This window comes from Pteropus medius, unplaced genomic scaffold (genome assembly GCF_902729225.1).
Source record: "Pteropus medius unplaced genomic scaffold, Ma_sr-lr_union100, whole genome shotgun sequence".
Classification (NCBI taxonomy): Eukaryota; Metazoa; Chordata; class Mammalia; order Chiroptera; family Pteropodidae; genus Pteropus; species Pteropus medius.
The window spans coordinates 142,152-214,240 of NW_024354569.1; the positions used below are offsets into that span (position 1 = coordinate 142,152).

The following is a 72,089-nucleotide window of genomic DNA, read 5'->3' on the forward strand; positions in this document are numbered from 1 at the left end:
TCTATCTTCTTAGTATTTTCCCAAACATAACAGTATTCACCAAATAATATCAAACATTAGATTTTATCAAAATTTACGTAATGAAATTCTCCACATTTGCACATCGCTATACACGGAATGTTTGTGTCCCCCGATTCATAAATTAAATCCTTTCTAATGTGATGATGTTTGAAGGTGGGATCTTTGGCATGTGATTAGTTCATGAAGGTGAAGCCCTAATGAATGAGATTAGTGTCCTCATAAAAAAAAGCCCTGGGTGCTCCCTTGCTCCTTCTGCCATGTTAGCACACAGCGAAATTGGGTGTCTATGAAGTTGGAAGCAGGCCCTCGTGAGACGCTGAATCTGCCAGCACCAGATCTTGGTCGTACCAGCTTGTAGAAATTTTAGAAATTAATGTTTGTTGGCTACCACCTAGTCTATGAATTGTGTTATCGTAGCCCAAATGGACAAAGACAGACATTTAGTTAATGTTCAACTTTGTATAGTTATTTCAAGAGATAAAATAAAATTCTTGTTTATATGTTTATGTTGAATAGTTTATAAGTTCCCTGAAGTCAGAGAAAGTTAATTAATTGTCTTTGTTCTCTCTGTCCCTTGACAATGTCTTGGAAATAGAATTCACTCCTTAAACTTTGACAATTACCTATATTATTGAATTCTTGATTGCAAATTTTTACTGATAAATTTTGATGACCCCTTTCATTATTAAGTATATATATATATGCTAGAAATATTTATCTTGTATATTTGCTCAAATATTTACCTTATATTATTTATGCTATAATTATGAGTGTTTTATATAAATATGTTATATCTTAATATTCCTTTACATTTGGTTCTTCTTTCTATTTTATCACTCTTGTAAACTGGCATTTCCTTCTTTCAATATTTTACATAATAAACTTTAATATCTTGGTTTTTAGAAATTATATTCAAGTAACTTTTTTGACCCATCTAGAATTTATTTTGTTGATGATGAAAAAATATCTAGGCTTATTTCTCCCTGACAGGTAAAATAATCTGATAACCTTATTATTAATTTCAGTAATAATTTGAAAAATTGCTATTTGATACATCTGTTGAGTTTTATACTTCTAGAAGGCTCAATTTTGGGGCTGTTTCTTCTCCTCCTCCTGCTTTTTTTTCAGACAAAAGTTGATTGAACAGTTCTTCTGGCATGGACTGAGGTCATTCTTGAGTATTTAGCTAGTTGCTGGGATTTTAAGGAGGGTCCAAGATGACTTTGCTCATTTGAATGTTGCGTTGGCAGGGATGAGTAGAAGACCCAGCTCTTCTCGCTCCTTCTTCTTCTACATGTATATATGGGGCTATATAGACAAGTCTCTCCAGTGAGGTCATCAGACTTGTAAAATGAAAGCTTGGGCTCCCAGTGGAAGAAACAGAAGCCATCGGGACAGTTAAGATCTCATCCAGTCACGATAACAGCTTAAAGTCCAGAGTCCCAATCTGTAAAACCAGATTGCTTCTCTACATCAAGGAAAACAAGTAAGAAAATTAAAATGCACCCCACAACATGAAAGAAAATATTTGCCAATCATATATGTCATAAGGTGTTAATATCCAAAATATATGAAGAACTTCAATAACTCAATAGAAAAAAAATCTCTAAAATAACTCAATGAAAAAATAGGCAAAGGGCACAAATAGACATTTTTTCCAAAGAAGAAATGCAAATAGGCAAGAGGAACACAAGAAGGTGCTCAACATTGTTAATCATCAGAGAAATGCGAATCAAAACCATAGTGAGATATCACCTCACAGCTGTTAGGATGGCTGCTATCAAAAAGGGAAGAGATAACAAATGCTGGCGAAGATGTCCTGAAAAGGGGACGCTAGTAAGCTGTTGGTGGGAATATAAATTTGTTTATCCACTATGGAAGACAGTATGCAGGTCCTTCAGAAAATTACAAATAGAACTACCATGTGATCCAGCTATCCCACTTCTTTGTGTAGATCGAAGAATACGAAATCAGAAGACATATCTGCACTTTCATGTTCATTGCAGAAATTTTCACAATAGCCAAAACATGGAAACTGCATAAGTGTTCATTGACAGATGAATGCATAAGAGGTTAGGCTGTGGTTTATGTATGAACCATGGAATATTATTTAGCCATAAAATAATATTCAGCCATAAAATAATATTCAGCCAAAACAATAGGGGTAGGACTTGAGGGCATTATACTAAATGAAATGCAAGACAGAGAAAGATGAATATTGTATAATGTCACTTATGTGAGGAAGTAAAAACAAACAGACAAACTCATAGAAGCAGAGTGTAGAATGCTGGTTGCCAGAGACTAGAAGATATGGGAAATGGAGCGATGTTGGTTTAAGGGTACAAACTTCCAGTTATAAGATGAATAAATTCTGTAGAGTCTAATGTACAGTACAGTGAAAATAGTTAACTATATTGTATTATATACTTGAAAGTTGCTAAGATAATGGATCTTAAATGTTCTTACCACACACAAAATTGTAATTATGTCATTGATGGATGTGTTAATGAACTTCATTGTAATCGTTTTTGCAATATATATATGTATACATACATATATATGTATGTATATACATATCAAATCATCATATTGTATACATAACATTGTAAACCTCCACATTGTTAAATGTGTATTGTATCTCAATAAAACAGGTAAAAACATAAATAATTTGATTTTATGAAGTATAAAAAAGGTCTATGAATTAGAAACATTGTTTCTTCTAAATACTTTACATATAATTTTTTTTGGGAGGAGAGTCAAGATAACCAAATAATACTTTTATTCAAAAGGAAAGGGTATGGTGCTTCCTGTAGTATAATTCTCAACAACTTTGTAGGCTTTCTTGTCTTTTGAAAAATTTTTGTTATTTTGTAGCTTACTCCATTATACAAAGGCCACATCCACGAATATCGTTGAGACTAGCCCTTCTCAGATTCTGGCTGAAAGTCTGTGTGCAGTGGGATAATACCCTTAAGCTTCTTAGAAAGGTTTCTCTGTCTATTTAAGAGTTTAGGAAACAGACATTATCTTACTGAAGTCTCAACAAGGTTCTTAAGTCTACAACTTTGAGATGGTATTTATTTCTATGACATTTCTTTGGCAGTCTTTTGTTCTTTGGAGAGACTCAGTTAAAATATTCACTTTTGTAGAGGATATGATTCTTTATATAGAAACTCCTCAGAGTCCACCAAAAGAGTCCACTATTAGAAACAATAATACATCCAGTCAAATTGCAGGACTCAAAATTAAGGTATTAAACTCCATTGTATGACTACATACTAATGATGAAATTTCAAGAAATGAAAACAACAACAAAAAATAATATCTTTTGAATTTTGACCAAAAGAATAAAATACCTAGGCATGAACTTCACAAAGCATGTGAAGGACCTATACACTGAAAACTATAAGACATTATTTTAAAAGAAATTATAGATGGTGCAAAGAAATGGACAGATATTCAGTGTTTATGGATTGGAAGAATCTGCATAGTTAAAATGGACAGATTACCCAAAGCAATATACAGATTTAATCAATCCTTGGCAAAATCTCAATGACATTTTTTAAAATAAAAGAGCAATAAATCGTCAGATTTCTGTTACATCACAAAAGACTCTGAATAGACACAGAACTCTGAAAAAGAAAAGAGCAAGGCTGGAGGTCTCACTCTGCATGACTTCAAATTACACTACAAAGTGACAGTTATCAAATCAGTGTAGTATTGCAGGAAGAACAGAGAAACAGGCAAATGGGACAGAATTCAGAGCCCAGGAATTAACCCATACATATGTACAGCCAAATAATTTTCGACCTAGGAGCCAAAAACATAAAATGGAGGAAAAAAAGCTTCTTCAATAAATGCTGTTGGGTGAAAAGGAAAGCCATATGCAGGAGAACAAAACTAGACTGCTATCAGTCACCATACATCAAAATTAATGCACAATGAATCAAAGATCTAAATACAAGAGTGAAACAATAAATTGCATAGAAGGAAACATAGGTGTTAAACTCATGGACATTGGATTTAGAGAGTATTTTATGAATTTGACCTCAAATGCAAGGGAAGTAAAAGCAAAAAAAAAAAAAAAAAAAAAAAAAAAAAGAATGGGACTACATCAAACCAAAAACGTTCTGCACAGCCAAAGAAAACATCAACAAAACAAAGAGTCAAACAATTGTACAGAAGATCTTTGCAAACAACACCTCCAAAAGGGTTAATTTCCAGAATATATAAAGAACTCATACAACTCAACAACAAAAAACAAACAATCCAATTAAAACATGGGAAGAGGACCTGAACAGACTCTTCTCTCAAAAAGGCATACAAACAGCCAACAGACATATGAAAAGATGCTCAACATCACTAGCTATTAGGGAAATGCAAACTAATCCACAATGAGATACCACCTCACATCTGTTAGAATGGCTATCATCAACAGGACATGTAATAACAAATGTTGGAGAGTTTGTAGGGACAGAGGAAACCTCATACACTGCTAGTGAAAATGGAATGTGGTACAATCACTATGGAAAACAGTATGGAGGTTCCTCAAAAAATTAAATGTAGTAGTACCATATGGCCCAGCTATCTCTCTTTTGGATATCTATACCCCAAATTTGAAAACACTTATCTGAAGAGATATATGCACCCCTGTGTTTATTGCAGCATTATTTAAGGTGGCCAAGATATGAAAACAACCGGTTTCTTTTGGTACATGTTGGATAAAAAGATGAGGTCCATATATACAGTGGATATTACTGAGCCAGAAGAGATGAAATACTGCCATTTGCAACAACATGAATGGATCTTGAGATTATCATTGTATGTGAAGTAAGTCAGACAGAAAAAGTTGAGAGCCATATGGTTCACTCATATATGGTGAAGAAAACTGAAAGCAACAAACAGGACAAACAAAAACTCATAGACACAGACAATCATTTAGTGGTTACCAGAGGGAAAGGGGTAGGTGGAAGGTAGATAAAGGTAAAGGGAGTCACATATAAGGTGACAGAATACAATTTGGGTGGTGAACAAACAATGCAATAGACACATGATGTATTGTTGAGTTGTGAGCTTGAAAGCTGTATAGTTTTATTAATCAATGTCAGTCCAATAAATTTAATTAAAATAATTTAAAAAGATATATTTAAACTATATAATTTAAATAAGTGCTGTGAATAACATCTCAACTATTTGAATTTTCTAGTTTCTGAACATGATATATCCATTTATGTAGGTGTTTAAAAATTTTTAATTCTGAAAAGATTTGTAGATTATAGTGTAGGGATCTTGCCCATCTTCTCCTAAGTATTTATGTTTTCAGATGCCATTGTAGAAGATGTTTAAATTGTTTTTATTTTCCAATGGTTATTGATGCTAATATATAGAATAGCAATTGAATATTTTTTAAACCAAGTTCCTACGAATTTGCTATATTCAATTAGTATTTCTGTTGGTATTCAAGACACAATCCTGTCTGCTAAAAAGAGTTGTTCTTTTTTGGGAGACATAAGAGTATTTAGTTTTTCAATTTCTTTGAGTCATTTCAGAAGGTTGTGGTTTTCCTATATTTCACCCATTTTATCTAAGTTATTCAATTCACTGGCATGTTTTTTCATATCAATCATTTATAACTTTTTATAGTATAAGGGAAATGTATGATATTTATCTGCTTTGATTTCCAAGTGGTAATTTGGATTTTCTCTCTTTTCTCTGTATCACTCTTGAGAGAGGTTCACCAGTTTTATTGAAAAAGTACCAACTCTGAACCACAGGATAGGGGCAGGGGGAGAGAGGAGGTAGAAGGGGTAAATGGGTCAAATATGTGGTGACAGAAAGAATTCTAACTATGGGAGGTGAACACACAATGTAAATATTATTTGCTTAACTGTTAAAATTTATAGCTGAACCATCAGATTTCATTAACCAATAACACCATAAAAATATAAATAAATACATTAAAACAGAGAAAATTAAAAAGTACCAACTCTGAGCTGTTTTGATTTTCTCTATTTGATGTCTTTACTTTAATGATTTAAAAATCTTTATTATGTCCTCCCATAAAAAATTTCTATACAAACTATTTCTGTTTCATTAGGGAGCTTCATTATGCTACTCCATCGTTTTGGGAGTGACCCTCTGATATCACTATGATGCAAAGTGCACTTGTGCTGCCATTAAATTGTGTCTCTATGAACATCCAATTGCTTCCGGTAATTGTTTTTCAACTGAGCTGCATCAGGCCACTGTATCAGGGAATTATTGAATCAAAATGGGATTAGGTGGGATTAGGGTTCTGCCAAAGTCTCCAGGCTGCAAGCGTTCATGTAGTAGATACTTCCAAGAACATCTGAGCACCAGGCTTATGGGGTTCCAATAGCATCACATGAGTAACTTTGCGTTATAAATCCCCTAGAGTCAGTGTCATTTCTTTCTTGTTACTGGGATGTGAAAGGGATAGTAATGAATTTGGTAGGACTTGTGGCATGTCTCTAATGGTCATGGACCATTTTATTCCCACAACTTTTTCTAATTGGTCTAGGCTTTGTATTTTGGCTGGATGGATCCATCATACTGGACTGAGATTTATGAGAGGTCCCATATCGTCCCAAGCTCATTCTTCTAAGGTAGAAACGAGTATGATTTTATCAATGTAATAAATTATTTTGAGTGTGTTCACATCTAAACTCCATTTCAAGAAATTATGGCAGTAGATGTTACTGTGCATTTCTGTATATCTGAGGCAACATCTATATTAGTTAATATTTTCAGTGTATCATTCTTATGGAACATGTAAATTCAGCTTGTTGTAAACATCTACTGATCTAGCAAATTCTTTTACTTTATTTAGATAAGCAGAAAGTATTAGTAGGTCTTTGAATTCATCTGGAAAGGACAGAGAGGATTAAACCTATGCATATATTAGTTTTCCAGTTCTGAGTTATAATTGATTCCGTAGTAACCTTGATGAGATCACATTGTTCTTCTAAATGAAGTATAACCTCTCTTTTGCTGCTTACCATTAAAAGAAGCAAATGCTTAGATGTGCTCTTGAAATCTTAAAAGTAATTCATGAATATTTGGTGTTGCTGCATTTCACCCATTTCTGAGGTAAGCTGAAATTCGCCAACATTTGGTGGGGCTCAGCACATAATTAAAATTTTCAGCTCATGCAGACACATATTTAATGCCTTCTTAGTCCCTTATGTTTCAGAAAATGCAATATTAAATTAAATATATATGGAGGTAAATGTGCTCAATGGAGCCCGTAATAAGGTATATTAAAGAAATAACAGTGGAAGCCGTCAGAGAGACTTGACTTAGGGACAGGCTCTAGGAAAACAATTCTTTACCTTCAGAAGTGGTTACTCACATGATACTGGACTGAAAAGAAGGAACTGCATTGTTTAATTGAAAATCATTATGGTTTCAATTGACTTAGATTCAGGCCTTCAAACTCTACAACTGTGATTACTGATCTTTTCAGACATTGAATCATGAACCTCAGTAATGTCCTCAGGCCCATGTCTCTGCCTCTGTCTCGGGGCCTCTAGAGCAGAGAGTAGCAGCTGGAGAAGGACCTCTTTTTGTAGGAATATGGTTGACTCAGGATCCTGAGACTAGGTCTGCCTTCATTTGGCTTAAATATTATTTGCCTTACCTAAAGATTTCTTAATTTGAAGCTCATAATTAGTATTCACTTTATTATTTATTTATTTATTTATTTTCAAATTTGAGGCTTTTCATACATTTGGATGTCTGCTACACTTTCTTGGCCAGACCCAAATCTTTTTTCCCTAGGGATTGTTCCAGAGGAAAAAACTGTCCAGAAGACGTTAATTCATTTGAAATTGTTCCAAATATTCAAATGAACTAATCTATAATGACTCTTCCATCTCTTTTATTTAAACAGTAATGATGTTAAGAGCAGGGGCTGTGTCTGTACATATAAATGAAACAATGATTTTTCTGATAGAAATATCTGAGAAATTTCTAATACTCAAATTTCTTTCTAGGCTGGAGTATATCTATCTGATTTCTGGTCCTCTATATGTTTTCTTGTTATAGTTTCTTTGCATAGATATCTCTCATTGCTTGTAAAAACTTGTGGAAGGTCCCAGTTTTCTAGACTGAAGACAGAAAGAGGTAGAGTCATATTTTTCGTTAGAAAACACTGTTCTTAGGGACAACCTGTTTGAATGACTGAAACGCTAATGAGTTCTACTATTACCTGTGAGAAAGCCTGAGTCATTGCTATTTCAGGAAGATAAATCCCAGCATTTGTCTAGTTAGGTACAGAGAGAAGTTACTGGCCAGAGACATGAATGCTATCCTAAATCCTCAAAGTAAAGTACTTTTTGGTTGCTTCACCATAATAGACTGGGAAGAGGCACATTCAAATAACTAATTTCACTGTTTAAATGTTTGGGGGGTTTTGTGTTTGCAAAAATGGGTTTAGCCAAAGTAATTCCAAGAATTAGTCCAGTTTTGACGTAGCCATGTGAACATAGCAGCTTTGTTTTCCTCTGAAAAATTTTCCCAGCAGGTAAGAATGCTCTACTATTTTTGTTCAGTACATATTTGTATTATTTAAGTGTTTTTATTTTGAAGACATCCTCATTGGGTACTGCTACACTTATCTGAAAGACTGAGATGATAGGGTGTCAGCATGGAAATATGGATAGTGTGGCACATGAATTATTTGCAGATCTACTGATCAGCTATTCATTATTGTGTGTTCTGTGGTCACACACAGATACGTGATGTATCTACAGTTACTTTTAGTGAAAGGAGCACTGATTTTAAAGATTAAGGCATAGAGCTGAGGTGAGTTCTTATACAACCAAAAAGAGATGCTAAGTGAAAATTCATACAATATATTTAAGTATAGCTTATGTCTTAAATATATATTTTCATTGGAGGAAGTCTGAATTGAGAAAATTAAGCTGGCAAAACAGAGAAGTTAACCAGAATATACAAATGTATTTGGTTTTAGTATTTCAGCCTGACAGGTGTTTATATCCATTTTGCCAAATAACGGAGACACATGTACTGTGTTACAAGGAAAGTAATGGATTTATAATTGTGGTTCAAGGTCTACTATATTCTACATGATATATTAATATTTATATACCTACTTTAAAATTTTAAATTAGAGAACTTAAAATTGTGTACATAGCAAGTGTTAGAGCATCTAGTAATAAATGCACATTCTATTCTGGAAGCTTGATATGGGATTTTGAATTCTGATATGGAAGACCAGTATGTGTGAACCTTTCGAAAATGATTACAGAAACTCATATTTGTACATATTCCTAAAGAAGCTTGTGCTCGGGGAAGTACCTTGCTGACTCTCATTTAGAGGTCATATAACAGTAATTTTACGTTATCATAGAGGGTATTTTTGCTTTGTTACTATGGAATTTTAAATTGTCTTTTCAAAAATCATACTTTAAGAGAGTATGTTAAATGATGTTTTTTAATAGAGAAGTGTTCACTTAGTGGTTTATGTTGAAAGCCCAATAACACCATCTTTCAGTTTTTATCTAAGAATCATTGATGACTCCAGTGACTGACAATACTTTATTTACCCAATTTTTACATCTGAATAATTTAACTGGCTAATAGAAGATTTCTCCTGGTGAAAGCCAACACCGATGACTAGTAAGAGTAAGGGCACTGACAGATCCTGCAGAAAGTAGAAAGAAGAAAAGACAAAATTGGATAGAGACTACTTTATACCTTTACATGGTTCAGTGAGTGTTCCTTTATCAGTCTGTAGCATCAGCAATGATAGAATGACTGAAGGAACTGGAGTAGTGATGTGAGTGAGGCATAAACAGCTTTCATCATAGCTGGCTCCCACAGAAAACTCAGGTTTTTCTGCACAGTCCTCCCTCCCTCCCCCTGCCAGATCTGCGTGGATGGATTCAGCTTCTCCAGTTGAGGTTTAGTAATCCTATAATTTCCTCAGCAGTGAATAAGCAAAGAGTTTGGGTTTGTATCTCTAGTTGTACAATTCTTTTCCATTGTTTAACTTTGTCCTTATCATCAAATGTAGGGACTCTGAGGAGTAATTTTTTTTTCATTTTCTTTTCTTTACTAAGATGTATTATGTGTATATTTGTTATTGTTTCTGAAGAGTACTCCTGAGTCACCTCTGGAAGTCTCAGGGGATTGGGCCTCCAGAGCTGCTTCTCTAAAGGAAAACTTACTGCAAATTTGGTTAACAATACTAATCTTAGTTATCACGGAGTCAGAACAAGTAATTGGTGGAACAATGTGCGAAATCATTTTGTAATTATTAGATACAGTTCAAAGTATAGCCTCCTGAAATTTAATGAGATCTCCATAAAGAATGAATATCCTTTGAGAGTGATAACTGAACCTCTAATAACAGATTGTCATAGTATTGACTTATTCCAGAAGTTACTTTATTTTTGGGGGCACATAGATCAGATTGTAAAGATACTCACCACAAGTGCTACCAACTCAGGGTACTTACTCTTTGCCAATTTATTTACATTTGTTTTGCCACCAGCAGAGAGTGAGTATGCGAAGGGCTGGAACCTTATCCCGGTTTATCACTGCCGACTGCTGCGCCATGGACTGACGTGGTTTAAAGAAGGCTCTAAGAAATGTGTGACTGACTGTTGGTTCTTTGATTCCTCTTCTCTGTGGACAATCCACTAAGACCTAGAGAATGAACCTCTTCCTCGTAGTGTTGTGGAAAAATATCCCCAAATCTCCAAAACCCAGACCAATTGAAAAACCAAGTAGTAACTCGGAGAGGAGAATTCAAATTTACTACGTGCGGTCCCAGACGAGCTAGTGCTCTGAAGATCTGGGCAGTGGGCTCGGTTGAAATATTGCTTATATATCAGAATTTTTACACAAGCTAATTGGTCAGTTTGAACTCAAACCTTTACAAATGACAGGGGTTGCTATGGAGACTACAAGTAGTATCGTTGGTAAGTCTACGAGTTGTCACAGTTTGCCAACAGATACAAATTGTTACAGAAAGCCAGAGCTGCTAGGGTACAAATAGTTACGGCAAAGGCACAAACAGTTATGTGTGCAAGTCGAGCAAAGTGCAAGGGAGATTTCGTAGGAGCTTCGCATGCGGTAAGCTTATTTGCAGAAAGTAAGCATATTCACAGAAGCAGAAAGCTGATTAGTTTTTAATGAAAGTTCCCAAATGTCCTCTTCAGTAGCACCAGCAAAATCATCTGAAGAGAAACTGATTGTCAAGGGAAGGTATAATGTGCTCTTTGGAAGAAGAATTCATAGATATTTGCTAAATGTTTATTGTGTGTAAACCACTGTAGCAGATATAATCAGAAGTTGTATCCAGAGCATAATGCATGTGTTCATAGTCACATTCATGATTTCATCACAGGTCCCGTGTCCTGACCTCCCATCCATGAAGCAGCCCTTATAGAAGAGTCAATGGGACAGACTAACAATGTGACAGAATTTGTCCTCCTGGGCCTCACTCAGGATCCTGAGGGGCAAAAAGTATTATTTGTCATATTTTTACTCATCTACATGGTGACAGTGGTGGGCAACCTGCTCATCGTGGTGACTGTTTTTGCCAGCCCTTCCCTGGGCTCCCCCATGTCCCTCCTCCTTGCCTATCTGTCACTCATGGATGTGATTTATTCCACTATGATTTTACCAAAATTGATTATAGACTTACTGTTTGCCAAAAAGACAATTTCCTTCTCAGCTTGCATGGGACAGCTCTTTCTGGAACACTTATTTGGAAGTGCTGAGATCTTCATTCTGGTGGTGCTGGCCTATGATCGATATGTGGCTATGGGTAAGCCACTGCACTATCTAACCATCATGAATAGACAGGTTTGCATCCTGCTATTGGTGATGGCCTTGGTTGGAGGTTTTATACACTCTCTGGTTGAACTTCTCATTGTATATAGCCTCCCCTTCTGTGGTCCCAATGTCATTGACCACTTCATCTGTGACATGTACCCATTATTGGAACTCGCCTGTACTGACACCTACTTTGTAGGCCTCATAGTCGTTGCCAATGGAAGTGCAATCTGTATGGTCATCTTTGTCCTTCCACTAATCTCTTACGGAGTCATTTTAAATTCCCTTAAAAGTCACAGTCAAGAAGGGAGGCGCAAAGCCCTGCCTATTTGAAGTTCTCACGTCACGGTGGTTGTCCTGTTTTTTGTTCCCTGTATTTTCCTGTATGTTAGACCTGATTCTAACCTCTCCATTGATAAATCCTTAACTGTGGTTTATACAGTTATCCTTCTCATGTTGAACCCTTTAATACATACCCTGAGAAATCTGGAGGTGAAAAATACTATGAGAAATCTGGAGGTGAAAAATACTATGAAAAATCTTTTTATAATAAGTTAGCGATAGGTATATTAAGACTGCCTTAGTTATGCTATACTTATTTGGTACTAATTCTGAACCAACAAAGAGGCTTTAAATTCTAAAATAAATTATTTATTTAATGCAATGGGTTCTTTTATTTATACAAAGGCATCAAAAATGTGGAATCAATTGTCCTTTGAGATCAGATTCAGTCTAACACAGAAATTTTGGGAGATAAATAACAGTACAGGTATTTGTCTTATTTCAAGAAAAAGTGAACGAAGTTCACCTTGTTAGTTTATTTTTTCTGTTTATATTAAATTGAGATGTGAGAAGAAGGAGTTTTTTTCTTTTTAAAAGTGATAAACCAAGTACCTTTGAAAATTCACTTTTACGCAAATTAATGAGAAAAGAATTTGGTTAATATTTAGAAGTAATTTCTGGAGCTAAAAGAGTGGTTTGTAAATCTTAATGTTTGTTATTCTCTTCACAGAGCAGCATTCTGCAGCTGCATCATGCATTTTGTCTTCAAGATTACTTCTGTTTCTCAGGTCAATGTCCATGAATTTGCAGGTCAGGATATTTCAATGGGAGATGATACTGTATTTGGTTATAGACAGTATCAGTGAGCAGTTTTGTTAGATTGGATGTTAGATGTATTCACAGGTTAGGCTGAAACTTTATGGGATGTTTCATCATGGCAGCAGATTTTAGTTCTTGATTAAAGAATAGAACACAATACTAATGCAAGTTGTATACATATTGTTATGCTTTAGCTCAGTATTTTTTATGCACATCTTCGCTTTTCCTCAAAGAATGGATAAAGCTTATTTGTCTTCATGATACTGAAGATGGATAAAAAATATGTTATTTTACATAGAAACATGTTCCCTAAATGTTGAGTTCAATTTAAATACTTTTAATTATTGCTTCCTAATGATTTGTTTTGGTACAAACAAAATTTTGTTTTTCAATTTTATGTTGAAAACAGATTTTTCTCAGTCTGTAACTCATCCTGGAATATCTCAAACCAGGAAGAATATTGAATTGCTGCCATTTTAATATGGAACATAAACTACACATGTCAGAGTTTTCTTTTCTAATTAAAAAAGATTTTGAACTTGTCCTTTTTAAAAATTTTATTATGTATTTTTTATGCATTCCAATAATATATGCAGTTTATTTCAAAATTTTGTAGCCTCTTATCTGAAATACGATCAGTATCACGGAAATGACGTTTGTATGCCAGACATCCCTGATCTCATTGCTCTGCCTCTTCCCAGTGGTAATCTCAGTGCTGAATGTGCTGTAAATCATAGTTTAAAAATAATTTAACTACATCTGTATTTATCCTTAAAACATGTTGTTTACCGTTGTCATATTTCTTACTTTCATTAACATTTTGTTATGTAGGATATAGTTTTCTGAATCTCACTTTTATCCACGATGCTAACTGTCTAAGATTTATGATGTTGCATGTTTCTCTGGTCCCATCCTTTCCCTGATGTATATTATTCCACTTCTGACTACATCAGAGATTATGTATCCATTCAGTCAGTGGTCTTTTGGGTTGCTTTCAGTTTTTGATATTGCTAAGTGTTGCTGTGGAGATCCTGAAAAGCTTTCGTGTACAGCAGTTTACATTTCATTTTTAGAGATGGTTACCATTTTCTCCTCAAGTTGTTTTATCAGTTACATGCCTGTGAGCGGTGTGTAACAGCTCTATCACTCTACATCTCTACAACACTTGGTATTGTCAGATGTTTGATAGTTTTGCAAAAATAATGAATATAAGACTCTGTCTTCATTGTGTATTTACTTTGCAATTCTAATTACTATTGAAGTTGAGCATATTTTCATACATATTGGACACTTATTTTTTACCACCCTCTATGAAATGTCTATTCATATCCTTTTTCATTTTTTCCTACTGAGCTGAGTTGTTTTTCTGTTATTATTAATTTGTCAGAGTTTTTTACGAATCTTTGTGTACTAATTCCTTATTTGTTTATATGTATTTCAAAGATCTGTCTTTTACACATCTATCATTTTATTTGATGAATAGAAACTTCTAAACGTAGTCAGATTTCTCAGTCTTTATGAGTATGGTTAGCACTTCTATGTTTACTTAACAAATTATTTTCTAATATATAGCCAGGAAAATAACATTCTATATTGTCTTCTAAAGATTTCAAATATTGTGTTTTTAATTTTCAAATTTAGTCCACTGAACATTGATTTCTGTGTACACCGTGAAGTAAATGTTCTGCTTAATTTTTGATTTAAGGTAGATAACCAACCTCTAAGCACCGTTTATCAAATAGTCCATCTCTTCACAAAGTGAGTTTTTATTTCATTATGTCGGAGTGTATTTCTGATTTATCTTTCATGGTCAAATAATCTATTTTTTAAACTTGTATTCATTTATATAGTTTCATAATAAGTTTTCATATCTGATAGGACAAGTTGCTCAACATCAGTCTTTTTAAAAAGTATTTGGGCTATCTTGAGTCTTCTCCATATACATATTAATTGTACTTTTGGGATTGTTATATTGGAATTGCATTTATGCTATTGACCATTGAATCTTTCTCCCCTGAATAATATACAACTCTACTCAATTAGGTCCTTAATGCTTGTAACACTTTGAAAATTTTATAAAAAGTCTATTCTTTTCATCTTTTCATAAATTTCTTTGTATATATTTTTTTGTTACTGTTTCCCACAGACTACTTTAATATAGTAAATGTGACATATCATATTAGGGGAGTAGGTTTAATTTTTCAAAAATGTGTTGCAAAGTTGGTTTTAAGGCAACAGAAGGCCACTTGAAAAGGAGGTTTAAATTCTTTACACATATGCACACATAATAAACACACATAAATACATAAATATAACATAAAACACACATAAATACATAAAAACATAAGTACATAAATTGTAGAGGACTTAGAAATGTATTAAGATTTTTACTTACATTATGTTAAGTGTCATATTAATTTGGAAATAAATTTGTATCTTGATCACATTGAATAATTCTATCTATGAACTTGAAATATCTCTGTATATATTTAGGCCTTTAAGAATCTTCAATGTTTTATTTTTCTAATTTATTTATTTAAATTTATTGGAATGACATTACTTAATAAAATGATATGTGTTTCAAGTGTACAATGCAGTAATACATCATATATATGTTTTCCTCATATAGATTTTTCAGATTTTTTTAGTTTATTTCCATATGTTTTGTAATTTGGGTTACATTAATGAAAGATATTATTCCACTTATAGTTTCAAAATAATTATGGCTAGTATTCAAGAAAGCTAGTAATAAATTTCAGTTTAATCAGTTCAGTCACTTTCCTGACCTCTCGTTTAATATGATAGATTCAGTTAATTTGTTTGGTTTATTGCTGAGTAATGATATCATCTTAATGATTTTTCTTTCTAAAATCTTCTAATATTTTATATTATAGTTCTCCTCATTGTGTTATTATGTTATTTAACACAGTCAAACATGAGATAATAACTGTGAATAGAGGGAACCTTGATATATTATTCACTTTAATGGATATGCTTGTGATATTTCCCCATTAAAAATGTATTCAATAAAAAGTATTATCCCCACCTGTATGTCACTGTCCCAAGGAATAGATATTAGACTTCAAAGGAACAAGTGAAAACTATTAAAAAGAGTATGCAAGATTAAATGTTCAAAAAAATCATGATTACGTACCCAGTATTTGCAACAAAGACAAGTATTTACTACCCTAATTATGAAGGGGCAAAAGGAGATTTTTTTTTTCAGAACATGGTAATAATTGTAATAGACAAAGGAAGGTACAGACCTTCCTTTGACCTTTCTTTGTCTGTCTATGGATTGATCAGAAGGACACAGCCATTTCTAAAGCATGGCCCATGAGGGAAAGTGACAGACAAATTGATACCTTGATGTCTTTTCTTCTCAGTCTCTGATCCCCTGTTATTTCCTCCTATTGGCTGAACCTATCTGACAGCTTAAGACCAGTTTGCTTTGTTGATACACTTTGTTTGGATCAGCTACTTAGGGCCCAGAGTAAAGTGGAAAAGATTAGAGTTGCATCTGTAGAAGCAAATGTAGCACATCCATGTTGCTTAATGCTTTCTGCTGCTACTATACACTCTTAACATTGGACAGGAAGTAAAATTCTGTCCCCAACACAAGGAACCTTCAAAGTCTCTTTAGCTTACATATCACCAATTGATTTTAACCAAGATATACTCCTATTTAAAATCTAAATTGATATATGAACTACCAATCCTCTTCATCTGAAGTAGTAGGCAGGAAAGAAAAGAAAAAACAACTGAAAAGGCTAAAGAAATGATTACATAAAATAAAACATCCACTTCCATCTCATGTTCAAAAATTTGTCATGTGACCAAAGTTGTTAATCATGACTTTCGAACCACCAATTTTGTGTTTCAATTTCTTCCAGTTTTTCTTTTTTCTTTTTTGCTGGAGAGAGTATCTTACCAAGTTGGATGAACCAAACGATCATTACCACAGGAGTCAAACCCATAATGGTTCTGTTTTATTAGTTTGCCTCAGTTTCTCATTGCTCTACTCAGCATGGCAGTAGAAGGAGGGTTCAGAAATCATCTTCCATGCATTAATTTGTGTGCAGCAACCGAATTTCCCTGTGTTAATTAGGATCAAGTACTCAACTCATCCAGGGATCTTTCTGCCTGTTTCATCAGCATGGGGAGCCCAACATCACTATGGACAGTTTCCATTTAAAATTGAATGAAACAATGACTGTGTTCATTGGTAGAAGCATTTCTCTATGGGCATGAGGGTGTCCAAACATACCAAGTTTGATCTTTCAAGTACTTGAATCAAGAATACCTTCTGTGGGTTAGTATGTGTAACAGGTGTAAGAGTGATGAGGGTCATTCTGACCTCTATATCTGATTCACTGATTTGTTCATTCTGCCTACAGGAGAGATAGTCTTGATTTAGGGATAGCTCTTGGTTTAAGTATGTACCACATCCTATAGGATGACAAACGGTTACTGTTTTGTGTTTATCTTGTAACAAGTGGCACTGTCGTAGAGCTTTCTGCATCCCATTCCACTATTTTATCTTACTAGATGCTTCTGAGCAATGGGGAAAATTGTAAGATCAGAGATCAAAGACTTTAGTTATTTTAAAATATTTCAACAACTAAGAAAACCATGTCTAAAAAGTTAAAAGATAACATTGTAAAATAATGTCTCAACAACTAAATGACTTATATCAATAAACATGAAAATTATGAAAAAGAATGAAAATAAATCCTAGCATTTAAAGTTTCATGAAATGACTCAACAATAGATTTGAGCAAAGTGGAAGAAAGCATCAGTGAAGTTGAAGATAAGTCACTGAGATTATCCAGGCTGAGGAACCAGTCTGTAGAGCTCTCAAAGGCCCCATTTTGGGTTTCAGTTCCAGGAGTTTTAAAGGGTGTTCATGCAATTTTGCATTTTTACTGTTAATATGTACCTTGCTCTTTGCTGTAAGATTTCCAATTGTTCTACTTAATTTTTCTAATGAAATTGGCAAGCAGAAGCCTCTGAAATGCACTGGAAGAATCACTTGGAGGATCTCAGTTCTCCAGAGCTTGATTCCTCAGTGAATTGATTTTTGATTAAGCAACCTTGGGGACAACTGTTTGAACAACTCAGTGAAGTGATTTACTATTCATTGTTGATTAAGTGTCCAGTTATATCTTCCATTACTCGGGAGAAGATTTCTCCTTGGGAATTAATGTAACCATCAAGATATAAAAGAAAAACTAGTAGTCTTCCAGACATGAACCATATTAAGACAGTCATATGAATGCTTTAAAAATATTCACAACAAAGCCCATTTCTGTGATTATCCAGCTCTCTGCATTATTGACTAAATATGCTATTAAAGTTGTGTTCAATTTGGCCAGTTGAACATAATAATTAGTTTTTAAATTTGATTCTTGATACTTATTCTCAATGACTGCTTTTAAATTTGGTGATTCATCAGTGATATCGATGTATAATTCCATAATCCAACTCTAAAATGTTTATGAAAATTGAAGAAGATGGTCATATTTTGTGCAGAGAGAAATCTTGGTTTGACAAGTGTTTTCAGTTGTGGTGACTAGGTGTACCTTGCTCCTGTCTCTACTCTCATACCTGGATTGATGTGGTCGCAATCTTGACTTATCTTCATCAAACTGAGCCCTCACCTTCTTCCATGATCAAAGATAAAATTGCAGAAGCCTGGATTTGGAACAAGGGATACAAGAGGAAATAGAAAACCCAGGTACCATATTTGCAAACACTCTCCCCTGACCCTGGTACTCATTTTTATATTTTCTTGCTCTGCATATAGGACTCTTCTAGGTATCTGAGAAAGGGAGATCATAAAATATTTGCCCCTTTTGTCTGGCTTACTACATTTTGCATAATGTCTTCGAGGCTCATCTATGTTGTAACATGTCTCAGAATTTCCTTTTTAAGTCTGAATCATATTCCGTTGTCTGCACATACTACAATGTGTTTATACATTCAGTATTTGATGGAAATTTGGGTTGTGCACTTTTTAGCTTTTGTGAGTCATTTTGCAATGAACATTTGTATATAAATATCTGTTCCATGTTTGGTTCTTACCTTTTATTTATATACCCCAAATAACATTTTGATATTTAAATTAATAGCTCCTTATTACAAAGGGAAACTCAAAACTTATAATGTGGAAACAAAAGTTCAGAGAAATTTAGTTATTAGATTCATCGACATGTACTTATTTATACCTTCTTAGAAAGTGAATTTTGGTGACTGTGGACATAGAGTTCATGAACGTTGTCAGATATTAGAGCTACAGAATCTTAAAGAAAATGTCAACATCTATGTCTGAGTTAATTGCATGGATGTTTTCTTATCTTTAGGGTCTTAAAAGTATTGTGAAAGAAATCCAACACATCACATTATGCACCCAATTGACCTCTTAATTTATAAAAAAAAGGATTTCTCAGATTAGTTTTAATAATAAATTTCAAATTGGATAATGAGATATGGAGTAAGACATCCAAGGACATTTTCATGCAGTAATGCTAATGGTAAAGAAGGCATACCTTCTATAATTGTATATGACAATGCCCCAGTCAATCCGTTCATTCCTCAGGAAATGCTCCCGTAGATCATTAGAGAAGAGAGAAACACATGAAAAACATTGCAGAGACGTGGCACCAAACTTACATGGGAATTAAATAATAGTAAATGATATCTTCAGTTTATTTAGTTATTATTTGTGAGACAATTTTCAGACAGCTTTGTTTGCATTATCTTATTTTATCCCTAAAACCATCCTACATGTTAGGTGCTCTTATGAGTCTCACTATACAGATGATGATGAGTAATGTGTCCCAAGGTCACAGAGTTGATAAGTATAGATTCTGAGGCTCAAATTCCAAATAAGAATTTAGAATTTGGATTCTCATAAAGTAGGCTGCTTTCCAGCAGCACCCCTATAAAATAAATAAACAAAACCAGAAACACCCCTATAAAATAAATAAACAAAACAAAAGTGACCAAGATGATACATGAAATCAGCGATACATGAAATCCACAGTCTCTGAAACTTAGTTTTCTATATTTGTCCCCAAAGTCTGTTCAATCATATTCAGGTTTTAGATATACAACTTTTCTTTTAATATAAAGAAATTGACTTGGAATATATGATTTTTTAAAAAATTAATCTTTTTCATTTTTTAAAAAATCAGACGAGCAGATTAGGTGTTTTTAAGACCTCAAAGTTTTTGTTGCATCATTTTCATGGTCAGTGCTTAATGATTTAAAAAAATCTATTGCTTACATGGGAAACTGGTTTCATTATACAGACAGTTAAATAGGACCATATTAAAGCATGAATTCTGATCCTATTTTAAAAAGATCTGGACTGGTTCTAAAATTCAGAGTTTATAATTTTTAATATCTTGCTTATTGACAGTGTTTCTCTGTATTTTACACCTTGCGTAACATGTTAGTGGTTTGTTTTTCTGTCTTATGTTGTTGAATTTGGCATAATGTAGATCTACTTAATCTATATCTTGTTTTCTCATTGTGGGATAGTTATCATGGCTTTATGTTGTTGACCATTTTAGTGATTTATTTGTTTTCATTGAATATGTTAGAGATTTGAAGAATTTCTCAAATGTTTAAAGTAAATATGAATATTTTAATAAAGTACAATATTGATAAAGTATAGAATTTTATATGATTCTGAGTCCAATTAATAGTTTTCAGTAGCTTAGAGTAATAATGAAGCTAATAAGAACATCTTTAATAGTCAAATGTTTATTGATCACTTAAAATGCACAAGGGGCAATCATAGATTCTGGAGCTACAGTTAATAAGACGATATGTTTACTATCCCAACAGTTGACAGAGGAAGCACAGCTATAAACAAGTGTTGTAAGTACTCAAGAGGATGAGGTGTTAGAACTTCCTACTGAATGCTCAGACAACGCCTGTGAATTGTGAGTACTTATTTTACAAATGCAGACATAGCTTCCTAATTATGAGGGAAAATATTTAATTATGTATACCTGCAATGAAATTCGAGAAGCCCTGAAGATGGAATGCCTTTAGGTATTTCCTCTCTCCTATCGATATGTCCTAAAGTTCAGAACTAGATTTTCTTACTTATTTTAGACATGGAAGTATAAAAATTCTGAGAGGCCAGTCTTGGTACTGATGCTGAGTTATGCTCCAGGTCCCCTCCACATGGGCAGCTCAGTAAATCTGAAATTCCTCTACTCCCAACTCCTTCAGGTCCCCCAAATCAAACTGTTACCAATTTCAAAGCATATTCCATTCAGCTTATGGTTTTTACTGGTTTCTATCTGCCTCTTCTCAGTTAGCTCTCAGTTTATATTAAATATATTAATTTAAAAGAATATCCTTTTATTCTTCCACTGATGCTAGAGTACAAATCAGCTTGCCTAGGAGCACAAGTCTTCTAGAATAATATCTAGCTCTTCACATATAATGGGCTACAAATGTTGATTCTGAAACAAAACACATTTAAAATAATTCTTTTAAAACAAATTTGCACACATTACAGGTAAAACTGGTCTCGGGTCATATCTAAAAATGACCAACAGGTGATTTATTTTCCTCAATGAAAATGAATGTCTTGTATTCCCCACGGACCCAGATAACCAAGAAATAACAATATGAACAAAGTAGCTGGTATAATCAATTGATTAATAATCAAGTAATCTTTAACACTTGCTGATTCATCCAATTAATATAAAGATGGTCTATTAGCAAAAATGTTAGCATGTCATTTAGGATAAAAGTTTCAGTGACAATAATTCAGAAGCGCTTTGTTAGAATGATTATAACCTTTCTAATAAGAATATGAGTTGGGATGTGATTTTCCCAAGATGGCTGATCCAAATTAAATAATATTTCCAGATTTTTAGTGTAGAATTTTTTGTATACCATGATCTGCCTAAAATCTTTGTTTTGGCATCTGAATTGAAAAATAATTTCTAAAAAACTTTGCAAAGTAAGTAAATGTCTATGTAGCATCCATACTCTTAGGTAGGTATTATAATACATGCATATTCATTTTGAAAATCCCGACCATTTGAAGGGTAATAGTTTTTAGAAGGGCTAAGATGAAACAAGTTTCTGTAGACATGGAAAGAGTTGGTCACGTGGAAACAGATTGAAGTCCTGTGCTGGTACTTGTGCTGTTGTGCTCTCTGTGTCCACAGGGATGGCAGCAGTGCAGGAAGGGCAAAGGAGAAGGCACCACAGCCCAGAACGAGGATTGAATGGCTCTGTCGTTGTGCAGGTAACTCAGGAAGTGCATGGATACATAAAATTCAGAACTGGGCTTTACATTTATTAAGAGTACATTGAATGGTGTTTTGAAAATTCTAATACTTTTAAAAGTTCTCTAAAGCGATTCTCATAATCGAGCATATTTTTTTGTGATTTCTAAAATATGTAGGAATTAATTCAATTCTGTAGTACTCTTTGATACTTTCATATTATAAAGGTCCAGAATCAATTTATCTTTTCTAACATCAGTATTCTTGGAAACTAACTTCAAGAGTAGGTATTCCGGAATATTTTAATGGACAAATTTTTCTGAATCTCTCGATGTGTTCACAATATATTCTGTAAGCATACTTTGTTAATCTGTTAAAAATTAGAGGATGATGTAACATCTGTAAAACTTGATCGAGTGACTTTCAAAAATCCACGTTAACACTGTAGCAAGCAAATTGTCATTTCCATTTCCATTTACGGGTGAGTTTCTTTAATTTATCATATTTTAATGGCCATTTAGATGTATTCTTCCTTTAATTGCTTGTTTATATGATTAACCCACTTTGCTATTAGTTTATCTGACTTTGAGTTGTTAATTAATTAGGTCTCTCTGTCTAATTTAGATATCAACTGTGTGTATGTCCTCTAAAATGTACATCTTTTTCCAAAACTACTTTTGTCAATTGACTTTATGGTATCTATTCCTAAATCCTTAAAAACCTTTGATATTGTGTATTTGGGATTTCAGTGATTCTTTAAGGAGATTCTCCCACCCTTATAATGCAGATAGTCATTTCCTTTATTAACTAGAATGTAAAGATAAAGTAAACCTTGCTTTACTTTTTCAATAAAACTTTAATCAATTTTTATCTTTGTATAAGGTGGTAGTTATATGTACAATTTAATTAGCTTCCAGACGGACGGCTACTTGTGGCAACACATTTATTTCACAATGTGTCCTTTTCCCACTTATGTCTCTAATGACAAGTCTCCCCACTAGTCTGTAAGAGATTTGAAGTTAGGGACCATGTTTTAATCAGCTTTGTCTTCTTATAATTCCTGAAAGTTATGCAGCCTAACAAATCATAATGCCTATTTGTTGAACAATTAAAAATTAATTAAAGATTTCAGGAAATCACTAGCAATGATCATATTTACAGGTAATTTATCCTGAACTCTGAAATTAGAGATACCGAAAGACCTATGGAACAAAGGAACAATGTGACTGAGTTTGTCCTCTTGGGGCTCACGCAGAGCCTTCATGGTCAGAATATATTATTTGTCCTGTTCTTATTGATTTACACTGTGACAATGGTGGGCAACCTTCTCATCGTCGTGACGGTTGTGATCAGCCCAACTCTTGATGCCCCTATGTACTTCTTTCTTGGTTACTTATCATTTATGGATGCAGTTTATTCTACTAGTGTCACCTCAAATATATTTCTTCTCTATGCAAAGAAAACCATTTCTTTCCAAGCCTGCATGAGCCAGCTTTTTATTGGGCACCTATTTGGTGGTGCAGAGATATTACTCCTGGTAGTCATGGCCTATGACCGCTATGTGGCCATCTGCAAACCCTTGCATTATTTGACAATCATGAACCAACGAGTGTGCATTGTGCTGCTGCTGTTGGCTTGGGTTGGAGGTTTTTTGCATGCTGTAGTTCATCTTCTCTTTGTTTACAACCTTCCGTTCTGTGGCCCCAATGTCATTGATCACTTCATCTGTGACATGTACCCCTTATTGAAACTTGCCTGCACTGACACCTACATAATTGGCCTCAGCGTGGTTGCCAATGACGGGGCCATCTGCGTGGTCATCTTTGTGCTGTTAATCATCTCCTATGGGGTCATTCTGCACTCCCTGAAGAACCTCAGTCAGGAAGGGAGACGCAAAGCCTTATCTACCTGTGGCTCTCACATCACCGTGGTGGTCCTTTTCTTTGTCCCTTGTATTTTTATGTATGTGAGACCCGCTTATACCTTGCCTGTTGATAAGTTTATGACTGTATTTTACACCATTATCACCCCTATGTTGAACCCCTTAATCTATACTCTGAGAAATGGTGACATGAAAAGTGCCATGAAAAAGCTCTGGACCAGGAAAAGAAAATGAGGCAGCAGAGAAATGTATTACCTATTTTCAATGAAATATTGTCCCTTCCAGGAAAGCCTTATGTGATTATTTAACTATAGTAAAGTTCTCTTCAGGTTTAATAACTTGGGCATGATGAAAAAGTTTATTATGTGAATACTTCTTATGTTCAAAATATTAGTTTTAGATTTTTTAAATTTCTTATTACAATATACATATTTTTTGTTTAAAATATTTTTAAACATTTCATAACTTCTAGGAAAATACATGTTCAGGTTTTATGTGTGACAGGTCTCTGTTGAGAATACAGATTTATGTTCTATGTGATGAGTTTGCAATAGTTATACTGTAAATTTATTTCAGATAATGGAACATCTTCTTATGTTTCTTTCTTAAATAATGAAATATTTTTTTGGAATTCATAGTGCTCATTAAAAATGATACAGATTTCAAAATTAAAAAAGAAATAGACATAAAATCTTGGTTTACTTTTCTTCACACAAAGGTAGCCCATATTAATATTTGAAGTATATATCTTATTTTTGCATTTGCAAAATAATTTAAAAATATAATATTTTTTTCATGTTGCTTATCATGCTAAGGTTAAAGAAGAATGATGCTTCAGAGTTCTAATATTAATCATGAGGAGGTTAAATATATAAAAATAATTTGAATGAATAGTTCAGATATGCAGAAAAATAACTAAATTTTATGTATTTTCCTGGTTGGGGAATCTTATTATCTCCTCATGTGAATCAACTTTGTCTGGTTTTATGTTTTTATGAAGATGATCCATTAAATTTTCTAGGTAGCTATGAATATATGATAATTCCCTTGATCATATCCCATGTCCATTTTGGTTTATAAGGTTTTATAGCCTTCCCTGTGTTATATACATAAAATGACAGTAATCCACAGTACGTGAGCTTTATATGCAATGTAGAACTTGCACGAGCTATTTTGGGTGATGATGTTGTGATGATATATCTTATTCTTACCTCTTTTATTAATGAAATGCAGATTGTTAGGCTAGAATATATCATTTTATTTGATAGAGACCTCATTCATAAAATTCTTTGTATGAATCAGGCTTTAAACCAAATATCATTTGCCTAGAAGATGATCGAAAGCATGTGGTCAAAGAAACTCATGATTCCGCCTGAATTTAGTCTGAATTCATAAGAGGCGGAGGCCGGGGAGCAATAGTTGCTTTTTAGAGATATATCACACTGTGTGAAAAGCTTATATCCTATGTTTTATCTCTGTTATTATGACGTGGACGTTTCTTCTATCCTCTTAATGTCTTCCCAAACATAACTCTATTCACAAAATAATAGCAAACATTAGATTTCATCAAAGTTTATATAATTAAGTACTGCACATTTGCACATTGCTATACACGGAATGTTTGTGTCTGCCTCCCACCACCTAATTCATAAATTAAATCCTTTCCAATGCGGTGGTATTTGAAGGTGAAGCCTTTGGGATGTGATTAGTTCATGAAAGTGAAGCCCTAATGAATCAGATTAGTGTTCTCATAAAAGAAGGCCCTGAGAACTCACTTCTGCCATGTTAGTGCACAGCAAAAAAATGACTGTCTATGAAGTTGGAAGCTGGCCCTGGTGAGATGCTAAATCTGTCAGTTCCTTGAACTTGGTCATACCAGCTTGTAGAAGTTTTGGAAAATAATATTTGTTGTCTACCACCTAGCCTATGATATTCTGTTATCGTAGCCCAGATAGACTAAGACAAATATTTAGTTAATTTTCAACTTTGTATAGTTATTTCAAGAGATAAGATAAAATTCTTGTTTATATGTGTATGTTCATTAGTCTATAAGTTCCTTGATGTCAGGGAAAGTCAATTAATTGTCTTTGTTCTCTCTGTTCCTTCAACAATATCTTGCAAATAGAATTCACTCCTTAAACTTTGACAATTACTCATATTATTGAATTCTTGATCTATTGGATTGCGAGTTTTTACTGATGAATTTTGATGACCTCTTTTTCCATTAAATATATATATGTGTGTGTGTGTATATATAAAAGGCTACAAACATTTATCTTCACATGTATTTGCTCAAATTTTTACCTTATGTTATTTATGCTAGAATTATGGCTCTTTTTTATAAATATGTTATATTTTATATCCCTATACTTTTAGCTCTTCTTTCTATCTCATCGCTTTTGGAAAATTCCATTTCCTTCTTCCAAGATTTTATAAACTTTAACATCTTGGGTTTTAAAAACTATTTTCAAGGCACTTTTTTTAACCCATCTAGAATTTATTTTATTGATGATGAAAAAATATCTAGGCTTATTTCCCCGTAACGGGTAAAATAATCTGCCAACATTATTATTAATTTCAGTAATAATTTGAAAAACTGCTATTTGATATGTCTATTGAGTTTTAAACATCTAGAAGTTTCAATTTTGGAGCTGTTTCTTCTCCTCCTCTTGTCTTTTTCAGACAAAAGTTGACTGAACAGTTTTTCTGGCATGGACTGAGGTCATTCTTGAGTATTTAGCTAGTTGCTGGGTTTTTAAGGAGGGTCCAAGTTGACTTTGCTCATATGAATGTTGCCTTGGCACAGGGATGAATAGAAGGTCAAGCTCTTCATGGTCCTTCTCCTTTTGCATGTGTATATGGGGTGTATAGACAAGTCTCTCCTGTGAGGTCATCAGACTTGTAAAATGAAAGCTTGGGCTCCCCGTGAAAGACACAGAAGCCATCATGACAGACAAGATCTCATCTGATCACAATAGTTTAAAGTCCAGGGTCCCAAGTTGTAAATCCAGACTGCTTCTCCACAACAAGGAAAACAAGCAAGAAAATGAAAGTGCACCCCACAACATGGGAGAAAATACTTGCCAATCATATATGTCATAAGGTGTTAATATCCAAAAATATATGAAGAATTTCTATAACTCAATAGCAAAAATCCCTAAAATAACCCAATTAAAAAATAGAGGGCCCAAATTTTCCAAACAGACCTACAAATAGCCAATAAGTACATGAGAAGGTGTTCAATATTGTTAATCATCAGAGAAATGCGAATCCAAACCACAGTGAGGTATGACCTCACAGCTGTTAGGATGGCTGCTATCAAAAAGGGAAGAGATAACAAATGCTGGCGAGGATGTACTGAAAAGGGGACCCTAGTACGCTGTTGGTGGGAATATAAATTTGTTTATATACTATGGAAGACAGTATGTAGGTTCCTCAAAAAATTCCAAATAGAACTAGCATGTGATCCAGCTATCCCACTTCTTTGTGTATATTGAAGAATACAAAATCAGAAGACACATCTGTACTTTCATGTTCATTGAAGAAATTTTCACAATAGCCAGAATATGGAAACTGCATAAATGTCTATCGACAGATGAATGCATAAGAGGCTGGGCTGTGGTATACATATGAACGATGGAATATTATTTAGCCATAAAATATTATTCAGCTATTTGTGAAAACATAGGTGTTGGATGATGAGTGCATTATTGCTAAATGAAATGCCAGACAGAGAAAGATGAATATTGTATAATCTCACTTTTATGCAGAAGTGAAAATAACTCATAGAAGGAAAGTGTAGAATGCTGGTTGCCAGAGACTGGAAGATGGGGGAAATGAGAAGATGTTGGTTTAAGGCTATAATCATCCAGTTATAAGATGAATAAGTTCTGTAGAGTCTAAAGTAAGGCGTGGTGACAATAGGTAACAATATCGGATTATATACTTGAAAGTTGCGAAGATAGTAGATCTTAAATGTCCTTACCACACAAAATTGTAATTATGTCATTGTGGATGTGTTAACTAACTTCATGGTAATCGTTTTGCAATATATATATACATATGAAATCATCGTACTGTATAACATTGTAAACTTACACTTTATTGTATCTCAATAAAACAGGTAAAAACATAAATAATTAGATTTTATGGATTATAAAAAAGTTGTATGAATTAGAAACACGTTGCTTATACATACTTTACGAACAATTTTTTGGGAGGGGCAAGATACTCAAAATAAATACTTCTATTCAAAAGGAAAGGCTATGTTGTTTCCTGTAGTACAATTCTCAACAATTTTGTAGGCTTTCTTGACTTCTGAAAAAATTTGATTATTTTGTAGTTTACTCCATTATTCAAGGGCCACATACACAAATATCATGGAGACCAGGCCTTCTCAGATTCAGGCTGAAAGTCTGTGTGCAGTGGATTAATACCCTTAAGTTTCTTATAAAGATTTCTTTGTCTATTTAAGAGAGTTTATGAAACACATTACCTTTCTGAAGTCTCAATAAAGGTTCTTATATCTACAATTTTGAGATGATATTTGTTTCTATGACATTTCTTTGGAAGTTTTTTTGCTCTTTGTAGATGCTTGGGTCAGATTTTCAACTTTGCATACATATAATTCTTTTTTTTTTTTTCCTTTGAGTTTTTTCTTCTTTTAAAGAAATTATTTTATTTTTTTAAATTAGTTACAAGTATACAGTACATTGGTTATACATCTATATAGTTAGTAAAATGATCCCCCCAATTGCTCCCTCCCTTCCTTCCACCTAGCCATTGTATTAATGCTAATTGCATTCCTTATGCCATGCTTCCCATGCCCGTGACCATCCGTCAGCTACTAATTTGTACCTCTTTAACCCTTCACCCCATTCTCCCATCCTCCCAAACCCCCCTCCCCTCTGTCCGTCACCAAATTGTCCACTATATTTGTGAGTCTGTTTTTGATTAGTTTGTTCTTTTTATTCCTTAACTTCTACATATCAGTGAAATCATATACTGTTTGTCTTTCTCTGTCTGACTTAAATACCTTCTAGGTTCATCACAGTAATATCTTTTTCCATTCCTTTCCTTTTCATATGTGGGGGTCTTGTTTTCTTATCCTTCTAGCCACTCCATCCCTTGGTTGGAGCACTTGATTCTTTTCCATTTAAGGTAATTATTAATAGGAATGTAGTCGTTACCATTCTTTATTCCTGTTTTTGATACATGCTTTTTCTTCTTAAAGAAGTCCCTCCAACATTTCCTATAATTCTAGCTTGGTGGTAATAAATTCCTTTAGTTTATTTTTGTCTGTTGGTTCCTTCAGGTGATTTATGACAATCTGGTTTTTAAAAAAGAGTTGTTCATTTTGGGGAGATATAGGAGTATTTAACTTCAATTTCTTTGAGGCATTTCAGAAGGTTGTGTTTCTCCTATATTTTACCCATTTTACCTAAGTTATTCAATTCACTGGGATAATTTTCACGACCATTTACATTTTTTTAAAGTTTAAGAGTGCTGTATAATATTTATCTGCTTTTATTTCTGAGATTGGTATTTTGGATTTTCTCTTTTTTCAATGTATCACTCTTGCTAGATGTTATCAGTTTTATTGAAAAAGTACCAACTCTGAACCAGAAGGTGGGGGGGACGGGAGCGGGAGGAGCTGGTAGGGGTAAACGGGTCAAATATGTGGTGACAGGAAGAAATCTAACTATGGGAGGTGAATATACAATGTAAATATATATATGGTTTACTGTTAAAATGTACAGCTGAAACATCAGTTTTTGTTAACCAATATCATCATAAAATATAATAAAATTTAAAAATGTAAAGAAAAAAATAAAAAGTACTAATTCTGAGCTGTTTTGATTTTCTCAATTTTATGTCGCTTTTATTGATTTTTAAAATATTATCTTTATTATGTTCTCCCATAAAAGTTTTCTATAGAAACTATTTTTATTTCATTAGGGAGGTTAGTTATGCTACTCCATCTTTTTTGGAATGACCCTCTGATATCATCTATGACACAAAGTGCACTTGTGCTGCCATTTAATTGTTTCTCTATGAACATCCAGTCACTTCTGGTAATTGTCTTTCAAATGAGCTGCATTGGGTCACTGTATAAGGGAATTATTGAATCCCAAGTTCCGGTATTCATGACAGAGTGGTGGGATTAGGGTTCTGCCAAAGTCTCCAGGCTGCCAGCGTTCATGTAGTAGATACTTCTGAGAACATCTGAGCACCAGGGTTATGGGCTTCCAATGGCATCGCATGACTAACTGTATTATAAATTCTCTAGAATCACTGTCATTTCTTTTTTGTTACTGGGATGTGAAAGGGATAGTAATGAATTTGGTAGGATTTGTGGCATGGTTCTAATGGTCATGGACCATTTTATTCTCACAACTTTTTCTAATTGGTCTAATTTGTATTTTGGCTGGATGGATCCATCATACTGGACTGAGATTTACCAGAGGTCCCATATCCTCCCAAGTTTATTTCTCTATGGGAGAAACTAGTATGATGTTATCAATGTAGTAAATTATTTTGAGTGCGTTCACATCTAAACTTCATTTGAAGACATTATGGCAATAGATGTGGTTTGTAGAGAATTACTGGAGATTATTGCATATTTTGAGGCAACATCTATATTAGTTAATATTTTCTGTGTATCATTCTTATTGGAACATATAAATTCAGCTCTGAATGTTGTAAACATCTGCTGATCTAGCAAATTCTCTTACTTTATTTGGATAAGCAGAAAGCATTAGTAGGTCTTTGAATTCATCTGAAAAGAACAGAGAGGATTAAACCTATGCATATATTAGCTTTCCAGTTCTAAACCACAGTTGAATCCACAGTAATCTTGATGATATCAGATAGTTCTGCTAAATTAAGGATAACCTCTCTCTTGCTGCTTGCCATTAAAAGAAGCACAGTGCTCAGACGTACTCTTGAAATCTTAGAAGTAATTCATGTTATATTCAGGGTTGCTACATTTCATCCATTTCTGAGGTAAGCTGAAACCCACCAACATTTGATGGCACTCAGCACATAATTAAAATATTCAGCTGGTTCAGACATGTATTTAATGCCTCTTTAGTCCCTTATGTCTCAGAAAATGCAATATTATATTAAATATATATGGAGGTGAAGATGATCAATGGAGCCTGTAGTAAGGTATATTAAAGAAATAACAGTGGAAGCCAACAGAGAGACTTGACTTAGGGGCAGGCTCTTGGGAAACAATGCTTTACCTTTAGAAATGGTTATTCACGTGATACTGGTCTGAAAATAAGGAACTGCCTTAATCGACTGAAAATCATTATTGTTTCAGCTGATTTAGATTCAGGCCTTCAAACTCTACAACTGTGATTACTGACCTTTTCAGAATTGAAACATCAACTTCAATAACTTCCTCAGCACCAAGCCTCTGAGCCTAAGGGCCTTTAGTGCAGAGAGGAGCAGCTGGAGAAGGACCTGCTTTTGTAGGAATATGATTGAATCAGGATCCTGAGTCTGGGTGTCCCTTCATTTGGCTTAAATATTATTTGTCTTACCTAAATATTTTCTAATTTGAATCTCATAAATTAGTATTCACATTATTGTTTTTTTCAAATTTGAGGCTTTTCATACATTGGACCGTCTGCTACACTTTCTTGGCCAGACCCAAATCTTTTTTCCCTAGGGATTGTTCCAGGGGAGAACACTGTCTAGAAGACGTTAATTCATTTGAAATTGTTCCAAATATTCAAATGAACTAATCTATAATGACTCTTCCATCTCTTTTATTTAAAACAGTAATGAGGTAAAGAGTAGGTGTCTGTACATATAAATGGAACAATGATTTTTCTGGTAGAAATACCTGAGATTTCTGATACTCAAATTTCTTTCTAGGCTGGAGTATATGTTTCTGATTTCTTGTTATAGTTCTTTTGCATAGATATCTCGCATTGCTTATAGAAACTTGTGGAATTTCTCAGTTTTCTAGAATTAAGTAGAAAGAGGTAGAGTCTTATTTTTAATTAGGAAACAGCATCCTTAGGGATAAACTGAATGACTGAAAGGCTAACGAGTTCTACTATTACCTGTGAGAAAGCTGAGTCATTGCTGTTTCAGGAAGATAAATCCCAGCATTTGTCTCGTTAAGTCAAGAGACATTACTGGCCAGGACGTGAATGCTATCCTAAATCCTCAAAGTAAAGTACTTTTTAGTTGCCTCACCATAATGGACTGAGAAGAGGTACATTCAAATAATTAATTTCAGTGTTTAAAACTTTGGTGGATTTTGTGTTGTCCAAAATGTGCTCGTCCAAGGTGATTTCCACTAATTAGTCCAGTTTTACGTAGCCATGTGAACATAGCAGCTTTGTTTATCTCTAAAAAATTTTCCCAGCAGGTAAGAATGTACTATTTTTGTACAGTACATATTTGTATCATTGAAGTGTTTTTATTCTGAAGACATCCACATTGGATACTCCTACACTTATTTGAAAGACTGAGAAGATAGGGTGTCTGCGTGGATATATGGATAGTGTGGCACATGAATTATCTGTAGATCTATTGATCAGCTATTCATTATTGTGTGTTCTGTGGTCACGCACATATATGTGATATATCTACAGTTACTCTCACTGAAAGGAGCACTGATTTTAAAGACTAAGTCAAAGACCCAAGGTGAGTTCTTAAACAATCAAAGAGGGATGCCCATTGAAAATTCATGCAATATATTTAAATATAGCTAATGTCTTAAATATATATTTTCATTGGAGGAAGTCTGAATTGAGAAAATTAAGCTGGCAAAACAGAGAAGTTAACCAGAATATACAAATGTATTTGGTTTTAGCATTTCAACTTGACAGGTGTTTATGTCCCTTTTGCCAAATAACAGAGACACATGCACTGAGTTACAAGGAAAGTAATGGATTTACAATTGTGGTTCATGGTCCATTATATTTTACATAATACGTTAATATTTACACCTACTTTAAAACTCTTAAGTTATAGAACTTAAAATTGTGTACATATTAAGTGTGTTAGAGCCAAGTAATAAATGCCCATTCTATTCTGAAAGCTTGATATGGGATTTTGAATTCTGATATGGAAGACCAGTATGTGTGAATCTTTTGAAAATTATTATAGAAACTCATATTTGTACATATTCCTAAAGAAGCCTGTGCTTGGGGAAGTACTTTGCTGACTTTCACTTAGAGGTCATAAAACAGTAATTTTAAGTTACCATAGAGTGTATTTTTGTTTTGTTATTATGGAATTTTAAATTGACTTTTAAAAAAATCATACTTTAGGAAGGTATGTTAAATGATGTTTTGAAATAGAGAAGTCTTAACTTAGTGTTTTAGGTTGAAAGCCCAGTAACACCATCTTTCAGTTTTTACTTACAGAATCATTGATGACTTCAGGTACTGAGCATAGTTTATTTACCTAATTTTTACATCTGAATAATTTAAGTGGCTAATAGAAGATTTTTCCTGGTGGAACCCAACACCGATGACTAGTAAGAGTAAGGGCACTGACAGATCCTGCAGAAAGTAAAATGTGGGAAAGACAGACCTGACTAGAGACAATCTTATACCTTTATGTGCTTCAAGGGTGTGCCTTGATCAGTCTGTAGCATCAGCAATGATAGAACGCCTGAAGGAACTGGAGTAGTGATGCGAGTGAGGCATGTAGAGTGTTCATCACAGCTGGCTCCCACAGAAAGCTCAGGTTTTTCTGCACAGTCCTCCCTCTCTCTCCCTGCCAGATCTGTGTGGATGGATTCAGCCTCTCCATTTGAGGTTTAGTAATCCTATAATTTCCTCAGCAGTGAATAAGCAAAGAGTTTGGGTTTGTATCTCTAGTTGTGAAATTCTTTTCAGTTGTTTAACTTTGTCCTTATCATCAGATGTAGGGACTCTGAGGAGTCATTTTTTTTTTCATTTTCTTTTCTTTACTAAGTCGTATTATGTGTATATTTGTTATTGTTTCTGAAGAGGCCTCCTGAGTCACCTCTGGAAGTCTCAGGGGATTGGGCCTCCAGAGCTTCTTCTCTAAAGGAAAACTTACTGCAAATTTGGTTAACAATACTAATCTTAGTTATCACGGAGTCAGAACGAGTAATTGGTGGAACAACGTGCGAAATCATTTTGTAATTATTAGACACAGTTCAAAGTATAGCCTCCTGAAATTTAATGAGATCTCCATAAAGAATGAATATCCTTTGAGAGTGATAACTGAACCTCTAATAACAGATTGTCAGTATTGACTTATTCCAGAAGTTACTTTAATTTTGGGGGGACATAGATCAGATTGTAAAGATACTCACCACAAGTGCTACCAACTCAGGGTACTTACTCTTTGACAATATATTTACATTTATTTTGCCACCAGCAGAGAGTGAGTATGTGAAGGACTGGAACCTTATCCCGGTTTATCACTGCTGACTGCTGCGCCATGGACTGACATGGTTTAAAGAAGGCTCTAGGAAACATGTGACTGACTGTTGGTTCTTTGATTCCTCTTCTCTGTGGACAATCCACTAAGACCTAGAGAATGAACCTCTTACTCGTAGTGTTGTGGAAAAATATCCCCAAAGCTCCAAAACCCAGTCCAAACAAAAAACCAAGTAGTAATTCAGAGAGAAGGAGAATTCAAATTATTACCTGCGGTCCCAGATGAGCTAGTGCTCTGAAGACCTGGGCAGTGGGCTCAGTTGAAATATTGCTTATATATCAGAATTTTTACACAAGCTAATTGGTCAGTTTGAACTCAAACCTTTACGAATGACAGGGGTTGCTATGGAGACTACAAGAAGTAACGTTGGTAAGTCTAGGAGTTGTCACAGGTTGGCAACAGATACAAATTGTTACAGAAAGCCAGAGCTGCTAGGGTACAAATAGTTACATTCGTGCAGCAAAGGCACAAACAGTTATGTGTGCAAGTCAAGCAAAGTGCAAGGGAGCTTTTGTAGGAGACTTTGCATGCAGTAAACTTATTTGCAGAAAGTAAGCATATTCACAGAAGCAGAAAGATGATAAGTTTTTAATGAAAGTCCCCAAATGTCTTCTTCAGTAGCACCAGCAAAATCATCTGAAGAGAAACTGATTGTCAAGGGAAGGTATAATGCGCTCTTTGGAAGAAGAATTCATAGATATTTGCTAGATGTTTATTGTGTGTAAACCACTGTAGCAGATATAATCAGAAGTTGTATCCAGAGCATAATGCATGTGTTCATAGTCACATTCACAATTTCATTACAGGTCCCATCTCCTGACCTCCCATCCATGAACCAGCCCTTATAGAAGTGTCAATGGGACAGACTAACAATGTGACAGAATTTGTCCTCCTGGGCCTCACTCAGGATCCTGAGAGGCAAAAAGTATTATTTGTCATATTTTTGCTCATCTACATGGTGACAGTGGTGGGCAACCTGCTCATCGTGGTTACTGTTTTTGCCAGCCCTTCCCTGGGCTCCCCCATGTACTTCCTCCTATCTGTCACTCATGGATGTGATTTATTCCACTATGATTTTACCAAAATTGATTATAGACTTACTGTTTGCCAAAAAGACAATTTCCTTCTCAGCTTGCATGGGACAGCTCTTTCTGGAACACTTATTTGGAAGTGCTGAGATCTTCATTCTGGTGGTGCTGGCCTATGATCGATATGTGGCTATGGGTAAGCCACTGCACTATCTAACCATCATGAATAGACAGGTTTGCATCCTGCTATTGGTGATGGCCTTGGTTGGAGGTTTTATACACTCTCTGGTTGAACTTCTCATTGAATATAGCCTCCCCTTCTGTGGTCCCAATGTCATTGACCACTTCATCTGTGACATGTACCCATTTCTGCAACTCGCCTGCACTGACACCTACTTTGTAGGCCTCACAGTGATTGCCAATGGAGGTGCAATCTGTATGGTCATCTTTGTCCTTCTACTAATCTCTTATGGAGTCATCCTAAATTCCCTTAAAGGTCATGGTCAAGAAGGGAGGCGCAAAGCCCTGTCTACCTGCAGTTCTCACGTGATGGTTGTTGTCCTGTTTTTTGTTCCCTGTATTTTCATGTATGTTAGACCTGTTTCTAAGTTCCGCATTGATAAATTCTTAACTGTGGTTTATATGGTTATCACTCCCATGTTGAATCCTTTAATATATATGCTGAGAAATTTGGAGATGAAAAATCTCTTTCATAATAAGTTAACTATAACTATAGCAAGAATGTCTTAGTCATACTAAACTCATTTGGTACTGATTTTGAACCAACGAAGAGGCTGTAAATTCTAAAATTAATTATTTATTTAATGCAATGGATTCTCTAGGGGTTCTAGGCATCAAAAATGTGAAAGCAATTGTCCTTTGAGATCAGATTCAGTCTAACACAGAAATTTTTGAGGATAAATAAAAGTACAGGTATTTGTCGTATTTCAAGAAAAAGTGAGCAAAGTTCACCTCGATAGTTTATTTTTTCTCTGTTTAGATTAAATTGGGATGTGAGAAGAAAGAGTTCTTTTCTTTTGAAAAGTGATAAACCACGTACCTTTGAAAATTCACTTTTACCCAAATTAATGAGAAAGGAATTTGGTTAATATTTAGAAGTAATTTCTGGAGCTAAAAGAGTGGTTTGTAAATCTTAATGTTCGTGTTTCTCTTCACAGAGCAGCATTCTGCAGCTGCATCATGCATTTTGTCTTCAAGATGACTTCTGTTTCTCAGGTCAGTGTCCATGAATTTGCAGGTCAGGATATTTCAATGGGAGATGATACTGTATTTGGTTATAGAGAGTATCAGTGAGCAGTTTTGTTAGATTGGATGTTGGATGTATTCATAGGTTGGGCTGAAACCTTATGGGATGTTTCATCATGACAGCAGATTTTAGTTCTTGATTAAAGAATAGAACAAGATACTAATGCAAGTTGTATACGTATTGTCATGCTTTAGCTCAGTATTTTTAATGCACATCTTTACTTTTCCTCCAAGAATAAAGCTTATTTGTCTTCATGATACTGAAGATGGATAAAAAAATATGTTATTTTGCAGAGGAACATGTTCCTTAAATGTTGAGTACAACTTAAATACTTTTAATTATTGCTTCCTAATGATTTGCTTTGGCACAGTCAAAGTGTTGTTTTTCAATTTTATGTTGAAAACATATTTTTCTCAATCTTTAGCTCATCCTGGATAATCTCAAACCAGGAGGAATATTGAATTGCTGCCATTGTAATACACAATATCAACTATGCATGTCAGAGTTTTCTTTTCTAATTAAAAAAGATTTTGAACTTGTCTTATTTTCAAATTTTATTATGCATTTTTCAGGCATTCCAATAATATATGCAGTTTATTTCAAAATTTTGGAGCCTCTTATCTAAAATAGGATCAGTATCACGGGAATTACGTTTGTATGCCAGACATCCCTGATCTCATTGCTCTGCCTCTTCCCAGTGGTAATCTCAGTGCTGAATGTGTTGTCAAGCATAGTTTAAAAATTAATTTAACTACATCTGTATATATCCTTAAAATACTTCATTCAGTGTTGTCATATTTCTTAACTTCATTAACATTATGCTAGTACTTATTTTTATCCATGATGCTAACTGTTTAAGATTTATGCTGCTACATGTTTATGTATCCATTCAGTCAGTAGTTATCTGGGTTATTTTCAGTTTTTGATGTTGCTAAGTGTTGCTGTGCAGATCCTGAAAAGCTTTCGTGTACAGCAGTTTACATTTCATTTTTAGAGATGGTTGCCATTTTCTCCTCAAGTTGTTTTATCAGTTACATGCCTGTGAGCGGTGTGTAACAGCTCTACCACTCTACATCTCTACAACACTCGGTATTGTCAGATGTTTGATAATTTTGCAAAAATAATGAATATAAGACTCTGTCTTCATTGTGTATTTACTTTACAATTCTAATTACTATTGAAGTTGACCATAATTTCATACATATTGGACACTTATTTTTTACCTTCTCTATGAAATGTCTCTTCATACCCTTTTTCATTTTTTCCTACTGAGCTGAGTTGTTTTTCTGTTATTATTAATTTGTCAGAGTTCTTTAGGAATCCTTGTGTACTGATTTCTTATTTGTTTATATGTATTTCAAAGTTCTGTCTTTTACACATCTATCATTTTATTTGATGAATAGAAACTTCTAAATGTAGTCAGATTTCTCAGTCTTTATGAGTATGATTAGCACATCTATGTTTACTTAACAAATTATTTTCTAACATATAGCCAGGAAAATAACATTCTATATTGTCTTCTAAAGATTTCAAATATTGTTTTTAATTTTCAAATTTAGTCCACTGAACATTGATTTCTGTGTACACCGTGAAGTAAATGTTCTGCTTAATTTTTGATCTAAGGTAGATGACCAACCTCTAAGTATCGTTTATCAAATCGTCCATCTCTTCATAAAGTGAGTTTCATTTCATTATGTCGGAGTGTATTTCTGATTTATCTTTTATGATCAAATAATCAATTTTCTAAACTTGTATTCATTTATATAATTTCATAATAAGATTTCATATCTGGTAGGACAAATTGCTCAACATCAGTCTTTTTAAAAAAAATATTTGGGTTATCTTGAGTCTTTTTTCTCCATATACATATTAATTGTACGTTTGGGATTGTTATAATGGAATTGCATTTATGCTATTGACCATTGAATCTTCCAACCCCTGAATAACATACAGCTCTACTGAATTAAGTCCTTCATGCTTATAAAACTACGAAAATTTTATAAAAAATTTATTCTTTTCATCTTTTAATAAATTTCTTTTTATATATATTTTTGCTACTGTTTCCCACAGACTTATTGAAAATAGATTTTATGACTATTTTTTCTAAGATAAAATTATATCTCACTTTAAATCAATAGTTAGCATTAATTTTGTTAATAGTGAGGTATTTAGTCATTGGTATTTCTTTTATGAATTGCCTTTCAATATGCTTTATTTAATTTAATTGGCATCTTGAAAATATTTTATTGACATAAAAAAGATTTTATACGTCATAATACAAAAGTTAAAATTTCTTCTACATAGTGTTTTTGTAGGAATCGTCATACTCTATTTCAATGTCAATTACATTAATCAGAGTTTCTGCATTTTACTCAAGATTACATAAAAATTCATAAATGTTTTCTTCTGGTTCACTTATTCTTTATATTTAAAGCTTGAGTACACATGTAAATGCATGTGGTGCTAAGTTTTAGAGAAAGAGGAAATGTGTGTTTGTGTATGTGTGCATATGTGTAAAGAATTTAAGCCTCCTTTTCAAGTGGCCTTCTGTTGCCTTAAAACCAAGCTTTTCAACACATTTTTGAAAAATTGAGCCTACTCCCCTAATCTGATATGCCACATTTACTATATTTAAATTCCCAATCTTTGCATATCTATTTCTAGTCTATTTTCCTTTGATTGGTTAATTATTTATAAGCCTATATCCCATTACTTTAGGCCTTTTAAATGAGTCCTGATCTCTGATAAGAGGCTTACCACTCAATACTCTTATTGAAGACATTTTCTGTTTCAAAGAAATATTTTCTGTGTAATTGTTAAAATAATTTTAGAGGTCTTAGAAATGTATTAAGAGTTTTACTTACATTATGTTAAGTGTCATATTCATTTGAAACTAAATTTATATCTTGATCACATTCAATAATTCTATCCGTGAACTCGAAATATCTCTGTATTTATTTAGGTCTTTAAGTATCTTCAATGTTTTATTTTTCTAATTTATTTATTTAAATTTATTGGGCTGACATTACTTAATAAAACAATACATGTTTCAAGTGTACAATGCAGTAATATATCATATGTATGTTTTCATCATATAGATTTTTCAGATTTTTTTAGTTTATTTCCCTATGTTTTGTAATTTGGGTTACATTAATGAAAGATATTATTCCACTTATAGTTTCAAAATAATTATGGCTAGTATTCAAGAAAGCTAGTAATAAATTTCAGTTTAGTCAGTTCAGTCACTTTCCTGACCTCTCGTTTAATATGATAGATTCAGTTAATTTGTTTGGTTTATTGCTGAGTAATGATATCGTCTTAATGATTTTTCTTTCTAAAATCTTCTAATATTTTATATTATAGTTCTCCTCATTGTGTTATTATGTTATTTAACACAGTCAAACATGAGATAATAACTGTGAGTAGAGGGAACCTTGATATATTATTCACTTTAGTGGATGTGCTTGCGATATTTCCCCATTAAAAAATGTATTCAATAAAAAGTATTATCCCCATCTGTATGTCACTGTCCCAAGGCATAGATATTACTCTTCAAAGGAACAAGTGAAAACTATTTAAAAAGAGTATGCAAGATTAAATGTTCAAAAAAATCATGATGGCATACCCAGTATTTGCAACAAAGACAAGTATTTACTACTCTAATTATGAAGGGGCGAAAGGAGATTTTTTTTTTTCAGAACATGGTAATAATTGTAATAGACAAAGGAAGGTACAGACCTTCCTTTGACCTTCCTTTGTCTGTCTATGGATTGATCAGAAGGACACAGCCATTTCTAAAGCATGGCCCATGAGGGAAAGTGACAGACAAATTGATACCTTGATGTCTTTTCTTCTCACTCTCTGATCCCCTGTTATTTCCTCCTATTGGCTGAACCTATCTGACAGCTTAAGGGCCAGTTTGCTTTGTTGATACACTTTGTTTGGATCAGCTACTTAGGGCCCAGAGTAAAGTGGAAAAGATTAGAGTTGCATCTGTAGAAGCAAATGTAGCACATCCATGTTGCTTAATGCTTTCTGCTGCTACTATACACTCTTATCATTGGACAGGAAGTAAAATTCTGTCCCCAACACAAGGAACCTTCAAAGTCTCTTTAGCTTACATATCACCAATTGATTTTAACCAAGATATACTCCTATTTAATATCTAAATTGATATATGAACTACCAATCCTCTTCATCTGAAGTAGTAGGCAGGAAAGAAAAGAAAAAGCAAGTGAAAAGGCTAAAGAAATGATTACATAAAATAAAACATCCACTTACATCTAAGGATCAAAAATTTGTCATGTGACCAAAGTTGTTAATCATGACTTTTGAACCACCAGTTTTGTATTCCTTTCAATTTCTTCCAGGTTTTCTTTTTTCTTTTTTGCTGGAGAGAGTATCTTACCCAGTTGGGTGAACCAAATGATCACTATCATAGGAATCAAACCCATAATGGTTCTGTTTTATTAGTTTGCCTCAGTTTCTCATTACTCTCTACTCAGCATGGCAGTAGAAGGAGGGTTCAGAAATCATCTTCCATGCATTAATTTGTGTGCAGCAACCGAATTTCCCTGTGTTAATTAGGATCAAGTACTCAACTCATCCAGGGATCTTTCTGCCTGTTTCATCAGCATGGGGAGCCGAACATCACTATGGACAGTTTCCATTTAAAATTGAATGGAACAATGACTGTGTTCATTGGTAGAAGCATTCCTCTGTGGGCACAAGGGTGTCCTAACATACCAAGTTCAAACTTTCAAGTACTTGAATCAAGAATACCTTCTGTGGGTTAGTATGTGTAACAGGTGTAAGAGTGATGAGTGATGAGGGTCATTCTGACCTCTATATCTGATTCACTGATTTGTTCATTCTGCCTACAGGAGAGATAGTCTTGATTTAGGGATAGCTCTTCGCTTACGTATGTACCACATCCTATGGGATGACAAACCGTTACTGTTTTGTGTTTCTCTTGTCTCACATGGCACTGTCATAGAGCTTTCTGCATCCCATTCCACCATTTTCTCTCATCAGATGCTTCTGAGCAATGGGGAAAATTGTAAGATCAGAGATCAAAGACTTTAGTTATTTTAAAATATTTCAACAACTAAGAAAACCATGTCTAAAAAGCTAAAAGATAACATTGTAAAATAATGTCTCAACAACTAAATGATTTATATCAATAAACATGAAAACTATGAAAAAAAATGAAAATAAATTCTAGCATTGAAAGTTTCATGAAATGACTCAACAATAGATTTGAACAAGGGAATGAAAGCATCAGTGAAGTTGAAGATAAGTCACTGAGATTATCCAGGCTGAGGAACCAGTCTGTAGAGCTCTCAAATGCCCCATTTTGGGTTTGAGTTCCAGGAGTTTTAAAGGGTGTTCATGCAATTTTGCATTTTTACTGTTAATATGTATCTTGCTCTTTGCTGTAAGATTTCCAATTGTTCTACTTAATTTTTCTAATGAAATTGGCAAGCAGAAGCCTCTGAAATGCACTGGAAGAATCACTTGGAGGATCTCAGTTCTCCACAGCTTGATTCCTCAGTGAATTGACTTTTGATTAAGCAACCTTGGGGACAACTGTTTGAACAACTCAGTGAAGTGATTTACTATTCATTGTTGATTAAGTGCCCAGTTATATCTTCCATTACTCGGGAGAAGATTTCTCCTTGGGAATTAAAGCAACCATCAAGATATAAAAGAAAAACTAGTATTCTTCCAGACATGAACCATATTAAGACAGTCATATGAATGCTTTAAAAATATTCACAACAAAGCCCATTTCTGTGATTATCCAGCTCTCTGCATTATTGACTAAATATGCTATTAAAGTTGTGTTCAATTTGGCCAGTTGAACATAAAAATTAGTTTTTAAATTTGATTCTTGATACTTATTCTCAATGACTGCTTTTAAATTTGGTGATTCATCAGTGATATCGATGTATAATTCCATAATCCAACTCTAAAATGTTTATGAAAATTGAAGAAGATGGTCATATTTTGTGCAGAGAGAAATCTTGGTTTGACAAGTGTTTTCAGTTGTGGTGACTAGGTGTACCTTGCTCCTGTCTCTACTCTCATACCTGGATTGATGTGGTCGCAATCTTGACTTATCTTCATCAAACTCTGAGCCCTCACCTTCTTCATGATCAAAGATAAAATTGCAGAAGCCTGGATTTGGAACAAGGGATACAAGAGGAAATAGAAAACCCAGGTACCATATTTGCAAACACTCTCCCCTGACCTTGGTAATCATTTTTATATTTTCTTGCTCTGCGTATAGGACTCTTCTAGGTATTTGAGAAAGGGAGATCATAAAATATTTGCCCCTTTTGTCTGGCTTACTACATTTTGCATAATGTCTTCGAGGCTCATCTATGTTGTAACATGTCTCAGAATTTCCTTTTTAAGTCTGAATCATATTCCGTTGTCTGCACATACTACAATGTGTTTATATATTCAGTATTTGAAGGATATTTGGCTTGTGCACTTTTTGTTTTTTGTGAGTCATTTTGCAATGAACATTTGTATATAAATATCTGTTCCATGTTTGGTTCTTACCTTTTAGTATATACCCCAAATAACATTTTGAGATTTAAATTAATAGCTCCTTATTACAAAGGGAAACTCAAAACTTATAATGTGGAAACAAAAGTTCAGAGAAATTTAGTTATTAGATTCATCGACATGTACTTATTTATACCTTCTTAGAAAGTGAATTTTAGTGTCTGTGGACATAGAGTTCATGAACGTTGTCAGATATTAGAGCTACGGAATCTTAAAGAAAATGTCAACATCTATGTCTGAGTTAATCGCATGGATGTTTTCTTATCTTTAGGGTCTTAAAAGTATTGTGAAAGAAACTAAACACATCACATTATGCACCCAACTGATCTCTTAATTTATATAAAAAAGATTTCTCCGATTAGTTTTAATAATAAATTTCAAAGTGGATAATGAGATGTGGAGTAAGACAGCCAAGGACATTTTCATGCAATAATGCTAATGGTAAAGAAGACTCACCTTCTATAATTGTATATGACAATGTCCTAGTCAATCTTTCTTCATTTATAAAAAATCGGATGAGTTGATTAGATGTTTATTAAGACCTTAAAATTTTTGTTTCATCATTTTTATGGTCACTGCTTAATGACTTTAAAAAATCTATTGCTTACATGGGAAACTGGTTTTACTATACAGATAGTTAAATAGGACCATATTGAGTCATGGATTGTGATCCTATGTTTTAAAATGATCTGAATCGAAACTCAAAGTTTTGGTCTATAATATTTAATATCTTTCTTATTGACAGTGTTTCCCTGTATTTTACACCTTGTGTACCATGTTAGTGGTTTATTTTTCTGTTTTATGTTGTTGAATTTGGCATAATGTAGATCTACTTAAGTTATACCTAGTTTTGTTGTTATGGGTTAGTTATCACGGTTTGACATTGTTGACTATTTTAGTGATTTATTTGTTTTCATTGAATATGTTAGAGATTTGAAGAATTTTCAAATGATTAAAGTAAATATGTATATTTTAATAAATACGATATTGATAAAGTATAAAATTTTGTATGATTCTGAGTCCAATTAATAGTTTTCAGTAGCTTAAAGTAATAATGAAGTTAAAAAGAACATCTTTTAGTCAAATATTTATTGATCACTTAAAATGCACAAGGGGCAATCATAGATTCTGGAGCTACAGTTATTAAGAAGATATGTTTACTATCCCAACAGTTGACAGAGGAAGCACAGCTATAAACAAGTGTTGTAAGTACTCAAGAGGACAAGGCGTTAGAACATCCTACTGAGCTCAGATAATTCCTGTGAATTGTGATTACTTATTTTACAAATACAGACATAGCTTCCTAATTATGAGGGAAAATATTTAATTATGTATACCTGCAATGAAATTCGAGAAGCCCTGAAGATGGAATGCCTTTAGGTATTTCCTCTCTCCTTTCGATATATCCTAAAGTTCAGAACTAGATTTTCTTACTTCTTTTAGACATGGAAGTATAAAAATTCTGAGAGGCAAGTCTTGGTACCGATGCTGAGTTATGCTCCAGTTCCCCTCCACATTTGCAGCTCAGTAAATCTGAAATTCCTCTACTCCCAACTCATTCAGATTCCTCAAATCAAACTGTTACCAATTTCAAAACATATTCCATTTAGCTTATATTCTTTACTGGTTTCTATCTGCCTCTTCTCAGTTATCTCTCAGTTTATATTAAATATATTAATTTAAAAGAATATCCTTTTATTCTTCCACTGATGCTAGAGTACAAATCGGCTTGCCTAGAAGCACAAGTCTTCTAGAATAATATCCAGCTCTTCCCAAATAATGGGCTACAAATGTTGATTCTGAAACAAAACACATTTAAAATAATTCTTTTAAAACAAAGTTGCACACGTTACATGTAAAATTGGCCCCAGGCCATATCTAAAAAACGAGCAGCAGGTGATTTATTTTCCTCTATGAGAATGAATGTCTTGGATTCCTCACAGACCCAGATAACCAAGAAATAACAATATGAACAAAGTAGCTGGTTTAATCAATTGATTAATAATCAAGTAATCTTTAACACTTGCTGATCCATCCAATTAATATAAAGATGGTCTACTAGCAAAAATGTTAGCATGTCATTTAGGATAAAAGTTTCGATGACAATAATTCAGAAGCGCATACGTTAGAATGATTATAACCTTTCTAATAAGAATATGAGTTGGGATGTGATTTTCCCAAATGGCTGATCCAAATTAAACAATATTTCCAGATTTTTAGTGTAGAATCTTTTGTAGTATACCGTGATCTGCCTAAAATCATTATTTTAGCATCTGAATTGAAAAATAATTTCTAAAAAACTTTGCAAAGCAAGTAAATGTCTATGTAGTATCCATACTCTTAGGTAGGTATTATGATACATGCGTATTCATTTTGAAAATCCCAACCATTTGAAGGGTAATAGTTTTTAGAAGGGCTAAGATGAAACGTGGAAACAGTTTGAAGTCCTGTGATGGTACTCATGCTGTTGTGTTCTCTGTGTCCACAGGGATGACAGTAGTGCAGGAAGGGCAAGGGAGAAGGCACCACGGCCCAGAACGTGGATTGAATGGCTCTGTCGTTGTGCAGGTAACTCAGGAAGTGCATGGATACATAAAATTCAGAACTGGGCTTTACATTTATAAAGAGTACATTGAATGGTGTTTTGAAAATTCTAATACTTTTAAAAGTTCTCTAAAGCGATTCTCATAATCGAGCATATATTTTTGTGATTTCTAAAATATGTAGGAATTAATTCAATTCTGTAGTACTCTTTGATACTTTCATATTATAAAGGTCCAGAATCAATTTATCTTTTCTAACATCAATATTCTTGGAAACTAACTTCAAGTGTAGGTATTTGGGAATATTTTAATGGACAAATTTTTCTGAATCTCTCGATGTGTTCACAATATATTCTGTAAGCATACTTTGTTAATCTGTTAAAAATTAGAGAATGATGTAACATCTGTAAAACTTGATCGAGTGACTTTCAAAAATCCACATTAACACTGTAGCAAGCAAACTGTCATTTCCATTTCCATTTACGGGTGAGTTTCTGTAATTTGTCATATTTTAATGACCATTTAGATGTATTCTTCCTTTAATTGCTTGTTTATATGATTAACCCACTTTGCTATTGGTTTATCTGACTTTGAGTTGTTAATTAATTAGGCCTTTCTGTCTAATTTAGATATCAACTGTGTGTATGTCCTCTAAAATGTACATCTTTTTCCAAAACTACTTTTGTCAATTGACTTTATGGCATCTATTCCTAAATCCTTAAAAACCTTTGACATTGTGTATTTGGGATTTCAGTGATTTTTTAAGGAGATTCTCCCAGCCTTATAATGCAGAAAGTCATTTCTTTATTAACTAGAATGTAAAGATAAAGTAAACCTTGCTTTACTTTTTCAATAAAACTTTAATCAGTTTTCATCTTTGTATAAGGTGGTAGTTATATGTACAATTTAATTAGCTTCCAGACGGACGGCTACTTGTGGCAACACATTTATTTCACAATGTGTCCTTTTCCCACTTATGTCTCTAATGACAAGTCTCCCCACTAGTCTGTAAGAGATTTGAAGTTAGGGACCATGTTTTAATCAGCCTTGTCTTCTTATAATTCCTGAAAGTTATGCAGCCTAACAAATCATAATGCCTATTTGTTGAACAATTAAAAATTAATTAAAGATTTCAGGAAGTCACTAGGAATGATCATATTTACAGGTAATTTGTCCTGAACTCTGAAATTAGAGATACCGAAAGACCTATGGAACAAAGGAACAATGTGACTGAGTTTGTCCTCTTGGGGCTCTCTCAGAGCCTTCATGGTCAGAAAATATTATTTGTCCTGTTCTTATTCATTTACATTGTGACAATGGTGGGCAACCTACTCATCATCGTGACCATTGTGGTCAGCCCAACCCTCGATGCCCCTATGTACTTCTTTCTTGGTTACTTATCATTTATGGATGCAGTTTATTCTACTACGGTCACCCCAAATATGATTATAATCATACTCTATGAGAAGAAAACCATTTCTTTTCAAGCTTGCATGAGCCAACTTTTTATTGGACACTTCTTTGGTGGTGTAGAGGTTTTACTCCTGGTGGTCATGGCCTATGACCGCTATGTAGCCATCTGTAAACCCTTGCATTATTTGACGATCATGAATCAACGAGTGTGTATTGTGCTGCTGCTGTTTGCTTGGGTTGGAGGTTTTTTGCATGCTGTACTTCATCTTCTCTTTGTTTACAACCTTCCGTTCTGTGGCCCCAATGTCATTGATCACTTCATCTGTGACATGTACCCCTTATTGAAACTTGCCTGCACTGACACCTACATTATTGGCCTCAGCGTGGTTGCCAATGACGGGGCCTTCTGCGTGGTTATCTTTGTGCTGTTAATCATCTCCTATGGGGTCATTCTGCACTCTCTTAAGAACCTCAGTCAGGAAGGGAGACGCAAAGCCTTATCCACCTGTAGCTCTCACATCACTGTGGTGGTCCTTTTCTTTGTCCCTTGTATTTTTATGTATGTGAGACCCGCTTATACCTTACCTATTGATAAATCTTTGACTGTATTTTACACCATTATCACCCCTATGTTGAACCCCTTAATCTATTCTCTGAGAAATGGAGAGATGAAAAGTGCCATGAAAAAGTTCTGGACCAGAAAAATATAATGAGGCAGCAGAGAAATGTATCACCTATTTTCAAAGAAAAATTGAAAGCTCCCATGAAAACTTTGTGTGATTATTTAACTGTAATAAATTTCTTCTCAGTTTTAATAACTTGGGCATGATAAAAAACATTTATTATGTTACTATTTCTAAGGATCAAAATATAATTTTAAAATTTTTAAAATTTCCTGTTTCAATAGATATATTTTTTGTTTAAAAATACTTTTAATATATTTATAGCTTCCATAAAAATACATGTTCAGGTTTTATCTATAAAAGGTCTCTGTTGAGAATATAATTTATGTTCTATATGATGAGTTTGCAATAGTTAATACTATAAATTGCTTTCAGTTAATGGAAAATTTTCTCATGTTTCTTTCTTAAATAATGTAGTCTTGTTCAGAATTAACAGTGCTCATTACAGATTTCAGAAAATAAAAAAAAGAAACATGATGTAAAATCTTGGTTTACTTTTTTTCACACAAAGATAGTCCATATTAATATTTCAAGTATATATCTTATTTTTGTATCTGCAAAATGCTTTAAGTATATAATTTTTTTCATGTTACTTAGCTTGTTAAGATTGAAGGTGAATAATGCTTCAGTGTTCTAATATTAATATGAGGAATCTAGTTATATAAAACTAATATGAACAGTTCAGATATGCAGAAAATAACTAAATCTTATGTATTTTCGTGGTTGGATCAACTTTGTCTGGTGGTATGTTTTCATCACGAAGATCGATTAATTTTTCAAGGTAGCTATGAATATCTGATAATTCCCTTGATGACATCCCATCTCCACTTTAGCTTATAATATTTCATAGCCTTCTCTGTGTCATATATATAAAATTAGAGTAATCCATAATCTGCGAGCTTTGTAGGCAATGCAGAACTTGCACCAGATATTTTGGGTGATAACACTGTTACAAAAGATGCTGACAATATATCCTATTCTTCACTCTTTTATTAATGGAATGCAAATTATTAGGTAACAAAGAGGTTAGAATATATCTTTTTATTAGACAGAGACCTCATTCATAAAATTCTTTGTATGAATCAGATTTTAAACCAAATATTACTCGCCCAGAAGATGGTAGGAAGCACGTGGTCTAAGAAACTCATGATTCTGCCTCTCTATTTATAGTCTAATTTATAAGGGGCTGAGGCCAGGGTGCAGTGGATGCCTTTCAAGGGTAAATCACACTGTATGAAAACCTTACATCCTATGTTTTATCCCTGTTATTATGACATGGAGGTTTCTTCTAGCCTCTTAAAGTCTTCCCAAACATAACACATACATAATATAAAACATTAGATTTTATCAAAGTTTATATAATTAAATACTTTACATTTGCACATTGCTATAGATTGAATAAATGTGTTCCCCCGATTCATAAATTAAACCTTTTATAATGTGGCGGTATTTGAAGGTGGAGCCTTTGGGATGTGCTTAGTTCATGAAAGTGAAGCCCTAATGAATAAGATTAGTGTCCTTCTGAAAGAAACCCCTGAGAGCTCACTCGCTCCTTCTGCCATGTTAGCACACAGTAAAAAGATGACTGTCTATGAACTAGGAAGCAGGCCCTTGTGAGATGCTGAATCTGCCAGCACCTTGATCTTGGTCATCCCAGCTTGTAGAAGTTTTAGAAATTAATGTTTGTTGTCTACCACCTAGTCTATGAATTCTGTTATCATAGCCCAAATAGACTAAGACAAACATTTAATTAATTTTCAACTTTGTATAGTTATTTCAGGAGATAAGATAAATATTTTGTTTAATTGTTTATGTATATTGGTCTATAAGTTCCCTGAAGTCAGGGAAAGTTAATTAATTGTCTTTTGTTCTCTCTGTTTCTTGAACAATGTCCTGGAAATAGAATTCACTCCTTAAACTTTGACAATTATTTGTATTATTGAATTCTTGATCTATTGGATTTAGGTGACCTCTTTCTCCATTAAATATATACAGGCTACAAATATTTATCTTCTTTTATATTTGCTCACATCTTTAGCTTATGTTATTTATGCTATAAGTGTGGGTGTTTTTATATAAATATGTTACATTTTAATATTCTTTTGGATTTTCGTTTTATCTCATCACTCTTAGATATTGCTCATATGAATGGTGACTTGGCAGTGATGGATAGAACACCAAGCTCTTCTCAGTCTTTCTCTTTTTGCATGCAGATATAGTGCTATATGGACAAGTCTTTCCAGTGAGGTTGCCATTTAATTCTTATAAATTTTTACATATTTTATCACCTTGATTTTTAAAAATTATTTTCAAAATTTTTTTTACCCATCTAGAATTTAAAATGTTGATTATGAAAAATTATCGAAGCTTATTTCCCTCAGAGATAAAATAATCTGCCAACATTATTATCAATTTCAGTAACAATTAGAAAAATTTCTATTTGATATGTCTGTCAAGTTTTATATGTCTAGAAGGTACAATTTTGGGGCTTTTTCTTCTTCTCTCCTTGTTCACACATGCAATACATGACTGAATACTTCTTCTGGCATGGACTGAGGTAATTCTCGAGTATTAAAGAAGGGTCCAAGATGACTTTGCTCATATGAATGTTGCACTGGCAGGGATGGATAGAAGACCAAGCTCTTCTCGGTCCTTCTCCTTTTACATGTATATATGGGGCTGTATAGACAAGTCTCTCCAGTGAGGTCATCAGACTTGTAAAATGAAAACTTGGGCTCCCTGTGGAAGACACAGAAGCCATCATGACAGACAAGATCTCATCCGATCGCAACAGCTTAAAGTCCACGGTCCCAAGTTGTAAATCCAGATTGCTTCTCCACATCAAGGAAAACAAGCAAGAAAATGAAAGTGCACCCCACAACATGGGAGAAAATACTTGCCAATCATATATGTCATAAGGTGTTAATATCCAAAATATATGAAGAATTTCTATAACTCAATAGCAAAAATCCCTAAAATAATCCAATTAAAAAATAGAGGGCCCAAATTTTCCAAACAGACCTACAAATAGCCAATAAGTACATGAGAAGGTGTTCAATATTGTTAATCATCAGAGAAATGCGAATCCAAACCACAATGAGATATCACCTCACAGCTGTTAGGATGGCTGCTATCAAAAAGGGAAGAGATAACAAATGCTGGTGAGGATGTACAGAAAAGGGGACCCTAGTACGCTCTTGGTGGGAATATAAATTTGTTTATCCACTATGAAAGACTGTATGTAGGTTCCTCAGAAAATTCCAAATAGAACTACCATGCGATCCAGCTATCCCACGTCTTTGTGTATACTGAAGAATACAAAACCAGAAGACATATCTGCACCTTTAACTTCATTGTAGAAATTTTCACAATAGTCAATACATGGAAACTGCTTAAGTGTCCATCGACAGATGAATGCATAAGAGGCTGTGGTATATGTATGAATGATGGAATATTATTTAGCCATAAAATATTATTCAGCCATTTGTGAAAACATAGTGAATGGGATTATGAGAGTGTTATGCTAAATGAAATGCCAGATAGAGAAAGATAAATATTATAGAATCTCACTTATGCATGGAAGTAAAAAGAAACAAACAAACTCATAGAAGCAGAATGTAGAATGCTGAGTGCCAGAGGCTGGAAGATGGGAGAAATGGGGAGATGTTGGTTTAAAGGTACAAACTTCCAGTTATAAGATGAATAAGTTCTGTAGAGTCTAATGTACAGCGTGGTGACAATAGTTAACCATATTGTATTATATACTTGAAAGTTGCTAAGAGAATAGACCTTATATGTTCTTATACTGTAATTATGTGAGGTGATAGATGTGTTAATCAACTTATTGTAATTGTTTTGCAATGTATATATACATGCATATCAGATTATCATGCTGTATATATAACATTGTAAACTTACACAATGTTATATGTGTATTGTATCTCAATAAAACATAAATAATTAGATTTTATGAATTATAAAAAAATTCTATGAATTAGAAACATGTTGATTCTTATATATCCCCTATGTACTATTTTTTTTTTGGTGGCAAGATAACCAAAATAAATACTTCTATTCAAAAGGAGAGTCTAAGGTGCTTCCTGTAGACTAATTCTCAACAATTTTGTAGGCTTTTTTGTCTTTATTTTTTATATATATATTTTTTGTAGTTTATTCTATTATACAAAGACCACATCCACAAATATCATTGCGACTAGCCCTTCTCAGATTCTGGCTGAAAGTCTGTGCGCAGTGGGATAATACCCTTAAGCTTCTTATAAAGATTATTTGTCTATTTAAGAGAGTTTATGAAACACATTATCTTTCTGAAGTCTCAACAAAGGTTCTTATATCTACAGCTTTGAGATGATATTTGTTTTTATGACATCTCTTTGGGAGTCTCTTTACTATTTGGAGAAGTTCGGGTCCAATTTTCACTTTTTCCAGACGATATGATTCTTTATAAAGAAAACCCTAAGAATTGACCATAAAACTATTAGAAACAATAAACAAATACAGTAAAATTGCAGAATACAAAATTAATGTATGAAACTTTGTTGTGTTCCTATATCCTGATTATGAAATGTCAGGAATCTCCCACCCCCCAAAAAAATTTCTTTTGAATTGCATCCAAAAGAATAAAATACCTAGGAATGAACTTAACAATACTTGTGAAGGACCTATACACTGAAAAGTACAAGATAATATTTAAAAAGAATTTGTAAGAGGACAAAGAAATGGAAAAATATTCAGTGTTCATGGATTGGAAGGATGTGCGTAGTTAAAATAGCCATATTACCCAAAGCAATATACAGATTTAAAGCAATCTTCGGCAAAATCTCAATTGCACTTTTGAAATAATAGAACAAAAAATTATCAGATTTGTCTGAACTGTTCATTCATATTATTTTTATATAGTTAGCCTCTTCACAGTTAATATTAGAACTCTGAAGCATCATTCTTCTTGAACACTGAATAGCCATAGAAACCCTGAAAAAAAGAATAAGGCTGGAGGTATCACTCTGCCTGACTTCAAATCACACTGCAGAGTGACAGTAATCAAAACAGCATGGTATTGCTAGGAAAACAGACACACAGACCAATGGAACAGGATTCAGAGCCCAGAAATAAATCCATATATATATATGGGCAAATAATTTTCTACAAAGGAGACAAAAAATACAATGGAGAAAAGAAAGTCTCTTCTAATGCTGCTGGAAAAAAGAAAAGACACAATGAAAAGAATGAAACTATGCTGCTGTCAGTCACCATACATCAAAATTAACGCAAAATGAATCAAAGACCTAAATACAGGAGTAAAACAATAACATAGGTGCTAAACTCATGGACCTTGCATTTAGAGAGGATTTTATGAAATTGACCTCAAAGGCAAGAGAAATAAAAGCAAAAATAAATAAACGGGACTATATCAAATTGAAAAGCTTCTGCACAGCAAAAGAAACTATCAACCAAACAAAGAGCCAAGCAATTGAACAGGAGAAGATATTTGCAAACAATGCCTCTCAAAGGGGCTAATATCCAAAACATATAAAAAATTCATACACCTCAATGACAAAAACAATCAATTAATAAATGGAGAGAGGACCTGAACAGACACTTCTTCCAAAAGAAGGCATATAGTCAACAGACATATGAAAAGATGCTCAATTTCATCAGCTAAGAGGGAAATGCAAATGAAAACCACAATGAGATACCATTTTACACCTGTTAGAATGGATGTCATCAACAGGACAAGTAATAGCAAATGTTGAAGAGGTTTTAGGGTAAGAGGAACCCTCACACACTGCTGGTGGGAAAAAAAATTGGTACAGCCACTATGGAAAAAGTATGGCGGTTCCTCAAAAAATTTAAAATGGAGGTATCATATTATCCAGCAATCCCTCTTTTGGATATGTATACCCCACATTTGAAAAGATCTATAAAGATATATGTACCCCAAGGTTCATTGCAGCATTATTCAAGCTGGCCAAGACATGGAAACAACTGGTGTCCTTTGATAGATGATGGTAAAGAAGATGTGGTCCATTTATACCCTAGATATGACTGAGCCATAAGAGAAGATGAAATACTGCCATTTGCAATAACATGGATGGATCTCGAGATTATCATTGTTTGTGAAGTAAGTCTGACAGAAAAAGTTGAGAGCCACATAATTTCATTCATATGTGGGATATAAAACTAAAAGCAAAAAATCAGCAAGACAAACAAAAACTCTGAGCTGTTTTGATTTTCTCTATTTTATGTCTCTATCTAATTGATTTTTAAAATCTTATCTTTATTATGTCCTCCCATAAAAGTTTTCTATATCAATGATTTCTGTTTCATTAGGGAGTTTAGTTATACTACTCCATCTTTTCAGGAATGATCCTCTGATATCACCTATGACACAAAGTGCCCTTGTGCTGCCATTAAATTGTGCTTCTATGAAAATCCGATTACTTTCCATTGTTGTCTTTCAAATGAGCTGTATGGGCCACTTTATCAGGGAATTATTGAATCAAAATTCTGGTGTTTATGACAGGTGGTGGGACTGGGCTTCTGCCAAAGTCTCCAGGCTGCAAACATTCATGTAACAGATACTTCCGAGAACATCTGAGCACCAGAGTTACAGGGTTCCAATGGCATCGCATGAGTAACTTTGCATTTTAAATTCCCTAGTGTCAGTGTCATTTCTTTCTTGTTAGTGGGATGTGAAAGGGATAGTAATGCATTTGGTAGGATTTGTGGCATGTCTCTAATGGTCATGGACCATTTTATTCTCAGAACTTTTCCTAACTGGTAGAGGCTTTGTATTTTGGCTGGATGGATCCATCATATTGGACTGAGATATACTAGAGGTCCCGTATCCTCCCAAGCTTATTTCTTGAAGGGAGAAACTATTATGATATTATTAATGTAATAAATCAAGTTATTTTGAATATGTTTATATCTAAACTCCATTTCAAGAAATTATGGCAATAGATGTGGTTTGTAGAGTATTACTGGAAATTATTGCATATTTTCAGGCAACATCTATATTAATATTTTCAGTGTATCATTCTTATCGGAGCATATAAATTCAGCTTCTGAATGTTGTAAACATCTACTGATCTAGCAAATTCTTTTACTTTATTCAGATAAGCAGAAAGCATTAGTTGGTCTTTGAATTCATCTGGGAAGGACATAAAGAATTAAGCTTATGCATATATTAGTTTATAATTGAGTCCAAAATAACCTTTATCATATCAGATAGTTCTTCTAAATTAAGGATAAACCTCCCTTTCTCTTGCCTCTTACCATTAAAAGAAGCACAATGCTCAGATGTACTCTTTTAAGCTTAGAAGTAATTCACGTAATATTCGGGGTTGCTGCATTTCACCCATTTCCGAAGTAAGCTGAAACCCACCAATTTTTGGTGGGGTGCAGCACATAATTAAAATGTTCAGCTGGTTCAGACATGTATTTAATGCCTCTTTAACTCTTTATGTCTCAGAAAATGCAATATTAAATTAAATATATATGGAGGTGAAGATGCTCAAAAGAGGCCAGAGTAAGGTATATTAAGAAAAAACAAAGCCCTCAGAGACTTGACATAGAGGTAAGCCCTTGAAAAATAATTCTTTTTTTTTTTTTTCCAGAAATAGTTACTCAGGTGATACTGGACTGAAAATAAGAAACTGCATTATTTGACTGAAAATCCTATGCTTTCAATGGACATAGATCCATGCCTTCAAACTATTCAACTGTGATTACTGGTCTTTTCTAAAATTCAAATATTAACTTCAGTAATTTCCTCAGCCCCAAGTCTCTCTGCCTCTGAGCCTCAGGGCCACTAGAACAAAGACTAGCAGCTGGAGAAGGACCTCCTTTTCTTGGAGCTGTGTCAGGGATCCTGAGACTGGGTCTCCTTTCATTTGGCTTAAATATTATTTGCTTTAGCTAAAGATTTCCTAATTTGAAGCTCATAATTAGTATTCACTTTATTCTTCTTCTCCTTCTTCTTCTTCTTTTTTTTTTTTTTTTTCAAATTTGAGGCTTTTTGTACATTGGATTGTCTGCTATTCTTTCTTGGCGGGACTCATATCTTTTTTTCTCTAGGGATGTTCTAGGGGAAAGAACTGTCCAGAAGAGGTTAATTCATTTGAATTTGTTCCAGATATTCAAATAAACTCCTCTATAATGATCCTACCTTTTTTTTTAAATTTTAAACAGTAATGATGCAAAAAGCCAGAGGCTATGTCTGTACCTATAAATGGAATAAATACTTTTCTGATAGAAATACTGGAGAGATTTCTGAAAACTCAAAATTCTGCTTAGGCTGGAGTTTATCTTAACTGATATCTGGTCTTCTAGATGTTTTCTTGTTTTAGTTCCCTTTGCATAGATATCTCTCATTGCTTGCAGAAACTTGTAGAAGGTCCCAATTTTCTGGGATGATGTTAGATTAGAGGTAGAGACATATTTTTAATTAGGGGTGAAGTGTCCTTGAGGATAGCTGATTGAATGACAGAAAGGCTAATGAGTTCTACTATTACCTCTGAGAACACTCAGTCACTGGCTATTTCAGGAAAATAAATCCCAGCATTTGTCTTGTTAGGTACAGAGAGACCTTACTGGTCAGAGAAGTGAATGCTATCCTAAATCTTAAAAATAAAGTACTTCTTGCTTTCCTCACTATAATGGACTGAATAGAGGCATGTTCAAATTACCTATTTTAGTGTTTAAAAGTTTGAGAGGTTTTTGTGTTGGCAAATAAGGGACTTGTCCCAGTTAATTTCCACTAATAGAACGTTCTACTATTTTTGTGCAGTAAATGTTTGTTTTATTTAAAGATATTCATATAGTAGACATCCACAGTGGACACTGCTCTACTTATCTGAAAGAGCAAGGCGATGTGGCGTCTCTGTGGAAATATGGAAAGCGTGACCATGTGAAATTATCTGTAGATCTACTGATCAGCTGTTCATTAAGTGTTCTGTGGTCAAATGATGTATCTACAGATACTCTCAGTGAAAGGAACACTGATTTTAGAGACTAATGAAAAGCCCTGAGGTGAGTTCTTAACCTAACAAAAAGTGATGCTCATTGAAAATTCATTTAATGTATTTAAATGTAGCTGAGGTCTCAAATATATATTTTCATAGGAAGAAGTCTGAATTGAGAATTTTTAGCTGGCAGAACACAGACATTAACCAGAATATACAAAATGTATTTTTGCTTTGGTATTTCATCCTGACAGGTCTTTATATCCCTTTTGCCAAATAACAAAGAAAATCATGCACTGTATTACAAAGAGTCTAATGAATTTATAATCATGGTTGATGGTCTATTATATTTTACATGATATGTTAATGTTTATGATTACTTTAAGACTTTTAAATTGAAGGACTTGCAATTGTATACATATCACGTGTGTTAGAATATAAAGTAATAAATGCCTATTCTATTTTGGAAGGTTGATATGGATTTTGGATCCTGTTGTGGAGGTTTCATGTGGGATTTTCAGATTCTTAGATGGAAGGCTGATATGCAAGAATCTTGTCACATTATCACAGCTACCCATATTTGTACATTTCATAAAGAAACCTGTTCTCAGAAACTACCTTGATTACTCTCACTTATCAAGAGTCATATAACTGTAATTATTAAGTACTATAGAGGGTATTTTTGTTATTATAAATTTTAATTTATCTTTAAAAAAGCCATACTTTAGGAAGGTATGTTAAATGATGTTTTTAAACAGAGAATTATTAATTTAGTGGTTTAAGCTGAAAGCCCAGTAACACCATCTTTCAGTTATTATCTACAGAATCATTGATGACTTCAGTGAGTGAGAAGAGTTTATTTACCCAATTTTTACATCTGAATAATTTAACTGGCTAATGTCTATTTAACAATTTTTACATCTGAATAATTTAACTGGCTAATGTTTATCCTGGTAAAAAGCCAATACCGATGACTAGTAAGAGTAAGGGCACTGACAGATCCTGCAGAAAGTAATAAAAGGAAAAGAAAAAATTGGATAGAGAGTACTTTATATCTTTATGTGGTTCAGTGGGTGGTCCTTTATCAGTCTGCAGCATCAGCAATGATAGAATGCCTGAAGGAACTGGAGTAGTGATGTGAGTGAGGCATATACAGTTTTCATCATAGTTGGCTCCCACAGAAAGCTCAGGTTTTTCTGCACAGTCCTCCCTTTCTCCCCCTGCCAAATCTGTGTGGATGGATTCAGCTTCTCCATTTGAGGTTTAGTAATCCTATAATTTCCTCAGCAGTGAATAAGCAAAGTGTTTGGGTTTGTATCTCTAGTCATGCAATTCTTTTCAGTTGTTTAACTTTGTCCTTATCATCAGAAGTAGGTAGGGACTCTGAGGAATCAATTCTTTTTCATTTTCTTTTCTTTACTACGATGTATTATGTTTATATTTCCTCAGCAGTGAATAAGCAAAGAGTTTGGATTTGTATCTCTAGTTGTGCAATTATTTTCTCTTGTTTAACTTTGTTCTTATCAGTTGTAGAAACTCTGAGGAATAAATCTTTTTCTTTTTGCATTTTCTTTTTTTTTTACTAATATATATTAAGTATATATTTGTTATTGCTTCTCAAGAGGCCTCCTGAGTAACCCCTGGAAGACATAGGGGATCGGGCCTGCAGCACTTCCTCACTGAAGGAAATCTTGCTGAAGAAGATATTTAAAAAGTAATAATATCAATTAACCTCAATATTCTTATTAATGTGGATATTAATTTCTTAAGTATAATTCTTTCTTCCCTATTTGATACTTGCTTTCTTTTTATTTTCCACTATTTTGCTCACCCTAAGGTTCATGGATCCCACTATTTTTCCTATTATTCTGTTTGTTTCTATTCAAAATATATTCCATCACAGGCAAATGCTATACCTCATATAACCTAAAAGGGATAATTTATAAGACATACGATCTTGCCCCATGCCCATAGAGAGGTTCATGAATTATGGGTATAACATTCTTTTTATCCTCGACTGTGTCTATACTCCCTATCAAACTGACAAAGACTCAGCTGATTCCTTCTGATGCCCTGTTCATAGCAAAGCATTCAAGAACATTGATAACAGCTGTCATTTATCAAACGTTTGCTGGGTGCTGGGAAGCGTTGTAGGTACTTGACTTGTAATGAAACAAGCACCTAAGAGGTAGGCACTATTGGTACCCCATTCTAAACGTGATGGAACTGAGGCACAGAGAGGTTTATTTCATTGCCCAAGGTCACCTAGACAGGAAGTGGTGAAGCTGAGATTTCAACACAGGCAGTGCAGCTTCAGAGCCCGTGTTATTCATCACTGCTACACTCTCTCCTGGAGGATATTTTGGTGTTAAATAGGTAGAAACTAAATGAGTACCTTGTAGTCATTATTCTCTCTCTGTAATTATAAAATCCCACTTACCACTGGCTACCATTGTTTGAGTCAGAGTTATAAGCATGGAAATTTTTATTTAATTATAAAAATGTCTTTAAAAAAAGCAAAATAGAATAAGATGAGCCTGCACAAAAAATATCATAGATACTTAGACTGGAAAGGTTTTTGTGGTTTTCCAGTTCAAGCTCTTTATTTTCCAGTGAGACAGACTTGTAATTATATTTTCAATGGCCAAAACTCCATGACTTCTTACACTGAGCTCAGGCTTTTCCCTTGAGATGCTGCTTTTTGAAATCTGGACCCTGAAGCTCTGTCTTGAAGATCTCTCAGTACCTAAGAAACATTATAAATAAAACCACGTCCCATTTTCCTCTTTCTTTTCAGTGTCTTAGTTCTCTTCCTTTAATACATAGGATACCACAAAAGTTTTGAAATAAAAAGTACTAGCTTCTAATGTAATTGTTGGTGATAGGTACAAATCAGTTAAGTTCAAAAATACTTGCTGAAAATCTAACTAGTGTGTGTTAAGAGTTGTAGGCTAGGCAGAAATTAAATGGGCATAATTATAACTCCTTTAAAGCGGACAGTCAAGGGAAAAAAATCCTGGCAGTCACAGTAATTTTAGAATGATGTGCTAAATAATTTTGTAGTTACTTCATACAGTTTAAAGAATATTTTCTTGAAATTTAGTGAGATATCTGTGAAAAGTGAACATCCTTTGAGTCATGGAGGACTGAATCTCTAATCATGGATCACCACCGTATTGAATTATTACGGAAGAGACTTTATTTTTGGTGTGACACAGCTCATATTGTAAAGGTATTCACCACAAGTGCTACCGACTCAGGGGATTTAACTCTATGCCAGTGTATTTACAGTTGTTTTGCCACCAGCAGAGAGTGAGTTTCTGAAGGCCTGGAACCCTTTCCTGGTTTATCACTGCTGATTTCTGTCCATGGACTGACATGGTTTAAAGAAGGCTCTAAAAAAATGTGTGACTGATGTCGGGCCTTTGATTCTTCTTCTCCGTGGATGATCCACTAAAAATTAGAGATAGTACCTCTTACTTGTAGCTTCAGCAAAAATATCTGAAGGAAATTGATTGTCAAGGGGTGGTATAATGGGCTCTTTGGAAGAAGAATTCATAGATATTTGCTAAATGTTTATTGTGTGTAAACCACTGTAGAAGATGTATTGATGAAGCTGAATCCAGAGCATAATGGATGTGTTCACAGTCATGTTCATGATTTCATTACAAGTCCCTACCATCTATGACCTACCATCCATGAAACAGCCCTTATAGAAGAATCAATGGGACATACTAACAATGTGACAGAATTTATCCTCCTGGGCCTCACTCAGGATCCTGAAGGGCAAAAAGCACTATTGGTCATATTTTTACTCATCTACATTGTGACACTGGTGGGCAACCTGCTCATCGTGGTGACTGTTTTTGCCAGCCCTTCCCTGAGCTCCCCCATGTACCTCTTCCTTGCCTGTCTGTCGCTCATGGATGTGGTTTACTCTACTGCCATTTCACCAAAATTGATTATGGACTTACTCTGTGGTAAAAAGACAATTTCCTTCTCAGCTTGCATGGGACAGCTTTTTCTGGAACACTTATTTGGAGGCGCTGAGGTCTTCCTACTGGTAGTGATGGCCTATGATCGATATGTGGCTATCTGTAAGCCACTGCACTATCTAACGGTTATGAATAGACAGGCTTGCACTCTGCTACTGGTGATGGCCTGGGTTGGAGGTTTTATGCACACTGTGGTTCAAATTCTTGTTGTGTACAGCCTCCCCTTCTGTGGTCCCAATGTCATTGACCACTTCATCTGTGACATGTACCCATTATTGGAACTCGCCTGCGCTGACACCTACTTTGTAGGCCTCACAGTGGTTGCCAATGGAGGTGCAATCTGTATGGTCATCTTTGTCCTTCTACTAATCTCTTATGGAGTCATTTTAAATTCCCTTAAAAGTCACAGTCAGGAAGGGAGGCGCAAAGCTCTGTCTACCTGCAGTGCTCATGTCATAGTGGTTGTCCTGTTTTTTGTTCCCTGTATTTTCATGTATATTAGACCTGTCTCCAACTTCCCCATTGATAAATCCTTAACTGTGGTTTATACAGTTATCACTCCCATGTTGAATCCTTTAATATATACCCTGAGAAATTTGGAGATGAAAAATGCTATGAAAATTCTCTTCTGTAAAAAGTTATCTGTAGCTATAATAAAAATGTGTCAGCCATACTAAACACATTTGTTACTAATTCTGAAGAAAGATGCAGTAAATTCTAACAATGGGTGATTTAGTGAATTCAATGAATCCTCTAGGGGTGCTTTTTTTTTTTTAATTTTTACAAAGGCATCTTTTGAGATTAGAATCAATCTAATTCCAAAATTTTAGAGGAATAAATAAAAGGTACAGGTACTTGTCTTATTACAAGGAAAAGTATTGAAGTTCACCTTATTAGTTTATTTTTTCTGAGTTTACATTAAAATGGGATGTGAGAAGAAAGAGTTCTTTTCTTTTTAACAGTGATAAACAACATACCTTTGAACATTCGCTTTTACCTAAATTAATGAGAAAGCAATTTGGTTAATATTTAGAACAAATTTTGGAGTAAAAGAGTGTTTTTTAAATTTTAATGTTATTCTCTTCGTACAGCAGCTTTTTGCAATTGCATCATGCATTTGCTTTTATGATTACTTCTGTAATCAGCATTTATGAATTTACTGGTCAGGATATTTAAATGGAAGACGATATCATATTTGGTTAAAGACACTACATGGGAGCAATTTTGTTAAGTGGGATGTTGGATGTATTCACATGTGGGGATGAACCTACATGAGATGGTTGACGATGACAGCAGATTTTAGTTCTTGATTAAAGTATAGAACACTATACTAATCCAAATTGGAAACATATTTTTGTGCTTTAGTTCAGCAGTTTTTGTGTGCATTTTTTGCTGTTCTTCAGAGTAGATAAAGCTTCTTATTTTGTCTTCATGATACTGAAGATACGGATAAAGAAATATTTTGCACAGAATCATGTTCTCTAAATGTTGAATACGGCTTAAATATTTTTAATTATAACTTCATAATGGTTTTTTTTTGGTACAAACAAACTTTTGCTTTTCAATTTTATGTTAAAAATTTTTTTCAGTCTGTAGCCCATCCTGGTACATTGCATACTTAGAAGAATACTGAATTGCTGTCTTTGTAATATGGAACATCATTTATGCTTTGTAGGAGTTTTCTTTTCTAACTAAAAAAGACTTTGGACTTGTCTTATTTTAAAATTTTATTTTGTATATTTTTATGCCTACAAATAATATATGCATCTATTTCTAAATTTGTAGCCTCTTACCTAGTATACATTACCTATGTTACTATACTTCTCTGATGCCATTGCTTGCCTCTTCCGAGAGGTAATCTCAGTGCAGAATGTCAATCATAGTTAAAAATAGGTTAACTATACGTGTATATATCAAAATATATCGCTCAGCGTTGTCCAATTCCTTACCTTCATTAACATTATGCTACGTAGGACATAGTTTTCTGAATCTTACTTTTATCCGCGATGGTAACTGTCTAAGATTTATGATGCTGCATGTTTCTCTGGTCCCATCATTTCCCTGGTACATATTATTCCATTTCTGACTGTACCACAGATTATGTATCCGATCAGTCAGTGGTCATTTGGATTGCTTCCAGTTTTTGATATAGCTCAGAGTGTTGCTGTGGAGATTCTGAAGGACTTTTGTGTACAGCAGTTTATGTGTTCACTTTCACAGATGGTTACAATTTTCTTCTCTAGTTTTATCAGTTACATGCCTGCAAGCCATGTGTAGCAGTTTTGTCATGCTACATCCCTCTCAACACTTGGTATTGTCAGATGTTTGATATTTTTGCAAATCTAATGTGTATAAGAGTATGGCTTCGTTGTGTCTTTACCTTGCAATTCGATTATTACTATTGAAATCAAGCATATTTTCATGGATATTGGACATTTATTTTTTACCATCTTCTGTGAAATGTGTATTCATGTCTTTTGCTATTTTTTCTTACTGAGCTGGGTTGTTTCTCTGTCATTATTAATTTGTCAGAGTTCTTTAGGAATCCTGTGCACTAATTTCTATCTTTTAGACGTCTGTCATTTTATTTGAGGAATGGAATCTTCTAAATGGAATCAGATTTCTCAGTCTTTATAAGCATGGTTAGCACTTCTATATCTTACTTAACAATTCATCTTCTATCATATAGCCAAAAAATTAGCATTCTATATTGCTTTAAAAGATTTCAAATATCTTTTTTAATTTTCAATTTTAATCCACTGAACATCGATTTTTTTTTGTACACTGTGAAGTAAATGTCCTATTTAATTTTTACTCTAATGTAGAGAGCCAATTGTCTAAGCATCATTTATCAAATAGTCCATATTTTGACATATGGAATTTTCACTTATGTCTGAGTTTAATTCTAATTGATCTGTTATAGTCATGTAATCAATTTTTCAAAACTTATGTTTATGTATATAACTTTATAATATGTTTTCATATCTGATAGGAAAAGTTTTTCAACATCAGTCTTTTTTAAAGAGAGAGTTTGCTATCTTGGGCCTTTTTCTTTATATACATATTAATTCAGCTTGTCATGTTAAAAACAATCTAAGCTGCTGAGATTTTTATATTGGAATTGTATTTATGCTATTGACAATCGAATCTTCTAACCCTTGGATATAATACAACTTTGTCTTCATTTAGGTATTTAATGTTCTCAAACTTTTGAAAATTATATAAAAATTGTGTTTTTTACATATTTTAAAAATTTCTCTCTATATTTATTACTCTTTCCCAAAGACTTAGATTATAAAAAATAGATTTTATAAATATTTGTAATTTTTACAAAATAAAGTTATATCTCACTTTAAATCAATAATTAGCATTAATTTCATTAATAGTGAGGTATTTAGTCATTAGTACTTCTTTTATGAATTACCTTAAATATACTTTAATTTGTAATTTAATTGGCATGTTCAAAATATTTTATTGATTTAAAAGAGAACTTATACATTATAAAAAACTTAAATTTTTTTCTAGATAGTGTTTTCATAGTGTGGAATGGTTATACTCTTTATTTCAATGTTGTCAATTACATTCATCAGATTTTCTGTATTTAACTCAAGATTACATAAAAATTCATAAATGTTTTCTAATTCCTTATATTTTATATTTAAAGCCTAGAGTACACATATATAAATGTATGTGGTACAAAGTTTTAGAGAAAGAGAAAATGCGTGGGTGTGTGTATGTGTAAAGAATTTAAATCTTTTCAAGTGTCTTTCTGTTGCCTTAAAACGAGGCTTTTCAACACATTAAAAAAAAATTCATTCTCCTTTCCTAATCTATATGTCATATTTACCATACTTAAAGTCCCAATTCTCATGTATCTATTTCTAGACTATTTTCTTTTTATTGCTTTATTATTTCTAAGCCAATTCCTTGTTACCTTATGTCATTTATGTGGAGCTTTATATCTCTACAACTCAATATTTTAATTAAAAACATTTTCTGTTTTAAAAAATTATTTTCTGCATAAATATTAAAATAATGTTAGAGGTCTTAGCAATCTATAAAGACTTTACAAACAAAATATTAAATGTCGAATTCATTTGGAAAAAAGTTGATATCTTGATCACACTAAATAATCTATCTGGAAACTTGAAAAAAATCTGTATTTTTATTTAGGTCTTTAAGATGCTTCGGCAATTCTTCTGTTTTCTTTTTCTTATGTATTTATTTAAAACGATTGAGATGACATTGCTTAATAAAATAATGTAAATTTCAAGTACACAATGGAATAATACATTATATGTATGTTTTCATCATATAGGTTGTTCACATTTTTTTGAGTTTATTTCCATATATTTTGTAATTTGAGTTACATTAATGTAAGATTTTTTTTCCACATTATATTTTCTAAATCTTTATGGCTTGTATTCAAGAAAGCTAGTAAATATCAGTTTAATCAGTTCAGTTACTTTACTGACCTCTCATGTAATATGACATATTTTCAATTTATTTGTTTGGATTATTGCTGAGTAATGATGATATTGTTTTAATAATTTTCTTTCTACTATTTTATTTCATTTTTCTTCTTATTATATTATTCTGTTATTTAACAGTAAAACATGAGATAGTAACTGTGACTAGAGGAAATCTTGGTTTATTATTTGCTTTAATGAGGATTTTGTGGTATTTCCCCATTAAAAAAATGTATTCACTAAAAATCATTATCCCCATCTGTATGTTACTGTCCTAAAGTAACAGATATTAGTGTTCAAAGGAAAACTGAAAACTGTTTACAAAGAGTTTGCAAGATTAAAGGATTAAAATAAAAAGGAAGTACCCAGTATTTGCAACAATGGGAAGTAATTACTATCCTAATTATGAAGGGGGAAAAGGAGGAATTTTTTTTTTTTTTGCAGAACACGGTAATAATTGTAACATCAAAGAAAGGTATTGACCTTCCTTTGTCTGTCTATAGATTGATCAGAGGGACACAGCTATTTCTAAAACATGGCCCATGAAGGAAAGTGACAGAGGAATTAGTACCTTGATGTCTTTTCACTCTCTGATCTGTTATTTCCTCCCATTGGCTGAACCTAATTAACAGCTAAAGGGCAAGTTTGCTTGGTTGATACACTTGTAGGGATCAGTTTCTTTGGACTCAGAATAAGGTGGAAAAAATTAGAGTTGAATCTGTAGGAGCAAATGTAGCACATCCATGTTACTCAACTCTTTTTGCTGCTACTATACACTCTTGACATTGGACAGGAAGTAAAATTCTGTCCCCAACGCAGGGAACCTTCGAAGTCTCTTTAGCTTCCATATTTCCAATTGATTAACTCAGACATACTCCTACTTTGAATCAAAATTGAAATATGAACCCCAATCCTATTCATATGGAGTAGCATCAGGGAAAGAAAAGAAAAATTAAAGGGCTAAAGAAATGGTTATACAAAATAGAACATGTATTTCCATCTAAGGTTCTAAAATGTGTCATGTGACCAAAGTTAATAATCATGCTTTTCAACCACCAATTTTGTATTCCTTTTACTTTCTTCCAGTTTTTCTGCTGGACAGAGTATTTTACCTAGTTGGGTGATTCAAACTTTCATTACCATAGTAGTCAAATCCATAATGGTTCTGTTTTATTATTTTGCCTCAGTTTCTCATTATTCTCTGCTCAGCATGGCAGTAAAAGATGGGTTCAGACATCATCATCCATGCCTTACTTTGTGTGCAGCAATCCAATTTCCCTGTGTTAATTAAGATCAAGTACTCCTCTCATCCAGGGATCTTTCTGCCTGTTTCATCAGCATGGGGAGCCCAACATCACTATGGACAGTTTCCATTTAAAATTGAATGAAACAATGACTGTGTTCATTGGTAGAAGCATTTCTCTGTGGGCATGAGGACTTCCAAACATACTAAGTTCAAACTTCCTAGAACGTGAATCAAGAATACCATAAGTGGGTTAGTATGTTAGTAACAGATATAAGACCGATGAGGATCATTCTAATCTCTTCATTTGATTCAATGATTTGTTCATTTTGACAACAACAGAGATGGTCCTGATTTACGTATAGCTCATGGATTGTATAGTTACCAGAACCTGTAGGATGAGAAAGCAATGTTTTGCATTGTCTCTTTTCTCAGGTGGCAGTGTCATAGAGCCCTCAACATCACATTTCATCATTTTATCATGTCAGATGCTTCTAAATTATGGGGAAACTTTTAAAATCAATAACAAAGACTTTCGTTATTTTAAAATATTCTGACAACCAAGAAAACAATGCCTAAAAAGCTAAAAGAAAACATTATAAAACAATGTCTCAACAGCTAAATGATTTAGATCAATAAACATAAAAATTATAAAAAGTACAAAAATAAATTCTAGAGTTGAAAGAGTCACAAAAGTGGCTCAAGAATAGATTTGAGCAATTATAAAAAAGAATAAATGAAGTTGAAGACAAGTCACTGAGATTTTACAGGTACCAGTATGTAGAGCTGTTAAAAGCTGCCTTCTTTCTGGTTCAGTGAGTTCCAGGGTGTTTAAAGGATATTCACACAATCTTATGCTTTTACTATTAGTTAGTGACTTGCTCTTTACTGTTGGATTGCTATTTTTTTAGTTAATTACTCTAAAATAATTGGCCAGAAGTAGGCTCCAAAATGTAGAATGCACTGGAAGAATCACATGGAAGATTTCAGTTCTCTCGGGCATGATTCCTCAGTGAATTGAATTTTGAATAAGCGACCTTGGGGACAATTCTTTGAACAACTCAGTGAAGTGATTTACTATTTATTTATTGTTGATTAAGTGCCCAGTAATATCTTCCTTTACTCGGGAAAAGATTTCTCCTTGGGTGTTAATACAACCATCAAGATATAAAATAAAAACTATTCTTCCAGTATTCTTCCAGACATGAACCATATTAAAACAGTCATATGAATGCTTTAAAAATATTTACAACAAAGCCCATTTCTGTGATTATCCAGCTCTCTGCATTATTGACTAAATATGCTATTAAAGTTGTGTTCAATTAATTTGGCTAAACAAAATAATTAGTTTTTAAATTTGATTCTTGATATTGATTCTCAATGACAGCTTTCAAATTTGGTGATTCATCAGTGATATCAATGTATAATTTCATAATCCAACTAAAATGTTTATGAAAATTGAAGAAGATGGTTATGCTTTGTGCAGACAAAGAGAGCTATATCTGGGTGTGACAAGTGTTTCAGTTGCAATAACTAGGTGTAACTTGCTTCTTTCTCTGCACTCACACCTGGATTGATATGGTTGAAATCCTGACTTAACTTCAGCAGACTGAGCCGTCATCTTCCATGACCAAGGTAAAATGGCAGAAGCCTGGATTTGGAACAAGTGATAGAAGAGGAAATAGGAAACCCAGGTAAGATATTTCACAAAAACTCTTCGCTGCTATGAGAATAGGGCAAAATAAACTTGGAACAACTTGTGTATTTTTCTTAAGAAGCATGTTCTTTCATTTGATCTCTAATGTTTTATACTAGGAGCTCCAGAAATAAGATTCTCTAAGATTTTCTCTATTTCATATAATATTATGGAGTAAATACAGTGACAAAAATTTTCTTTAGTATTTTGTATTAGAGTTGTTTAAATGCAAATGGAATAGAGAAAACATGTAACAACCATGTAACATGATATACATATGGTGTTAACAATAACTTTTTTAGATTGCTTTATATGGAGAATCCAACAATCATTTATTTTGTATCTTCATATATTGAGCTCTTTAGAAGTTGTTATCTTGTGTGTTAGTATGTGTAACAGATATCTTTAAAAGTTCTGGTAACTGGTATCTTTAAAAATTCTGGTTCTGTGTAGATATTTTATTCTGTTGGTAATTTTTTTTTTATTGTGGAAATATACACATAACACTTTATTGTGCTTCTATTACCTTTATCGATTTCCAGAATTTTTCCATTATCCCAAACTGAAAGTATAACTCCCCATTTCCTTCTTCCCTTGATCTTGGTAATTATTTTTGTACTTTTTAGCTCTGTGTATAGGACTCTTCTAGGAACCATAAAAAAAGAAGATCATAAAATATTTGCCCTTTTGTGTCTGGCTTATTGCACTTAGCATAGTGTCTTCAAGGATCATTGTAGCGTGTCAGAATTTCCTTTTTAAGGCTGAATCCTATTCTATTGTCTGTATATACTACACCATGTTTATATACTCAGGATTTCATAGACATTTGGGTTGTTTTCCACCTTTTTCTACTGTGAATCATGTAGCAATGTACATTTTTGTACAAATATCTTTTTGAGTCTCTGGTTCCTATTTTATTGTGTATATAATCTAAATTACATTTTGATATGTCAGTTAATATTTTGATATGTAAATTATTACAAAAGGCAACTCACAACATACATTTTGGAAACATGAGTTCAGAGAAATTTAGTTATTTGTTAGATTCATTGACCTGTACTTATACCTTATTAGAAAGTGAATTTTTGTAGCTGTGGAAATAGAATTCATGAATGTTGTTAGATACGAGATCTACAGAATCATAAAGAAAATGCCGAAATCTTTTTTTGACTGTTAGTTAATTACATGGATATTTTCTCATTTTTAGGGTCTTAAAAATATTGTGAATGAAATTGGACACATTATATTATGCACTCAATTGACCTCTCACTTTATAAAAAGAAGATCCTCAGATTAGTTTTAATAATAAATTTGAAAGAGAATAATGAGATATGAAGAAAGACAGCCAAGTGAATTTCCATGCAGTAATGATAATGGTAAAGAAAGTATAGTTTCTATAATTGTATACGATACTGACCAAGTCAGTCCATTCATCCCTCAGGAAATGCTCCTGTGGCTTGTAAGAGAAGAGAGTGGACTTTGGGGAAACACATGAAAAACATTTCAGAGATGTGGCACTAAAGTTACGTGGGGGTTAAATAACAATAAACAATATCATCAGTTTATTTAGTGCTTATCATTTGTCAGACAATTTTCAGACAGCTTTCTTCGCATTATCCTGTTTAATCTCTAAAACCATCCTGCACGTTAGATGCTCTTACAAGTCTCATTATACAGATGATGTTGAGTAATTTATCCAAGGTCACAAAGTTGATAAGATTCTGAGGCTCAAATTCTAAATATGAATTTAGAACCGAAATTCTTATAATGTAGATTGCAGGCAACCAGGGCCACTCTTGCAAAATCATAAAGCAAAAAACGAAATAAAAGTGACCAAGTCTACATATGAAATAGGCAATCCACTCTCTCTGATAGTTATTTTTCTTATTTGTTCCCAAAGTCTCTTCAACCATGTTAAGAGTTTAGAGATAGGATTTTTCCTTTACTCTAAATAAATTGACTTGTAAAATCTGATATTTCTTTAAAATTAATCTTTTTATCATTAAAAAATTAAACGAGCTGATTAGGTGTTTATTAAAACCTCAATGTTTTTGTTGCTTCATTTTTATGGTCAGTGCTCAATGTTTTAAAAAAAATATTGCTTCCATGGGAAACTGGTTTTACTATACAGACAGTTAAATGGGACCATATTGAGGCATGGATTGTGATCCTATGTTTTAAAAAGATCTGGACTGAAATTCAAAATTTAGAGTTTATAATTTTTAATATCTTGCTTATTGACAGTGTTTCCCAGTATTTTACACCTTGCATACCATGACAGTGGTTTGTTTTTCTGTCTTATGTTGTTGAGTTTGACATAATGTAGATCTACTTAATTTATATCTTGTTTTGTCATTTGGGATAGTTATCATGGATTTACTTTGTTGACCATTTTGGTGATTTATTTTTTATTGAATATGTTAGAGATTTGAAGAATTTCTCAAATGATTAAAGTAAATATGTATATTTTAATAAACTATAATATTGATAAAGTATAGAATTCTGTATGATTCCAAGTCAAGTTAATAGTTGTCAGTAGCTTAGAGTAATAATTATGTTAATAAGAACATTTTTAATAGTCAAATATTAATATTTCTTGATCACTTAAAATGCATAAGGGACAATTATAGATTGTGGAGATACAATTATTAAGAAGATCTGTTTATTATCCCAGCAGATGACAGGGGAAGCACAGCTATAAACAAGTGTTGTAAGGACTCAAGAGGACAAGGTGTTAGAACCCTCTACTGAATGCTCAGACAACACCTGTGAATTGTGAGTACTTCGTTTCCATGATAAATGGAGATATAGCTTTATGATTCTGAGGGAAAATATTTAATTATGTATATATGCAATGAAATTCAAGGAGCCCTGGAGATGGAATGCCTTTAGGCAGCTCGTCTCTTCTACTGATATACCCTAAAGTTTACAATTTGACTTTCTCATTTATCTTTGATCTAGAAGTATAAAGATTCTGAGAGGCAGGTCTTAGTATTGATGCTAAGTTATGTTCCAGTTCACCTTCAGACTGACAGCTCAGGAAATCTGAAATTACTCTACTCCCAACTTATTCAGGTCCCCGAAACCAAACGTTACCAATCTCAAAGCGTATTCCACTCAGCTTATGGTCCTTGCTGGGTTCTATCGACCTATTCTAAGTTATGTCTCATTTTCTCTCTCTATACTTTTATTCTTCCACTGATGGTAGAGTACAAATTGCCTGTCTAGAAGCACAAGTCTCTTAGAATAATCTTCAGCCCTTCAGAAATGATATTCTACAAATATAGATGCTGAAACAAAGCACGTTTAAAACAATTCTTTTAAAACAAAGTTGCTCACGTTACAAGTAAAATTGGCCATGGGTAATATCTGAAAGGACCAACAGGTGATTTATTTTCCTCAATGAGAATGAATGTCTTGTATTCCCCTAGACTCAGATAACCAAGAACTAACAATGTGAACAAAATAACTGGTTCGATCAATTGATTAATAATCAAATAATCCTTAATACCTGTTCTACTAGCAAAAGTTTTAGCATGTCACTTAGGATAAAAGTTTCAATGATAAGAATTCATTGATTTCTTCAAAAACACAGACATTGAAAAGATTATAACCTTTCTAATAAGAATTTGAGTTGGGATGTGATTTTTCCAAGG

The 72,089-nt window shown here is 33.5% G+C and overlaps 3 protein-coding genes and 2 pseudogenes across 3 annotated transcripts; all 5 read left to right on the forward strand.

The window, feature by feature from the left end:
- The first annotated feature begins 11,631 nt into the window (after positions 1-11,631).
- LOC120596710 (olfactory receptor 4A16-like) lies at positions 11,632-12,408 on the forward strand (annotated as a pseudogene).
- An 11,007-nt stretch (positions 12,409-23,415) lies between these two features.
- LOC120596694 (olfactory receptor 4A47) lies at positions 23,416-24,327 on the forward strand. The gene has a single exon (XM_039855168.1). The coding sequence runs from the start codon at positions 23,416-23,418 to the stop codon at positions 24,325-24,327; it is 912 nt and encodes a 303-aa protein (XP_039711102.1).
- Positions 24,328-35,392: 11,065 nt separating this feature from the next.
- LOC120596711 (olfactory receptor 4A8-like) lies at positions 35,393-36,314 on the forward strand (annotated as a pseudogene).
- A 10,844-nt stretch (positions 36,315-47,158) lies between these two features.
- LOC120596689 (olfactory receptor 4A47-like) lies at positions 47,159-48,073 on the forward strand. The gene has a single exon (XM_039855164.1). The coding sequence runs from the start codon at positions 47,159-47,161 to the stop codon at positions 48,071-48,073; it is 915 nt and encodes a 304-aa protein (XP_039711098.1).
- Positions 48,074-60,751: 12,678 nt separating this feature from the next.
- Positions 60,752-61,702, forward strand: LOC120596695 (olfactory receptor 4A5-like). Its single transcript, XM_039855170.1, has one exon. It carries the CDS (start codon positions 60,755-60,757, stop codon positions 61,700-61,702), a length of 948 nt encoding a protein of 315 aa, XP_039711104.1. The 5' UTR covers positions 60,752-60,754.
- Positions 61,703-72,089: the final 10,387 nt, after the last annotated feature.

What these genes read in the sequence shown, in the direction of transcription:
- LOC120596695 (XM_039855170.1), top strand. Translation starts at nt 60,755, where the DNA reads ATGGGACATACTAACAATGTGACAGAATTTATCCTCCTGGGCCTCACT.
- LOC120596689 (XM_039855164.1), top strand. Translation starts at nt 47,159, where the DNA reads ATGGAACAAAGGAACAATGTGACTGAGTTTGTCCTCTTGGGGCTCTCT.
- LOC120596694 (XM_039855168.1), top strand. Translation starts at nt 23,416, where the DNA reads ATGGAACAAAGGAACAATGTGACTGAGTTTGTCCTCTTGGGGCTCACG.